This window comes from Lactuca serriola, chromosome 6 (assembly GCF_051521515.1).
Source record: "Lactuca serriola cultivar US96UC23 chromosome 6, Lser_US96UC23_V15, whole genome shotgun sequence".
NCBI classification, from domain to species: Eukaryota; Viridiplantae; Streptophyta; class Magnoliopsida; order Asterales; family Asteraceae; genus Lactuca; species Lactuca serriola.
The window spans coordinates 106,296,293-106,368,381 of NC_136413.1; the positions used below are offsets into that span (position 1 = coordinate 106,296,293).

The 72,089-nt window shown below is 34.6% G+C and overlaps 1 pseudogene across 1 annotated transcript; it reads right to left on the reverse strand.

The window, feature by feature from the left end:
* Nucleotides 1-33,844: 33,844 nt before the first annotated feature.
* Nucleotides 33,845-46,580, reverse strand: LOC145056639 (type I inositol polyphosphate 5-phosphatase 2-like; annotated as a pseudogene). The gene is made up of 12 exons (XR_013685843.1): nucleotides 46,426-46,580; nucleotides 46,256-46,355; nucleotides 45,485-45,580; nucleotides 44,793-44,871; nucleotides 44,579-44,683; nucleotides 42,423-42,724; nucleotides 41,960-42,194; nucleotides 41,211-41,346; nucleotides 40,275-40,459; nucleotides 39,979-40,087; nucleotides 39,555-39,703; nucleotides 33,845-34,202 (listed from the first exon to the last, which is right to left on the reverse strand). The product of XR_013685843.1 is annotated as a type I inositol polyphosphate 5-phosphatase 2-like (transcript).
* Between the last annotated feature and the right edge of the window lie 25,509 nt (nucleotides 46,581-72,089).

Sequence of the window (72,089 nt, forward strand, 5' to 3'; positions counted from 1 at the left end):
TGAACACATGAAGAAACAACCCTCCACGTCTGACAACCATCTCATAGCAACAATCGGATCCTGAACTCCATCGAAAGTAGGGGGCATCGTATTATCGAAGTCCCGATACTGAAAACCTCGAGCGGTTCCTCCCCTGCCACTGATACAACCGTTGTAGCTGTCGCGGCAGCTGCCTCCGCAAGAGCTGCATAACGCTCATCAAAGTACTCAACCATGACAGTCTTGATCGACCCGAACATCTCCGGCAACTCAGCCGAGAACATAGCAACAACCTCATCATGCAAGATCTCACGAATCCTAGCATCCAACTCATCTGTACTCATCTGACCAATGACCTCAGGTGGTACTGATCCCTCCTGACCATCCTCTCCTGATCCCGGTCCCGAACTGGATCCTGCCCCAAGGCATCTCGTAATCGCCATACTAAAAATACGCCACAAAAATATTAGGTATTCCTCATAATATTCTCGAGAACTAGCTCCCAACAAACCCTAGGGGTTGTGACTTCCTTGATACGCATATGGGTCCTGTGCTTTCAGTAGTACGGGCCCATACTACCTTCCACACCTACCCATATTTGTATCGAGTATCACCACAACACCCTAACAATAGAATATACATAACGAACACTAGACCCCCACTCCTAGAGGAGAACCACTATCCCATAACCGACCTACCAGTCTTACGCAACCCTCCCATCCATGAAACTTCCACCAACCCTACAGCACTAGTGTATGCTAGTCATACATAACGTTGGACCCTATAGACTTTTGAATATCCAATCCTACCCTAAGCTCCCAATCATACACGAACAGAACATAAGGCCAAATTAAATATTCTCAGGCTATAAGATCTTAATTATGTATAAGCATGATGCATACACTAAATAACTACAATAATGATGTCAATTTCATACAAAGGAAACCCTAGGCTAGCAGGCATCATATAATCAGGCAATTCTATCATGCAATTCCTGAAGATCCCTAGCCTAGGACTAGCATGTTGTTCTAACATATTGCATAATCAAATAACTTGTATGGTATTTTGGGGTCTACTTACTGGCTCTGGCTGATCGTACCCTCTGCATCCTCCTTTACTTATTTCGAAAAAACCTTTTGAAAACCTTTTTGAAAATCCCTCCTTGATTTGAGACTGGATTCACACGAATGTTCCTCCAATTCACTCAAACCAAGGCTTTGATACCAACTTGTAACACCCATAAAATTTTAGCCAAATTAAAACATTTTAATTCATTAAAAAACCATTAAGTTCATACATTTGCTTTCAAAATATTTTAAACATCAGAGTATCTCCTAGAACCATATCATAAAAATCATAAAACATGAGGAGCGGTACGATCACACCTTCGACTTGCCACGATCTCCTGAAGTACCAGAAACAATACACTGAACTGTAAGCCTGAAAGGTTAGTGAGTTACCCCCGAAATACCAACCACACATAAAAATACTCATATCATATCACAAATAGAATAGCCATGCACATCGGGTCTACCGTGTGACTGGTCTGCCCGCATCGGGCCTTCAGTCCACCTGGTCCACCCTCCGAGTCTAGCCATGTACATCAAGTCTACAGTGTGATTGGTCTGCCCGTACCGGGCCTTCAAACCACCTGGTCCACTCTCTGAGTCTACAGTATGACTGGTCCACCCACACCGAGCCTTCAGTCGGCCTAGTCCACTCTCTGAGCCTCGGCACATCTGGTCCACTCTCTTGGGGCCTTCAGCCTATCCAGACCGCTCGCTCGGCCTTCGGAATATCCGGTCCACCCTGGGTATGTTGGCCTACAGCACAAAGCAGGACCCGCCTTCACCCAACCCCCGTCAAACAACCATGTGCACATAAACCAATTAATCACATAACAAATCCTTAACCAGACAAAAAGTCTAACAGATCACATAGCATATCAACATCCTAACCAGGATTCCGACCTAACCGGTCACTAGCATAACATTACCCTATATACCAGGTACCGACCTTAACCAGGTCACTAATATAACACCATCCTAAATTCCAGGATGCAGATCTAGCATAACAACATAACAAACAATACCCGTATTTCCATCCGATAAAGGGTCGGCCTTGGTGCCGTAGACCCTGTCGATATAGTGAGTATAACTCACCTGCAATTGCCAAATGGAAAGATAAGACCAAACTGCTCCGACCACCGACACGATCTTCACCACAGAACACTACCAAACAACCAATTCCATAAATACCCAAAATTACCAAAATACCCTTGGAAGTCAAACTGGTCAACTCTTGGTCAAACTCAAAGTCCTCAGTTAAAGTCAACCTTCCTGGTTGATTCTACTTGCCGAGTCACCCCGACGATTCTTCGAGTTCCTATACTCAGAAACTCCCATAATACGACTCAACTCGCCGAGTCGCCCCAAGACTCGTCGAGTCCAACGATCTCTGAGTCACATCCTGTCCGACTCACTGAGTCGCCGACCAAATCACTTAATCTAAGGCTTAAACCAAAAGAGGTTGGGGTCTGCGATCAGACTCGCCGAGTCCAAGGCAATCTTCAACATACTCGCCGAGTTGTTCTTCCAACTCGTCGAGTCCATGCACATGTTCATATAACTCGTCGAGTATACCCATGTGACTCGCCGAGTCTCTCTAGTTCTCAATCCATTCAGAAGCTTTTCGAGCCATGCAGGGTCTCCAATCCATAGATCCACCCATCTACAATCTAACCCTCACATAAAGTTGCAAACTTTACGTGAAAACAAGGAGATATAGGCCCAAAACATACTAGGGCTTAGGTTTTAGACAAAGGGGCTTCACCAACAACTCAAAGATTGAAGCTTTATGACATTATAGGCCATCATGAGTCTATATCTGGAGTAGCAACCCCAGATCTAACTCCAAATCCAAGATAGGTCTCAAAACAAGTTAAAGAACTCCCGAAACAACCACCAAGGATGAACCACAAAAGAAATAACTTAAGATAAGGGCTCCTTACCTCAGAGATGTGCCCAAATCTGATGTAGATCCCAGATCTATACAAACCCCTTGATGCTAGCTTCCAATTTCTCAAGCTCCTTCCAACAATTTCCTCTTCCAAGTCCTAATCTCCTCAACAATGAAGCCTCACACAAAATTATGGTTTTCTGGAACTCTCAGGGGATTAGGAGGTTGGGGGAAGGACATAAAGTCCTTTAAAACCCTTGAGATTTTGGTTTTCTCTCTTCAGTACCAACTCATCAAGTCCAAACCGCTGACTCAGTGAGTTGGCCACTTAAACCCGCGATCATTCCCGCTCCGATTCGACGAGTAGCATACCAACTCGTTGAGTAGCTTCCTTAATTTACACTTAGCACCCTCCAACTTCTTGCTTCCGAACTCGGGATGTTACAATCTAAGGTGAAGATCGGGATGTTAGTTGAGAGGATTTGAAGGAAAAACAGCCAAGGAAGGAAAGAAATGGAACAAATGGCCAACACTTGATCATATAAGGTGAGTTTACGACCCACATGGAGTTTACGGCCGTAAACTCCAATGTGGTGGCCGTGAACTCATGGTGATGGTGTTTTAGGCTTGATCATTGTACTATAGCTTCGGCAGATAAACCCCAACACTTATTCCTTAAGTGTACAAGGCTCAGAATGCTCAAATAAACTCAAAATTGTGCTAAAAGATAGCAGGAATGAGTTTGAGTTAAAATGAAGTGTTTGACTATACAGGATAGAAAATTTCAGGTTGTCACAGAATGGATGGAAGTTCCGGACAAGTGCTAGGTGTCAAGTGAAGGCTTGGACACACACAATGATCCTAATAACATATAAAGACATATATATGTATAGAATTAGTGATTATAGCACTAATTAGACAAGTATAAACAACCTAAAACGTGGTAAACACTTTGGTTTTAAGTGCTAGGAGTACATTAGGGTTGCATCTAAGGGTGTAAAGCATTGCATTTGAATTTATGGCCCAAGGACCACACTCAATGGAGTTTACGGCCCAGGGGAGTTTACTCCTGGCCATAAACTCTCTAAAGGGTCATATTTAAAGGCTTAAAGGTATGGAGTCTCAAGTGTTTAAGTGTTCCAAGATTAAACAAGAGGCTATATGAGTTTAAGGTCCAAGAATTGACCTTAACATGAGTTTACGGCCTGGGGACCATTTCTCCATGATTTTACGGCCTGGGGACCATTTCTCCAACCCTCGAATATTGATGTTTCTAAGACCTAAACATGTTTAATCTAGTACATAACAAGCTAGAGCAAGAGTACTCACGATATAGGGGCTTGAAATTGTTGGTTTTGGCCAAGAACACTAGTGTGTGTTCTTGGTGTTTCTTGAAGATCTATGAAAACATGATTTTCGTGGATGATCATGAGAGAATGATAGATTTAATAGGTGTATCAACTAATCAAGGAAGAATACTTACTAGTTTTGAAGATCTAAGGTGAAGATCCGGATAATAGTTGAGAGGATTTGAGGGAAAATCAGCCAAGGAAGTGAAAGAATGAAACAAATGGCCAACACTTGATCATATAAGGTGAGTTTACGGCACATATGGAGTTTACAGCCGTAAACTCTAGTGTGGTGGCTGTGAACTCCTGGTCCTGGTGATTTAGCCTTGATCTTTGTACTATAGCTTCAACAAATAAATCCCAACACTTATCCCTTAAGTGTACAAGGCTCAGAACGCTAAAATAAACTTCAAATTGTGCTAAAAGAAAGTAGGAATGAGTTTGACTTTCAATGAAGTGTTTGACTGTATAGGATAGAAAATTTCGGGTCATCACATCATCCCCCCGTTAGAGGGAATTTCGTCCCGAAATTAGAGTTTAAGCAAGGAAGTAGCTACAAACAATCAAGTAAAAAGGGATGAGGATATTTCATTTTCACTGATCCTCGCGCTCCTATGTGAATTTTGGTCCTTGCTTGGTGTTCCAACGAACCTTCACCAATGGGATGAGGATAAATCGTTTCCTTGCGGTTGGTCAACCAATTCATCTATGCGAGGCAGAGGGTAACGATTCCTAATGGTAATCTTGTCGAGGTCTCCATTAGTCGATGCACGTACGAAACAATCCGTATTTCTTCTTGGAGAACAAGACTGGAGCTTTCCAGGGTGAGGAGCTTGGTCTTATCAAGCCATTGATGAGTAGTTCGTTAAGTTGACCGGACAATTCTTGCATCTCTGTAGGTGCTAGACTATATGGAGTTTTGGTTACAGGGGTATTACTTGATTGGATTCTAAGTTTATTTGCATGACAGCCCGATCACTCGTAGTCTTGAGCAGTCTCCATCTTGAAGAAAATTTTAGGAGTCATATTTGGTTCATCAATCGCAGCTTCGTGCATACGAGTCGTATATAATTAAGATTGAAAAGGCAGTCGGATAAATGATTCTTCTTTAAGCTCACATCCAAAAAAGTAAAAGAAGTTAAAGCGGAATCATCAATTCTAAACCTGTAGAACCTTGATTATATATCACCCTTGTGTATACATTCCTCAGCGATAGATCAACCATATGGGTCTTCGGATTTAACTTGACGTATTCTATGAGTGGTATTCAGGGAAGGTTTGCTGAGGTTTCTTCAGGAAGGACACGAATCATAAGGTACTCTATGCATGAGTACCTCGGAGTTCTGGAATGACGGCTTCGCTGGGAAGGCGATTACGGAGAAAGATGTGTACGCACGAAACTGGTATTGTGAGGATCGAATTGACTCAAGTTGCACGATAATGTCAGACTATTCAGAATAAGAGGCATTAGACTGAGATCATAAACGATGTTACAAACAACACAACAGTGCAACTTCTAACATAGTTTCAGTACTTTAGATTAACTACAAGACTACTGCTGCAAACAAGGTATACTACAAAAGCAAGTATACACAGCACGAGGACTCCTTGACTGGCGGAATCTCGCAAAATATAAGACTCTAGTTACACTAGTGTTTAACAGTTTATGATTCCAATATAACGAAACGCCCAGGTATTTCAACGTAAGTCCGCAGTAGTCTCTCCTACGGCGGTGATCCTTAGTATCTTCCCGTCTGCGTCAGAGTTCTTTGATATTGGACAATCCTTCTTGAGGTGTCCTATCTCACCGCATTGGTGACATATCTGGCTTGCACCAGCATCGGTGGTGGAATTGATGTGTCGGTTCGGAGTTATATGGACACGTTTGCTTTCGTTGTTCTCCATTTTCGAACAATTCCTTTTAAAGTGTCCGATTTCACCGCAACCATAGCCACCTTGGTTGACTCCGATGTCAGGGACTTGAGTGATGGGTCGTGTCGGTGCTCCACAGCTACGAGCATGGAGCCCTGTCTTGTGGCAATTGCAGCATTGCATTTCATGGCAAGCACCATTATGATGAAAGCTACACTTGATACACTTCGGGAGTTTTCCCTCGTATGGTCTGATTGGTGCTGAAAGGGAAGGGGTGGTCACTTGTTGTTGTTGCATGGCAAGTCTTTGGGATCGCTTGCGCACCTTTTGGGCTTGACGCTTTCGTTTCCTCTTCTCAGTTCTACGGCTTTGCAAGTCTATCACTGTTCTCATTTGTAGGCTTCCTGGATCGATACAACGATCAGAATTTCCAACCCCTTTGCCAGCATTGTTTGCGTTGCAAGAGCTGAGACTGCGGCTTGGAATGTAGCAGCGTCGACATGAAGGATAGGGGTTTCGTTGTTCGGCTAACTATTTTTGGATGACGACATGATTCTGTTATACGAAAGAACAGGAGTTTGTGAGTGATTATGGTTGAACCTAGATGTAGTCCTATTAATTATGTAAAGAGTAGAAGTAAGTTCTCAAGGGTTTGACCTACATCCCTATGATGTAGTCCTAGTAAAGAGTAGAAGTAGTTTCATAAAATGGTTACGAGATGTTTGTTGTCCAAACCGGGGTACCATTGGTTGGTGGATAACATGATCCCACCTTTGAAAGAGATTTGGAAATGATCCGGGAGCTAAATTACCATAGACCAATAACTCGACTAGAGTGAGTTTCAGATAGAATTCTAACGATAGTAGGATGAAAGTATTTGAACAAAGAGTGACACATAAATTAGCCGACTGTCAATATCATTGATATTCATGATGTAATAAGTGTTGGAAAATTGACCTTATAGTGGGTCTTACATCATATCTGTAGTAGAAAAGTTCTGACAGCATAAAGGCCTAACTAAAAGTACTTATAGTACAAGGTAGTTACATAGGACATAGACATGAAAACGATTCCTGAAAACAAGGAAGGAAGGTAAAGCATCTCCTACTGGTCACAGTCATCCCTCTGGTGAACCCTTAGTTCAGCCAGTTGACGCTCCATATCAAGCATGTGTCTTTCGTACACCCTCTGGCGTACTCGGAGCTCTATGACTTTGGCTCGTGTTTCAGCTAGTTCTTGTAGTAGGGCCTCATGGTCTCTCTCAGACCTCTTACGAGCATTTTCAAGGCGATTGGTGCGAATGATATGCATTCTTGCATTGGCATCAACCTCTGTGATGCAATGGAGAGTTGTCCTGCCCTGGATTTCGTTTCGGGCAACTCTACAGACCAGGAATGGAAGAACCATGTCTGCTGAGCTTCCCTCACTCAGGTTATAGAAGCTTCGGTCTCCGTTGAATGGCATGGGCTGATCTTGCTCTTCGCTCCATGTCTCTAAGCATTCTACCCAAGGAGGCGTCGGGCCTTGAAAAGCCAGACGAGGGTTAGGATTTGGGTCGGGAGCCACTGAGGGTAGGTTCTCAACCTCGGGATTGGAGTTAGCACCATCCAAAAAGCCTTTAGCATGGTGATCATCCAAAGGGATTGGATGATCATCTTCTGGCTCTTCTTCAAACCATCCATCATTGTCTTCGTTCGGGAAGTATGGGTCGCCGTGGGGATGGGGTCCAACCATGGTATCTATGCGAGAATTGGGGTAACAAAATAATTATTAGACGTACTAACTAGATAATCATTAGATAATCTTCATTAGTTACTTCACTATTTGTAAAGTGCATACTAGGCATATGTAATCAAAGCAGCATAGGCCTTCGTATAAGTGACCTTAACTCCAAATTCACAAGGAACGGGGGTAAAGCAAAAATTCAAAGATTCTAAGTCTATGTCATCCTAGTTACATATAACCTTAGTGTATCCACTTAGCAACTATTGACCTACTAATGAAGATCTTTTTAGTTCTCAACTAACTAATTATAGTAACACAAAATACTTCTAATGTCTTCCTTGTGGTAGTGTTGGTATGTTTTAAGACTTGTTTCCATATCACAACCATTCTTGGGCATATGCTAATCACTCCTCGGACCAACATAGTTGATCAGGCTATGCCACTCCCAGGACTGGCCATACATCCCCAAGCTTACTTGTGATATTCAATAATCGTAATACTTTTGTTTTTGTCATTGTGACACTGATTTTAGTATGAATGTAGGCATGTATACTTAGTTAAATATCTTATTATTTAAAAGTATAAACTCTTGGTCAGAGTATTTTAATCACATTGTATTTATAGTTTGTATATATTTTATGGGTTGATATACTTAATTCACTGTAAACAATGCTCCGATACCAATCCGTCACACCCCAAAACCAAGAACGACGGAAACGTTCTGGGGCGGAGTACATCATGTAAAGTATCACAATAGTGAAAAGTAGTAAACAAGAAACAACATCATCCATTTCATTAATAGTAAAATTTTGATACATGAGTGTTCTTTTATAGAATAAGACATGATAAGTAATCAAAATGAAAGACGAGTCTTGACTGCTCCGTCTTCTCAAAACCTGGTCATCGTACCTGTCTACTGGTGACCTGAGAATACAAGTTATTTTGAAAGCATAGATCAACATTTAAGCTGGTGAATTCATAAGTATTTTAGTGTCATTGCTTTGTAAAACCGTAAATAAAAGACTACTAAAAGTTTAGTGAAAACGTTTGTATAAGTATGAAACCCTAGAAAATCCTATATTTCCTATTAGTATAAGAAGTAGTCTTCTACCAAGACCCGACTGTTTTGAAAGTTTGCCTCTCTATAAGAATGAAGGTTTTTCCCAAGTAGAACTATTATTATCAAAATATAGCCTTATATTACTCTTTTATGTGAGAAGATCACAATTTGAAATTAATGGGAAAATGTATATGTGTACTACAGTATTATTTGTATTAATCACTGAAGTAATAACTACCTTAAAACCAATGGTTTAATTAAGGAAAAATGTGATATGATTGTTACCATACTAATCTGACTAAAACACGATGATGAAAGACGTCGGAAGAAATGACATTTGGCACCCATAGACTTGCAAGTCCCACTATAGCGAATAGCAAAGGTGTAGGATAGTCAATCCAGTATAGATCTATATGCAAACTCTCGCTCTCCCTCTAGGAGATTCTGGTTATAAAACGTGACATAACGAAATGGTTGATGTGTCATGATGTAGTATCTCACATTATGTTATCTCTGAATCTTGTTATAGTAATAGTATTCTATGTATAGTATTCTCTGTATAGTATTCTATGTATAGTATTCTTTGTTATGGTATTCTCTGTGTAGCATACTTTGTATAGTATTCTCTGTTATAGTATTCTCTGTCTAGTATTCTCTGTCTAGTATTCTCTGTTATAGTATTCTCCGTCTAGTATTTAATAGTATCTCTTCATATAGTATGTAATAGTATATTTGTATAGACTCATGAATGAACTGACTCTTGTGTGATTCCTTGTACTAGGAATAGTAAGTAGTATCTCCTAACTATACCTATTATAGTTACTAGTAATGTACGTGTATAACCGAAAGTATGCCTTTGCTACCCAAAGGTACTGAATTGAGTGATAGAAATTTTATGTCTATATATGTATACATAATATATAACTAATATTTAGATGACATTCGGACAAATAACCGATACCCTAAGGCCACATCCAAACAAGGAAAAGGAATAAAAGCGAGCTAGCAATCCTAAGTCCTTTAAACATTACTTATATAACTATACATATATAGGCATGCATTTGACAATATAAAAGTATAAAAGAAGTTTTGTAAAACCTTTGAAGAGTTTAATAAATAAGAATGGATAACTTGATGTCAGTTTATAAAAAAACGATTTAAAGCATTTTGTTTGATAAGAACAGTTTAGAGTATAAGAATCCTTTGTTTGAAACGTAGTTATAACAGATTTTGAATAGAAAGATATAGTATTTAAGATAGTTTGTTAAAGAGTTTAATATGTAAAACGGTTTGAGAAATCATTTTGAAGTAGTATACTAAGTAAAACAACTAAAAGTGTAGTAAATCCATTTGTAGGCTAGTTATTAATCACGTGTGATTGAGATAATAACTATTATGATTCAACCTATATCCCCCCCCCCCCCATAAAAGCATTTAAAAGATAAGTTTAGGGGTATGAACTTACCTGTAGTGAGTGGAATGGATGGAAGTGTTGGACAAGTGCTAGGTGTCAAGTGAAGGCTTGAACACACACAATGATCCTAATAACATATAAAGACATATATATATATATATATATATATATATATATATATATATATATATATATACAATTAGTGATTATAACACTAATTAGACAAGTATAAACACCCTAAAACGTGGTAAACACTTTGGTTTTAAGTGCTAGGAGTACAATAGGGTTGCATCTAAGGGTGTAAAGCATTGCATTTTAGTTTATGGCGCAAGGACCACACTCAATGGAGTTTACGATCCAGGGGAGTTTACTCCTGGCCGTAAACTCTCTAAAGGGTCATATTTAGAGGCTTAATGGTATGGAGTCTCAAGTGTTTAAGTGTTACAAGGTTAAACAAGAGGCTATATGAGTTTAATGTCCAAGAATTGACCTTAACATGAGTTTATGGCATGGGGACCATTTCTCCATGATTTTATAGTTGTAAACTCATCGTATGATGCACCAACTCGAAGCTTAATGTCCCTAGTTCATTGGTGGAGTGTTCTAATCCAAGTTCTAAGCATAAGGAAGGAAATTAGGGCAACTTTGCACCATAAAAGGGAGTTTACGGCCTTGGGAGATCCTTGCCCATAAACTCTCATCCAACCCTCAAATCTTGATGTTTCTAAGACCTAAGCATGTTTAATCTAGTACATAACAAGCTAGAGCAAGAGTACTTATGATATAGGGGCTTGAAAAGGTCGGTTTTGGCCAAGAACACTAGTGTGAGTTCTTAATGTTTCTTAAAGATCTATGAAAACATGATTTTCATGGATGAAATCATGAGAGAATGCTAGATTTAAGAGGCATATCAACTAATCAAGGAAGAATACTTACTAGTTTTGAAGATCTAAGGTGAAGATCGGGATGATAGTTGAGAGGATTTGAAGGAAAATCAGCCAAGGAAGTAAAAGAATGAAACAAATGGCCAAAACTTGATCATATAAGGTGAGTTTACGGCCCACATAACGTTTACAGCCGTAAACTCCAGTGTGGTGGCCGTGAACTCCTGGTCCTGGTGATTTAGGCTTGATCTTTGTACTATAGCTTCAGCAGATAAATCCCAACACTTATCCCTTAAGTGTACAAGGCTCAGAACGCTCAAATAAACTCCAAATTGCGCTAAAAGATAGTAGGAATGAGTTTGACTTTCAATGATGTGTTTGACTGTACATGATAGAAAATTTCGGGTTGTCACAAAAAGCAAGAGTGTTGCAATTCCGCTTGAAGCAACATTAATAACTACTTCACCTTTAGATCTAATAGCTGCAGACAATGTCTTCCAAACAAATGTTTTTCTTCTTCCTCCATAACCATACAGGAAAAAGGCACCACCTTGTTTGTTGGTAACTGCATTCATAATTATATCATAAACATTTTTTTGCTCGACATTAAATTTTGAATGCAGTTGTTGATGTTCAGATTCAAGACTGGAAAGATCATAATTAAGCTCATCTTGAAGTAACATATTGCAAGAATCTTGAATATATTTGTGATAAGGTAATGGCATATTGGGTACTAACTAACATGTCTCACTTTTTCATGTGTCCAAGTAAAAACCATGTGGATTATTAGCTAATAATTTGACATTTTGTAATCTTAGTATGCTACATGGTCAAATTTTTAAAAAATGACCATTCTACCCTACTCATACATAAACAACAATTACAAACACACATACCACAGTTAAGTCATAAACAGAAACCTATTTTTGAATTTTTGAATTTAGGTAGAAAATAACAACCAACTTGGGTCAGATTCATCATTATATCACTATATTGCAATTAGCATATTGATGTTTTAGAGTTAATGTGAAAAAAAAAATCAAGTTCTTTTCATCAAACATGAATGGAAGAAACGACTACTTTAAACAGAATCGAAAGATTAACAGGCATAACTTAAGAAACCACAACAAAATTGATGATAAGAACTTTAACTTGCAAAGATTGTAAATGTCTTCTGAATGAATTAACATGTAATTTGGATGACAATTCAATGAGAGGTCCATTCACAAATTTGTTATGAATGGAATATTGAATATAGTTTAAAAAATTAAAGATCATGCTAATCTTTACCAAGTTAATGATAATATTGAATATATTATATGATATAATCCCATAATTTAAGTCTAACAAAAAGTTGATAAATGGAATACTGAATATATTTTTATAAATTAAAGATAATGCTAATCTTTACCAAGTTAAAGATAATATTGAATATATTATAAGATATAATCCCATAATTTAAGCCTAACAAAAAGTTGATATATTGAATATTGAATATATTTTAAAAAAATTAAAGATCATGCTAATCTTTATCAAGTTAAACGACTTGTATGCTAAATGTATGGAATAAATTAGTATTATTTACTAAGGATATGTTTAAGCATATTATGGTCGATTAGATATATTTTTGGTATAATAAGATGAATTTAAATTTGATTTCCTAAAACTCGGCCGTTAAATTTAGATAAGATACTATATAAGCGACATAATTTAAGGAGTAGATGCGTTTCACTTATGATTGATTATATATAATTATGGTATAAGATATTATATTTAAAATTGAATGTAAAAGTCAGCAATTAAATATAGTAAGTAGGTTGTACTATATATAAAATTGTGCTCATTTAGTCACTTAACTTTTGGTTTGGTCACATTTAGTTACCTAACTTTTAAAATTATGCTTATTTAGTCACTAAAATTTTAAATTTTTTCAAAATTTTAGTAACTAAATGAGCACAATTTTAAAAGTTATGTGACTAAATGAGCACAAATCTAAAAGTTAAGTGACCAAACCAAAAGTTAAGTGACTAAATGAGCACAAAATCAAAAGTTTGATGACCATTTAAAACTTATAAAGAGTTAAGTGACCAAATGAGCACAAAACCAAAAGTTAAGTGACAAAAAATGACCTACACCCTAAATTAAATATATAAAACGAAACCATAAATTGTAGATTGTACGTTATAATCCTATAATTCAAGTCTAACAAAACGCTGATAAATTCAAACAAAACAGATTATTAGATAATTATACATATTTTTAGTATGTTCTTTTATAATTTTATATCATAATATATATATATATATATATATATATATATATATATATATATATATATATATAATAAAAAAACGAATACTGTTTTCGGGGACGAAAGTAGAAACAAATGAAAGTAGGTTGCTATTTCATTTTAAATACATCTGAACAGGTAATTTACAACAGTGGAATTGTATACAGAATTAATCTATCACAGTACATAAAAAAATTGATCCAAGCAATGTGTGATTGATTGTGGTCATATGCAGCCATTTTAGATGAACAAATGACGAAAAGACCAATGTCACAAGTCTGTATATAGGAATGTTGTTCAAAGTGTTGGTCATTTTTTACATAAGTGAATTTTGACTTTGTTTATACAGGCAACAATGGTACTTCAATATTTGTAGTTTAATAGCATCTAATGTACTCATGTCATTCCAGGGGTATTATTGTCAAGTTGTACTTATAAAGGGTAAATTGGTAACTTATTCATTGGTTTTGTTTGTAGATTAATGGATCCGTTGTATTAATGTCATTCCATAATATTATTGTCAAGTTTTACTTCTTAAGGGTAAATTTGTAATTATTTTTGTGGTTATACTTCCCAAGTTGCTCCTGCAACCTCGTCATTATAGGAACTACCAATTATAACCAAAAAATAGAAAAATAAGCTTATATCTTTTATACCCTTCATACAATTAATGAAAAAGAATGTTGATTACAAAAGGAAAAAAATAAGAAGAAAACACTACCCTTGTAATTGACATGCAATATATAAGTAAAGACATAATATCTCAAACGAAATTGACATGCATTACAGTGCAATGATGAATCAGTTAAATAGAATATGCTTCAATTTTTGTAGTTTTTGGATATGAAAACCCCACCACACAGTTTAAATAAACTTCCACAAAATATTTCAGACGAAATTAAAAATTCGTCTTGGCATATCTCTGATGTTAGTTGCTTCCAACATCTTCGGTTCAAATACTATGTTTGTTAAATCGGTTGAAATCAAAACATTTACTGCAAATAAAATAATAATTTATAAATGGTGTTAGTTACTTATATGTATATTACTTTAAGGAGGAAACAATAAAATGTATATATAGTACTATGTAAACTTTCAAAACAAGAAGGATTGATTACCTGCTATAATAGATGTTGACAGATTAATCTGTGATGATGAATTTGATGATGTAAACTCAATCTCGCAAGAAAAACAATACAATTGAAGTAACAACCGAAACATTAATATTACAACTATAGAATTGATAAGTTATGAAAGAGGATGATACCTACATAAATTAGTCAGGTTTTAGCAAACAAGTTATTGGAATACTTAAAGCATCCAGAAAAACTATTAAGTGAAAAGAAGTGATTAATAAACAACATGGTGATCTTATTGTTCACATGCATGATACTTTTTAAAAAACATATACAAGTAGTACAAAACCATACTTTTTATCTAGAAATTGGTCGGTCAATTTGGGTTAAATTTTACAGATAGCATACTAAACAACAATTTTCGGTAGTAGATAAAACATAAATCAGGTCAATGCAATGAGTATACATATAGCTATTATATTATACATCGAAAAAGATTGTATGTTTGGCTATTTTGCTATTGTAATGCTTTTTGTAATCACACATATCTCAACAACAATAATAATAATATAGCAAACCTGCCATAAAAATTTAACACACATGCATTACTTAAGCCAGACCACAATTCCAAATCATTAATCCAAAAATGAGTAATGCTTTTTGTAATCACACATATTTTCGTTTCTTTTTTTTTCAAGGTGTACTATCATCTAGAGTAGTGAGGAGAACAACTTCAGTCGTCTCCATGCCTTTTTTTTCTTGCAGCTTTTTTTCATCTTCTTTGGAGAATTTGCACCTTCCAGATTATCTACCAAGACTTAAATACATATTATATTATGTAATATAATGTAGCCATACAAATGAAACAATGCTTTAACGGAAAAAAACAAGGGCTTATTAAATTTGTCAAAGCTTGCAAGCGCATACCATTTTGTTGGTTGGCATTATCTTCACCTACATTATCCTGTGGAATGCCTTCATGATCACCTCCCTCGCTATTTTCTTTATTTCTTTTCTTTTTCTTCAGTGATTTTGATCAAATGATAAAGGGGTATTTTAGTCAAAATTTTGCAGATGGCAATGGAAGTTTCCAAAGTTTTTTTTTTGTTTAGGCATTTTATCAAACAACTAGTATGCATCCTAAATAAATCTATATTAATGTTCAAATGAAAGCTACAAAAACCCAAATCAATTAATTTCACCAAAAAATTTGTAATAAGAACTGAAACTTTAAAACTCCATAATAATTGCAAAACTAACCATACGTCACAATATCAGAAGGCAATTTCAAAAAAGTTACCTCCAGATTCAGATTCATTCAGGTATGATTTTTAATTTTCTAGCAACAGATCAGGATAGATTACAAAATATCAATCGAAATTTTTATTAGCAAAATCAACAAAAGATGTAGTAGGCAATATCAGTGACACTTGAATTAGCAAAATCAATAGAAGATAAAGTAGGCAAGATCAATAACATTTTTTATTAGCAGAATTGAGACAAAAAAATTAACAAGAATACGTACCTTGAGAAGAAGAAAAGCGCATTGGGAATAATCTTTGCTAGTCAATCTCAATTTCAAGTTGTTGGTGACAAACACGATGCAGTAGATGCATTGATGGAGAAGATAAGTGGCTCGTTATATATAATAATATGGCTTAATGATCATTGATTTTGAGGAGGAAGAACATGGATAGAAATTGGAGAGATCATTTGCTCTTGATATTATCTTCATCAAAGAGAGAAATAGGAAGAGAGCAATCTGTATTTTGGAGGAAAAATGGTTTTAGACGGTAACAAAGGCGTATTTGTAGTTCCTTTTGTCATGATGACATCAGCGAAATTGATCCGGTGGTTTAAAATAATCAATGAAAAACAATGAAGGGGCCAAATTATTTTAGGTGATGTAATTAGGTTTTTGGTTTAATATATATAGATGACTTTAAAATTGTTTGAAATAACAAGAGCTTTATCCGTGATCTAGAAGAAAACACAAGAACTACATGGAGGACAAGATTTAACTAAGATACTGATCAAGTATAGAAAAATCAACAAGGGAAAGGTTTAATTTATAATGCCTCACAAGTGGGATAATTTGAATTCAAATCTCTTGGGAAATCGAACAGTTAATCTAACTCTTCAGTGTATACCGATTAACAGGTTTATAGAAATCTCAAATGCTCAGGATCATCAATTGATGTTTTGCGGGGACAATTTTTGTAGGTAGAAATTTTAACTTACTAATTCTATATCTTGAAACTGTACTAACATCACTGGTATCAGAGCGGGTTCTTGTAGATCTCAGCGATTATTGCAAGAATCGATCTTGTGTTTGGCGAAATTTTATCTTGAATCTCACCTTGTTCTTCAAGTTTTGTAAGTTTTCTGAAAAGAAAAAGTCTAATATCTCGTTTTATTGCAAAATCTTGTTCAGATCTGTTATCTTCTACCCATTCTATCATATGATTTGTTCTTGAATCATGTTCTGGAAGAGAGTTAGAAGAAAATTTTGTGTTTGTTTGAATTTTTGTGTTCAGATCTACTTTATCTCTCTAAAATCCATCTCAGATCTGTTTTCTCTCACTAAAAACCCTTTCAGATCTGTTTTTCTCTCTCTAGAATTCTCATCAGATCTACTTTCTCTCTCTTCAAGTTTTCTTTCTTGTTGAAGATTAAATGGCGGATTATAAGGTGTTAAAGAAATTAAGAGACTAGGATTAAAAGTTACAGATCCAAAGTTTCGTCTTAAAGAAGGATATTTGTTTTGGGATGTTCCTGAACAATCTATGTTGAAGAATGCCATTGAGATGTATAATCTCTATGTTGATGAGAAGATTGGTGATTTTACACAGATCTCTAGTGGTGGATTTAAAAGTAATTGTGTAGAGCAAGATAAGGATTTGTTAAAACAATTTATCATTATCAAAGAATACTTACTTTTGAAGCATATAGAACAGAAGTCAGAGAAAGAAAGAAAAGAAAAAGAAGATGTTCTTGATGTTCTTGAAGAAGTTCATGATGTTCTTCAAGTTTCTGAAGAAAAAGCGACTCCAGATGTTCTTGTTGAGGGGGAGACAAGTGTTTCAAGTTTTTCAGAAGCTTCACAATCCGAATCTAGTTGTTCTGAAGAAGAATCTCAAAGTATATCTCTGGAAATCGTGAAAGTGAAGGAGTTTTGTTCTATTGGAACAACTACAGATGATCAGATTCAGAAAGATGAAAAGGTTGTTCAGATCAGAAATTTGTTTCTGAAGCCTAGAAATAAGAAAAGAAAGAACAAGAGAAAGAACTAGAGTAAAATGACGAAAGTTTGGATGCCCAAGGTACAAGTAACCAATGCTTGTGAAAAAGTTCAGAAAGTTGAAGTCAAGAATGTTCAAAAGAAATTCCGTTCACACTTTTCTTCAGATGAATATGGTAAAAGTTGGAGAAAAGAGAAAAGAGTATTTGGTTGGTTCAATGAAGTTTTTGGAAATTTTTGTTTTCCAACTAAAAAGAGGATATTATTTTCAGAGGATGATATATTTTTTTCAAATAAGTGGGTGTGCAAGAAACCAACTTCAAAGTTGAACCTTAAATGGGTACCAAAAGTCCCATAAAAATTTTGTCCTCTATTTAAAAAAAAAAAGAAACGAAAATGGGGACAAAATCTTCGTGAAATCTGGTGAATATTGGGTCAAAGATATGAAATCTTATTGAAGAAATCAAATTTATTGTTTTTTTGTGTGTTGGAATTGACAAAAAGCTGAAAATGTTGAAAAATGGGTGAAAAGTGACATTTTCTGATAAAAATAGGCTGCCACCTGACAGATTTCAGCAAAAAGGGTACAAACTGTCAGACTATTGCAACAGAAGGGCCATATTCGAAGTTATGGAAATATAGGGGTTAGTTTCGTTGTTAAGGGCTTTGGGTATAAAATGCCACTTCATTAAAACGAAAAGGGTTCTTAGTGGAACTTTGATCAATTGCTTAAATTGGTTCCTGTAAATCGACGGTGACCAACTCAGAATGAAGAAACGAACCGAACATCCAAAAGCAAAAATCACAATCACATTCGCAGGTTAATGATCAAGAACAACCAAAGGCAAAATCATCATCAAGAAACGGACTTCATCTACTCACAAGCGAAACTCAGGCCTAGAAGCGAAAGTCTCAGTCAAAAAGTGAAAATCAGGATTAACAACCGAACCCACAAGAACCGAACCCGAAACTACTGTTCACAGTCGAACGTTCGGTTGATTTCGCTTTCGGTTGTGTTATCAAGGGAACGAACCTGCAATTGAAATTGAAGCGAACTGCAATTCACTTTCAGTCCTTAATCTACGTTCGGTCCTTGATTACTTTCAGTCCATGTCCATTTGAAATCGGAGCGTGAAGGAACGATCCTGCAACTGGATTTGAAGCGAACTTGCTTTCAGTCCTTGATCAAGCTTTCGGTCCTTAATTAGCTTTCGGTCTTTGATTGGCTTTCGGTCCTGACCAATTGAATTAGATTGGCTTTCGGTTGATCTATTTGGAGTCAGAAATGAAATCGCATCGACATCAACCGAAAGCCCTGCCAGACCCGACAGTCCGGCTGCACCCGAAAGTCCTGTAGCAACCGAAAGCCCGGAATCGCCTAGAAGCCCAGTAGCAGAAGAATTTTATGGTTCACCTCCAAATGATTCGTCATCTGTCGAGGGGGAGAATTCCACTTTGCTTTATGATGATGATATTCAATCTGAGTTGGAAGAAGAGGTAAATGCTGAATTGGATCCCACTTATGATCCAAATTATCCTCCTCTCATCAAATGGACAAGAGATCACCCTGCGTCTCAACTCGTGGGTGATGCATCTGAAAAGATTCTGACTCGATCACAACTGAAGGCGAAGCAAACTGCTTTATTCTCAAAAGTAGAATTCTGTATGTTTAATTCTTTTGTTTCAAAAATAGAGCCAAAAACCGTCAATACTGCTCTCGATCACTCTGATTGGGTTCAAGCAATGCAAGATGAACTCAATGAGTTCGAAACAAATAAGGTGTGGAGACTTATTCCAACACCAAAAGATGCCTCGGTTGTCGGTCTCAAACGGGTGTTCAGAAACAAAATGGACAAGGAGGGTAATGTAATCAAGAACAAGGCACGGTTAGTAGTGAAGGGTTATTGCCAGGAAGAAGGAATCGATTACGAAGAGACATTCGCTCCGGTTGCAAGGCTGGAATCTGTTTGAATATTTCTTGCCTTTGCTGCACACAAGAACTTTGAAGTCTACCAAATGGATGTGAAGTGTGCCTTTCTAAATGGGGATCTTGAAGAAACCTTGTACGTGGAGCAACCTCCTGGTTTTGTAAACGAAAAGCATCCTGATCACTGCTATATCTTGGATAAAGCAGTTTATGGTTTGAAACAAGCTCCTAGGGCATGGTATGAAACTTTAACTAAATTTTTAAAGATTTCTAAATTCAAACAAGGTTCGTTTGACCCAACCTTCTTCCGTAAAAAAGGAAGGTAACCACCTTATGATCGTTCAAATCTATGTCGATGATATCATCTTCGGCTCAACGAATCCTAGCCTAACAGCTGAATTCAGGAAGTTGATGGAGACAAAATTTGAAATGAGCTCAATGGGTCTGATTAACTTTTTCCTTGGTTTAAATATCAGACAGGGACCCGAAGGCATCTTTATCAACCAGGAAGCATACACAAAGACTCTTCTTGCTAAATTTGGCATGATGGCAGAATCAAAAGTCAAAGTCCCTATGGCATTCGGCACCAAGCTCACACTTTCTTTAGAAAAACCAGGAATCGACATCACTTTATATCGACAAATGATTGGCTCCTTGATGTATCTCACAGCTAGCCGGCCCGATATAATGTTTTCAGTATGCTATTATGCCAGATTTCAAGCAAATCCTCGTGAACCACACATGCTAGCAGTAAAGAATACATTTAGGTATTTGAAGCGAACCACCTCTCTCGGTCTCTGGTATCCCTCAAACTCAGGTTTCCTTGTTCAAGCCTACTCAGACGCGGACTTAGGAGGATGTGGTCTAGATCGAAAAAGCACCACAGGAGGCTGCCAATTCCTAGACGGGAAGTTGGTTAGCTGGCAATCAAAGAAACAAACATGTGTTTCTCTTTCTACAGCCGAAGCAGAATACATTGCAGCTGCCTCCTGACATCTCAAGTGATTTGGATCCAAAACCAGCTCCGTGATTATGGACTCAATATGAAAAAGATCCCACTATATTGCGATTCAGAAAGTGCAATTAGGATCTGTCATAACCCAGTGCAACACTCCAAGACCAAGCATATAGCATTGAGGTATCACTTTATTAAGGATCATGTGGAAGATGGAAACGTCGAAATTCACTTTGTTCGCACCACTGATCAACTGGCCGATATCTTCACCAAAGCCTTACCTGAAGCTAGTTTCAATAAAATCCTTCAAGGTCTAGGCATGATGGAATCGGAGTCAGTACCAAAAACACCATCTTAAAACTTAAAGTTGGAAGCGAAATGAACCGAACGCTCGGTCTATTTCGGGTTCGGTCCCATTGCACTTGGTTTCGCTCAATCTCAAAAGGTGTTGTCTATAGTTGTATACTTATGTACAGTTGTTTTCCAAAAATATTTTTTAGGAACCGAAATGAACCAAGCGTTCGGTCCATTTCGGGTTCGGTTCAAATTTTTTTTTTCTTTTCAAAAATTTCAAATCTCCAAAAATATTTTCTTTCTTTAGTTCCTATTTTTTTATCATTCCTGGAATATCGATGGGGCAGGTATCATTCTCACACTTTATACTAGTTAAGCGTCCCTAGAAGCATGTTGTTGCATGTTGTCCAAAGCCTCAACTGATTTTGAATAAAGCCTTAATGACTAGGTATATACAAACCTTGTCTTCCCAATTAGGCTGATACATTTATTCTAATCATGAGCTACCTTACTCTTTTCTCATATGAGTCAAGAGTTTTCTGCTTAGTCACTATTTCTAGCAGAGGTACTTTGGTTTCTTTTCACCACCTCAAATATTTTTCTCCATCATATTTCGGTCCCATATTGTAACCCTTGAGACTCTTAGAAATAACCACTGAGGCTTATGGTTACACAATCTCTGTGTTTATGATCTTAGCCTCGTGTCACTACGTGCTAAGTGAAATCCTAAATTCAATACCTAACATGAATTGACAGTAAACAATTACATTTGTAGTTGTATCATGAAATCTCTTTCTTTTGTGTGATTCTTATGAAATTGTTACTCACCATGACATTTCTTCCCATAGAATTCAGTTTTAATATTTTGAGATTTCACAAACAAACATCTCCAACAAGTCACCACAAATACATCCCAACCTACTTGTTCAACAGACTACATCGGTCTCACAGGTACTTCGTTTGGTTTCGGTCTTATGTCAAGGTCCGGGATTCTAAACTGAAGTGAAAGCCACCCTTTTGAGCCTTATCAAAAGATGCCTTTCAACACTTCTTAACAAGTGTTTGATCGTAATTCAACGGGAATCCATACAGACACTTTAAAGTCTCTCTTGACTTTGAAGGAGGAGATTCGTGCCCGGGATCCACTGTTTTGTGTCTACATTGACATCACATATTCCCACATAGATGTTGTTTTCTTTCTTTATCTTTTGACACTCTATTCACGAAAATCTTTTGATTTTCCAAAAGTCTGGTTCGGTTCGACACATGCTATTTCCTCTTGTGTAGCTTTGGGTCTCCAAGAAATACTTAATCAAAGACTGACATGGCTCTTCTAATATCTTTGATTCTATCTCATGATAACAGCTATGTTAAAAGTGTTGGGTTTTGAGCAATCTAACACTTCCTAAGTGTGCATGCAACCCTAATAAACCTTGGATCTATGTTTGTCTAAATACATGCAAAATAATAATTTTCCAAGGTTCATAACCTATCTAACATGGCATGGGGTACTTTTAAACATAAAAGAATTAGATGAGATTACATACCTTTTGATGATGAGTTCAATTCCTAAGGAGTTTGAGGGCCAAGCACCAATAGTGTGAATGCCTCAAATGGAATCACAAAACACCACAAACTCTTGGAAAACTTTGAGAGAGAATACACACTTGTATTTTCGGCCACACACAAGCACACACACACACACTAGTTCACTAGTTTCCCTTTGGGGTCATTTCATGCAACATAAGCATGCTTATATAGTGTACATGATTAGGGTGAAACCCTAATAACCCATGTCTTTTCCTTTCCAAGGATCCATGGGTTAAAAGCTCCATGGATCATCCATGGACTTCCATATAAGCCTAGCCCATTAACAAATGAGTGTTAGCCCACACCATATAAAACCAATAGCCCATAATCTAATTAGTCTTCCTTTTAATCTCTAAATTAATTCATAATTAATTTAAGACTAAAACTAATTAAATAACATAACCTCATATTAATATATTATAACTTATAATATATTAATAACATATGTGTATAACTCTCATAAAATTATCCATAAATAGTTTGGATGAGATGCAACCCAAATGGACCATGCCGGTCGGGTCAAGTATATACCAAATAAGTTATGGACTTAGACACCTTATCCAACAGACTCCCACTTGGATAAGTCTAATAACTATATTTGTGTATGTTACTTCAGGAACCAACCAGCAATCGTAGCTCTCGAAAACTCCGTTGAACTATGAAGAAATCTCTATTGAACTATGAAGCGCCATTTTAGATAAGTGATCATATAATCCTCTGTTCTCATGATATCAGCCGGACAAATACATGGAACAACGTCGTACTTATTGTCCAGCAGTTTGTTTCCCGATTTCTGATTTGTTTGACAAAGAACTTAATCGAACACATCAATTTAGTTCTGACCGGCCGGTACATAGGTCACAACAAAATCATCGAGGGGCCCAGATATCGCTTCTATTTCTAGAAGGAACAGATAAACTTTGACTCATATGCTTGTTCTACTACTTGTTGAATTGTACACAAAGGCACGTTTTATAACATCAAGTTACTGATGCGTTTACGTGCAATCAATGCACAACCAACTCATAGGTAACAACTCATATCTCTAGGTTTGAAGATTTATATGATATTACCGTCTCACGATCACTCGAGATAAATTCCATGAAGTGATACAAGTGAGCGTGGGTTTATTCCAATACTCATAACTTATAAGCACTCATGAATGTTGTAGCAACCATTGCTATGACTAAACCCATTTAGCCATCTACAAACTCGATTCATGACAGTCTTGATTCATACCTACTTCCAACATATGAACGACTGTGGAGTGTTTAAATAACTTAGTCATCCGGAAAGAATAACCTAGCTATTTTGGAAGTCAAAACATGCAAAGTGAAACACAATAATAATCGAATCCAATATGGTCTCAGAACCCTTTTGAATATAAATAGAACCACCTTTTTATTTATCACCATATTGATTACACATTATTCATTGTATAATGTTTCAAACAATCAACTTAAGACTTGAATAAAAAAACAACAGTCGTCCCATGCTCCTAGCATGTACACTTTGTTTTTCTAAACAATAGTTATGCCATACTCCAAGTATGCACACTATGTTTGTCTATGATCCTTACATTGTGATGTAGATCAATTGAACATGATTCCATTGATACTCATGATTCCATGGAGTGTCTTTCCCAGGTATTCTCCACTGCTCATTATGACAAATCAGTGGATAGAATCTACTTCGACATTCTTTCCAACAAGACCTCCATATCCAAGCAACGTTTTTGCTGGCTTCTAGGGTTTGAACCTGATGAATCAAGGGTTAACCCTGACTCAATCTCTGTGGGACAGTTATTCTCAATGTTCTACAACATGGGCTACACAGAAATCCTCACTACAGTAACGAAGTTTAAAAAGTCGTGTCTTCCTCCTCAATGGAACGGCTTCTTCACCATTCTATTCAAGGGATTATCTGAGAGAAGTGCTGGTTCTGATGGGGCCAGTAAATTGTTCATGACAATTCTCTACGGGTTGTACAATGGGATCAACTTAGATTATGGCTCGGCTCTCTTGCAACAGCTAATTCAAATCCTTGCCTCCTCATCCCATCATACTGAAGTATCCTATGCCAGATTTTGGACGCTCATCACCAAATGGGCAATGGACAAGCTTCATGTTCCAACTGTAGCCGATTCCCCCTCTCCTCGATCAGTGTCTTCCACACCACCAAGATAATTGTCACTGATCCCACCAAGTTCTCTTTCATTGGATCCATTTCGGAGTCTATGTACGCCGGTGTGTCAAAGGCGAGCATTATCATGAAGACCTACAAGGAATTTCGTCCTTCGGGTCCGAGGGAGCTGACTGCAGAGATGGTTCAGTGCATCCATGACGTAGATAAACCACCTGCCAAGGGAAAGAAACCAGAAAAAGGGAAACTTAAGAAACAGGCCCAAGGGGCGAAGGGTCCTTCTCCTAAGAAGCGGAAACCCTCAAAGACAGATCAATCACCCCCACCGAAAAGGAAGAAAAACCAGCCAAGGAGGAAACTAATTCTCACTTCTTCCTCAAGCGATTCAGAGGCTGACAAGTCTGACTTAGAGGAATCAGCTCGAGGTGATACTCCTCCTCATTCTCCTTCACATGAGGTACCAGTTTCATCCAACCCTATTTCTCCTCCTCACCAATGAAAAAGAATATGAGCCGATCATAGATCACATAAAAAGGATGTTGGGCTGCTATGTCATGGAGGTTGCCAAGCTGGATCAAGAAATCGTAAGTGTCCTCAGAAAGAAGCCTACCGTCGCCCCAGTCGATTCTGCAAGTGATTTGAACAAAATGCAGACGGGGAGAATTGACTCGAAGCGAAACTCGGTCATGTTCACAAGAGGAGAAGGCCAGAAGTGTTTGTTTGCCTTAGCGGATAAACATCTTTACTCTACAGCTTGTCTGGAGCATGTTTTGGGGATCATCCATTGATGCAGGAAAAACTCTGACAGTGACAAGAAATACTTCAACGATATGATCCAGTGGTATATTCAGTTCAGAGTAACTCTTCTCACCATCATTCCTTGCTTATTCAATGTTACAAAGAAGGCTGATGCTGCTGGGTCTAGTAAGCCGAAGTAGAGTCTCGCCCCATTTGACGCAAAGGGGGAGATTGTTGGGTGTATGGTGTTGCGTCTTAGGCTCGGTTCTTAGCCCTGTTTTGTATCCGGATTGGGCTTGTCCATCCGTGATTTATTTGTTAGGGTTTGAGTATTTATCGATGCTTGCATGCATCTTAGTACGTAAGGTTTTGGAGTCGATTATTCATATCGTTTATTGTTTTTATCGATTATAACCCTAAAAGCCTCTACAGCAAAAGTTCTTTGTCGAGCTCTGCTGAGGCTTGAATCATTTGAATCATTAAGCATACCGTTGATTCCATCTCTTGTTTATTACTTTGTTTGAATCGTTTTGCCAAACCTGTGTAAGATCTAAACGATCTAAGAGATTAATATCTCATCAATCACGCGTAAGCCCAAGGTCTTGGATTTAATGAATATCTTGGCTTGCCATGGTATTTATTGTGATATCTTATGCATGAAATTAAAGCTTGGCTAAAAAACAATAGACCAAGTCCAACCTCACGTGGTTAATGCCTAATGAGTGTTGGAGAATCTTGTAAAAACGAATCAAGCAAAGATCAAGGAGAATCCCAAAATTGTCGGAATTATAGTTATTGTTGTAATGTATATATAAAGACTAGTTGATCGATGCACACACATACGCTTCCACTACTACTTCTTCTATGATTATGTCCATACTTGAACACATTCACTTCATTACCTGGATCAGCTAACACATGTAACTTTATTTTAATTTAATATAAGTTCTAAGGCAGGTGATTTCATCACCTCCTAAGGTTTTATGTTAGAGATCCAAAAGGAGTAAGGGCTTTCCTCATAATTTACTATGTTCTTGCATTTACTTTCATTTACTTATTGTTGTTTCATCAATATCAAGTTACTCTACTATTAGTTTACTTGTTAATCTGTTTTCTTTATTAAAATTACTAAGATATCTTTTAGTATCTTGGTATATTTTTTAGTATCTTTAAGCTTTATTACACATATTCGCTTATTAGTCACTTTAACTTTATTTTTGTCACATTCATTTATATTTGAAAGTACCACACTTTAAATTAACAACATTTCAAGCATTATTGTTTTCCACTGCGGATCTTGAGCACAACCAAGATCTTCAATAACTTTCAATAACATAAGCACACTAGTTTTTGATATCTTATCTCTAACATCACACCACACTTACTAATTTGTTACGAAATTAGTTTGTTAATATTTGTCCAAAACATGCGCTATTTAAAGGATGTGATGGTAAGGGTTTCTCCCACCCTCAGCCTCCATCACTCCAAACTTAAAACCCAAGTCTTATATTGTTGTTTTTGAGTTATTTTCGCCTTTGGTGTCTATTGAATAAAAAAGGATGTCATTTGTAGTGAAAGAAGACATCTAGCAAGCACAAACATTTCCTTTTGAGCATCTTCTGGACCATTGTAAGTCTTCAAGCCTCCATCTTTAAGGTTCATTTCTTATAGAACTAGATATTTAACATGTACTGGTCTACTGATTGAGTTTGAATGAAGGTTGCAATAAAGTTTACAAATTTGTTACTTTCTGGGGTCCTAAGAGTGTTATAACTTTTGGATATGAAGGTTCATGTTGTTTTGGTGCCATGCATGGTATTTGACCCCATTTTCTCACCATTTTGACCTAGCTTAGGAAGGACGTGTATTGGACATTCATGTTTATAAAGTTATGATGTTTATGGATCATTAGGGTTCCATGAAGCTTTCTGGAAAGTTTTAATGGAGGACTAAACGAATTAAGGACTTAATGAAAAGTTGGATCTACCAGCATAACCGTGACATGGTCAACTGCTGACCACGACATGGTGGGCTAATCCATTGCGTTTCTGTTCGAGATAGACCATATCATGGCCATGGTCTTTCCATGACGTGGTGATCTTCATGGTTGACTTTGAACATTGACCGTTGACAATTGACTTTTTGACTAGTTTGGCTCTTGGTCAACATGATAGTTTTAGATTGAAGACTAATGTTTGACCTTTGATTAATGTTAGGTGGATGTAGTACTATCCTTTACGATATTACGAGTTGTGGTGTTAGTCTACTTCAACAGTGAGGTGAGTCTTCTCACTATATCATATAGGAAACTAAGCGTCATGTTATGATCTTTGTGACTTGCATGCTATATTGTAAGTGAAACAAACATGTTGGCTAAAATAGGCCGTAAGGTTGAAACAGACGTGTTGGCTGAAATTGGCCGTAGGGCTGAAACATACATGTTGGTTGAAATAGGTCGTAGAGTTAAAACAGACCCATTGGCTGAAATAGGTCCTAGGGTTGAAACAGGTATGTTGGATGAAATATATCATCAGGTTGAAACAAACGTGTTGGATGAAGTAGGTCGTTACTGTTATGTATGATATTATGTGTGGTATTTTGGATTTTGGGGAACTCACTTAGCTTCGTTATTACGGTTTAAAATTTAAATGTTTCTGGCACTTCTAATAGCAAGGGGAAGGGGCAGGCTTGATTGCATCGCATCCAATGGAGATTCCGCACTATCTATTTGATGTATTTTTTTAACTCTGATGTTTTAAAACTATAACTTATTACTCTGATGAACATTTGAGGAATTGAATGGTTTTAGTATGTTAATAATGAAAATTTTACTCTTTGATTTTGGGGACGTCACAACCAGATGTCGAGCCTACACCCAAGAGACAATAAAGGCATAGATCTACTCCATCAGCGACATAACAAGGATCAGAGCTAGCCATTTATCTTTGTTACCTTCTTCAACACATCAAGGGGATTGAGTTACGACAACAATGGGTCGATTATGTCATACCAATATTCTTAGACTACCAAGGTTTTTAGTATCCATGCCCTTTTCCTTCACCTTACCCACCTTATTTATAGTGGTACGCGTCTTACCCACGACCAAGCGATGAAGTTGGGCGAATAGGGACACAAGATGGCGATGATAACGAGTGGACATGTTATCCTTTTTATTTTATTTAACTAGACTTAGTTTTTAGTATTTTTTTTATTTTGGTGTGTTGATTCTCTTTGATGTTTTAGATCTTTGCAAATTTTTTGCCTTTAAGATGTTGGCAGTAAGTTCAATGATTAGGACCAACTGGGATTTCATAACGAGAGATATTTCACAAAAGGTGTTGCTTCACTTAAGTGTCGGCTCACTTACCCACATGAGAGAGGGATCGAGGCTTCATTAAAATTTGTTACTGATACGAAAGGGAAAAGTGTATATGAGATAAAAGATCAGTGTTTGGCTAACACAAATCGAGTTGATTTTTATTTGTAATGAATTCCATAGTTTACTATTCGATACACATACCATGCATATGCACATCGTGAAAATATCTATATTCGTGATCAGATCCCCGAAATTATGTAGACACGTCGCACCTATCCATATGGCATGTTGTGCTTTTGCAGTTCCCCAAATATTACATTTTTCTATTATATGATGTTTTTGTCAATCATTTTGCGCACTAAGTCTCAACTTGATTAAAAAAGATATAGCATATCTAGTTTTAGTTTTCAGAAAAATCAGAAGCAACTTCATTTTAGTAACATAATACTGAACCAACCTATTACAATCAGATTCAATCTCGCCACTATTATCCTGTGGGAGTCTATTTTTTTTCTCTCTTTAACTTTTTATGTGCTATATTTATTTTATGCATATGATGAAGGCATTGTATAAAATAAGTGTGGTAAGGGATCAAATTATGAAAAATGCATGCTAGATGAAAATTTTGGTCTAAATTTATAGTATTTGCTTTGAAAAAGTTGCATAAAATGGAGTTTATTGATTTGTGTTGGGTAATTTGAAACAATTTCAAGGGTTGTATTTAGCACATATGTTATTGTATATATTTGTCTTTCTAGTTTTACTGAAATCATTAGCCACAAATGTAAACTTTCCGTTTGAGGGATATAATATATTTTGTATTATTTACTGAAATAAATCCCTTGGAAGTATTTTAGTTGGCAAGTATTCTCGAAAAATATTTTTTAGTAGTTAATATTCAACCGAGTCTTTGCTAGAATAAAGTGAGCAAAGTTTCCATGTTTTTTTAGTCTTCTTTGTTGAATCATAATTAAATATTAAATAAGTAACAGTGAGTTAGTTTGTGGCCTTTGAAACTCTGCTGGTACCTGGCAAAATGTTTTACATCTATCCACCTAATGTATAATAATTCGGATAAGATGAGGATGAATTCCAATACATTGGTTTCATCGAATGTCATGGACTCCACTAATGGCCTATGAGACTTTTAAGTACTCGAATGACTTATTTATAAGGTCACAAACTATACTATATTAGAAATAAAATTAAGTTTATTTGTTTGTTATATGTGATTATGTGAAAAGTCAATAAAGTTGTGAAAGATAAAGAAAATTTGAGAAAAAAATAAGAAAAGTAGTGAAAAGGAAAAATTTAAGTGCTAGAATATATATATATATATATATATATATATATATATATATATATATATATATATATATAAAAGGATATTCAGTATATGGTATTTTTATTTTTAATCGTGTCACTTGGGATCGTGATAATAACTTTTGAAGCAAATGAACAACTTATATATGAATGGATACATAAATTAGTATTGTTAAGCGGTAAGAATTTATGATAATTGTGAGTATTTAGAACTTAGAAAGTTATTAAGATTAGACACATATATGCGGATTAGACATAATTGGTGGATTTGAATTGTGTTATCTTGTGTAATGTTGGTAAATGAAGTTTTAATGTGATGATATTAAAAATAAATTGCAATCATGACCTTATTTGATTCTATATTTATTTGCGGACAAGTAAATTATTGGTGTGAGATATTTTAATGTCTATTTTGTTCATAGATTTCTTGTGTTATCTTTTGATTTTATGCTATGTTTTGAGTTTATTAGCACACAATACGCCTAAATATGCTTTGCATTATCTTTTTTTAGATATAATGTTGCTGGTCGAAAGGAAACAAAAAGAATAAAAATGGAGTTGGTTCGGAAGTTGCTGAAAAAAGGTGGTGAATTACACTAGGCGCACCATACCTCTTCACTTATGGATGACACAAATCAAACACATAATCTCAACGAGATATTTACATTACCACAACGCGGTGTATGTTGATGCCTATAAATAGATGTGAAAATTCGAGAGTTTGATATATCTAATAATCCAATACATATTGGTCGATAAGAAACCTCCATAATAACATTTTAAGGATCTAGAAGGTGGCTGGAGGGTCGTTAACCTGATACAGAGCGAAGATCTAAAAAATTATAGAATTGATTCATAAAGGAAGTCATTTGGTTTGCTATTTTTACCATGATTAGTATTCTGATTGTTTTTCCAATTATTCTTACTTTCTAATTTAGGGCTTTAAACCTTTTAGTTTTGTGTTTAAATTAGATGAATCATTTAGATTATGGATTAATTTTCTGTTTGGATAATTTATTCTTATTTAATTTAATTTGTCACACTTGATTGAACATCCATATGTGTTAAAGAACGTTAATTTATTAATTATTGTTGAATCTATATGATTAGGAAACCAATTTATTTATACTTTCATGAAACATATTTGTTTCATTACAATAAAAGAGTTATGAATAATGTTGGATACAAACCTAGGGTTAGTATAATAAAGTTATGAACTTTAATGTGTGTTCATCCATTAGATGACCACTCTATGCATGATTTAATTCTAACGACTATTAGGATTAATAAGATCAAATCTTGCATGATACGGACTGAACAATGAATTTAGGGATATTTAATAACAAGACGATGAAACTAAAAGTCCCTAGAATCATTAGTATTAGTGTACAAACCAAGTGCTTGAATCAATTTAGGAATTGGTGAATAATGAATAAATAATCATCACACTTAGTAATTAACAATGATTTTTAAATGTAAACTAATATGAACGAAAGTACCTGAAGTGGTCCATTTCCAAGCAGTCTATCTCGATAGTTTTAGTTACTTGATTTATAGCTACCCCCATCTATTATTGATTTCTTATGTTTAGTGTAAGCTATTATCAGAAATTCTGATGTTGATTCACTACCGTTTCCTAAGTGTTTGATGCCTTTTCTTGTCACATTATATATTATTTCATGATTATGTACATTTCCTATTGCGTGATAGCTAGTTGAAATAGAATCATATTTATAAATTTAAAACTAGTGCATAAAATACAAATTAACAATCGTCTATGACATTACCTAATCCAAGTTAAAACATTATATTACTTCTAATAAAGTTATTAAGTTCCTTATTTCATCCTCGATACATGATTCTAATTCCGAATGGAGAGTTGTGAGTCTTAAATTCTTATAAAATGGTTGTGAATTTAAATTAGATCTTGTAAGTCACCTTTAAATTTTAAAATATATATAGTTTGAAATCAACAAATGTGTTCAAATGTTTGAGAAAATGATTTTTGACGTTAACATTGATTTCAAAACCTTTTTATTCTCTTCCATTGGTGAATCCCCTGTTACTCACATCGCATCCATTATACTAAGGAAGCGTTATAATATTAACAACAAATGGAAAATTAACTGTAGAACCCACTTAGAACTAAAGATTTGAATATAAAACTTCATCCAACAACTTGAGTACAACTCCATCAAGCTTAATCAGATGGAATCATCCATTCCATGGATAGAATAGTGATACCTTGATGTCCTAGAGTATGTTATCATCATCAATACTCCTTCAAATCATATGTGAATCATCAAAATCATTTGTTTGAAGGTTAGGTTTATAAAAACCAAAAAATCTCCATCAAACTTCAATCAAACAACTTTGAAGGAAGTTGATGATGAAGTAAAGTTCTAAAGATGACATATCACCTAGAAACTTCAAAGAATCAACAAATGGAACAATGAGTTTGGATTCAAAGACATAACATCGAACTCTAGATATGGAATGAAGATTTTGAAGAGGAATTATACCTTTTAAACACTAGAATTGAAGAGGAAAAGGTTAATTCTTCACTTCGACACACAAAAAGGAGCTCAAACTCCACCATGGAAGCATGTGTCATCATCAAACTCAAAATCTCTCTACTTTAAATTCTCTTTGAATCAAGAGAGAGATAGAGAGGGGATGGAAGAACACTAGCTTTCATACTTATGAAAATTACACTATAAACCCTCAAGTTATTTATTTAACATATTGGCAACAATATTATTTTACATAATTACCCACTTACTCATTCACCATCCTTTTTCTAAAAATTTAATCCTCATACGGCTTAATCAATTTAACTCAAGATTAACTCTAATTTTACAATTTGATCATTAAGATCATTCTAACATTATTTCTTCATTTTGATTCTAGTGACTTTTCATTTTATATTTATCATAATATCTATATCTATTAACTAATTGAGTTCATTTTTTATTTCATCTTATTAATTTATTTTATTGTATTTTATATATTTATTAAAAGAATAAATTTTACCAAAAAATAACACAAAAATTTTAGTCCGATATCGAGGATATTACTAATTAATTCTACATTTGCTAAGAAAGTTTTAGAAAATAAATTTATTACTTAAAGTTGGCTAATTAGACTAGTTTGTAGTTGGGCATTCTACTTTCACAAGTATTTCCATAGACTCCATTCAATATATGAAACAAACGTAGTTAGTTCAAGCAAAAATTAGTGTAGCTTGGTAGATTCAAAACAAATTTGTGAAAGCTTTCAACTTATTTTGTATAGTTTAGCCCAAAATAAGACAATGTCAAAATTAGTTGAATGTTAAGTTTAACGGAAGTGCCAAAATTGGTACAAGATTTGCAGAAGTCTTCAACATTTTTTTCATGTGAACGGCTTATTTCATGCTCCTTTGAGTAAAATGTGAAGAATTCGTAGTTAGCTTAAATTATACCCTCTTTATTTGTGAAAAAATGTTAGTTATTCTTCTAGTAATTATAACTCTTAAGTTTCTTGACACTACGCCCACACAACAAGCACAATATATAGTAGCCCGTTAGGGGAATACATCAAAGCATATTTCTCATAATGAGCGAACTTACACGAGATTGGAAACTCACATACTACAACTTCTAAGATTCAAAACTTTTACCGTTTCAACAAAAAATACCAATATAGTTTTTTTATTTAATGTTAAGATTCTTATATAAAAGGGGTAAACTTATGAGTTACTATAATATTACAAATACATGTCGTAATTACGTGTAGAACCACTTTCACATGAAGAATTTACAAAACCAACATCAATAATAATCTCATCAAGAACAAGAATTTGGAACTTAAACCTCTTTGTGGTATTTTTAACTCCTCCATGCATGATTATATCTGGATGAACGGAATGGTCAAATCAAGAGCTCGACGAATCTTTGTAGGGTCAAAGACCTCAACCACAATCGAAAAAACTGATCTAACGGGCCGATGATCGGACATTTGTGAATCCACACTTTCATAACGAAGTTGTTCAATGCCTTTTCCCTTCCATAAAATACGATCACACCTGCATTTTATGACTTAGGTTCATTATGTTTTCAATCGATAATAATATAAATACATTTGAGTTTATCCAGACCTTTAGCTTGTAATTTTTTTTCACAAAATGTGAATATGAATATTAAGTTATCACAACCAGCAAGGTTTTATTGTGAACAAAGAGGGTAAATTATATAATAAAAAAATAGATTATTTTAAAATTATATATATATATATATATATATATATATATATATATATATATATATATATATATATATATATAATATGAGGGAATGAATCATGACCACTCATTTCAAATCTGTCAGTTAAGCGCTCTAGTGTATCGGGACGACTGAGCATATCATACTCATATATGAATATGTATATTCATATTCATATATGAATAAGTATGTGTCCATTCACAAGTGATTAATCATATATATAGGGTGGTTGGTGGCAGTTAGTGGCAGAGGTGGTGATAGTGACACTGATGGTAGCGATGGTGACGGTTACAGTAGCGAGGATGGTGGCAACACTAGCGGACATGGTGCTGGTAGATGTGGCAGAGGTGGTTGTGGTGGTGGTAGTAGCGGTGGTGGTGGCGGTGATAGTGACGGTGGGTAGCAGAGATGTTGGTGACCATGAAAGTGTTGATCACAGTGGCGAAGGTGATGATGGAGGTGGTGGTGACGGCTGTGGTAGTTAGTGGTGGTGGTATGGTAGCGGTAGCGGTGGTAGTGGTACAGACATTGGAGGAGGTGGTGGTGACAACAGTGATGAAGGTGGTGATGGAGGTAACGATGGCAATGGCGGAGGTAGTAGACGTGGTGGAAGTGGCAGTGGAAAGGTGGTGGAGGGGAGGGTAGGTGGTGTGTGTGTGCGTGTATATATATATATATATATATATATATATATATATATATATATATATATATATATATATATATATATATATATATATATATATATATATATATATATATATTAGGCGAATATCCTCGCGTTGCGCATAATACAACAATATATTTGAAAGTTTTACAAATATATGTTTTTTAAATATATCAATGATGTTGTTGTTAGCTCTTATATAATAAATCTTATAATAAATTGGTATAAACATTGTTTTTTTAGTTATATGATAACGTAGACGTCTTTTAATATTTATAATTTCAATTGTCTCAATGGTTTCTACTTGCATGTTACTTATGAATAAAATTAAATATAATATATGGTTTATTGATATTTATAGTTGTTATGATTATTATTTTTTTGGTTTGAAATTAATTCATAAACATTTTAGTATGATTAATTAATTTTAAAAAGTTTATTTGCTTAAAATTTTAATTTCAATCGTTGAAATTATTTAAAATATCAAACATTATTTTTGTTTTTAAAGATAACAATATAATTTTTGTATATAACGATACTTTTTAACTATTGTTGTTTTAAGTTAATGTAAAATATCGTATTTGGAAACTCGTAATTATTTTAATTTGGTTTCAGAAATTTAATTTTTTTAAAAATTTATTTGATGAACATGATAGTTTCTTTGATTGTAATTATTTAAAATAACAAGCATTGTTTTTTTTTGTTTTAAAGATAAGATTGTAAGTTTTATATAATATCAATTTTAACTATTCTTATTGTAAGTTATTTTTAAACTACTTATTTGAAAATTCTTAATGATTATAAAAAATAGTTTTTATGGTTTTTTTTTGTTAATTTAGGATTATAATTTAGGTTTAACAATATAATTTATAACTTTTAGCAATGTATTATATAATCTCTAGATTTTCTTCAAGTTTAACTGAAATTTTGATTTAAGTTAATTGTTTAACATATTTTGAAGTTAATATATTAACTATTTTACATAAAATCGTAGATTATACAAAAGTTGTGACTTTAAAATAATAATTGCTAGCATACGACAACGTATTTAAACTTATAATTAACTATAATGTGATAAAAAGTTAAAGTAATAATTTTGTAAATACAAGTAAAATATGATATTTTAATATTGTAGTTTAGTTAAATTATGATTAGAATTTAGTTTTTACATTAATTTAACATTATTAACCAATTTATAATAATTATTAGAAAGAAATTGAAAAGTCATGGAGGTTACAAATGCATGTGGTGCAAGCAAAAATGTCTCTTTTATAAGTATACTAGGCGAATGTTCACGCGTTGCGCAGAAACACCTATATAGTTGAAATCTTTACAAATATATTTATTCTTAAATATAACAATAGCGTTGTTGTTAAATTTGATATAATAATTTGAATATTAAGGTGATATAATATATTGATTATTTTGAATAACGTTGTTTTAATGATCTCTACTCGCGGGTTACTCATGAATGAAAATAAAAATAATATATGATTTAATGTTATTTATAGTTGTTGTTATTGTTAATTATTTTTTAAAATTTTATTAGCGTAACGTTTAATTTGTATCATTATAATTATTTAAAACATCAAATATTGGTTTTTGTTTTTAAAATTAACAATATAATCATTTATACAGTGTTATTTTTAACTATTGTTATTGTAAGCTAATGACTATAAAAATACTCTTGGAAATACTTTAGTTAAATTGAAATTGCAATTTAGTTTCTGCATTTAGCACTACAATTTATCACTTTTAACTATTTATAAAATTTTTTTTTAGGTTTTTTTAAGTGGAATTGAAATTTATATTTAAATCGATCATGTAATGTTATATTTAAATTAACAATTTAAGTATTTTATCCAAACTGTTCAAAAATTGTAGCTTTAAACTGATAATTGTTTACATACAACAACATATTAAATATATTAAATTAAGTATAATATGTTAAAAATTAAAGACATAACTTTATAAGTAGAATTAAATATATTATTTTAATATTGCAATTTAGTTTATTTATGATTACACTTTATGTTTGATATTTATTTAACCTTATTAACCAACTTATAATCATTAATAGAAAGAAACTACAATTTATCACCTTTGACTATTTACAAAATATTCTTTGGGTTGTTTAAGTTAAACTAAAATTTATATTTAAGTTGACCTTATAATATTATATTTAAATTAATAATTTAAGTATTTTATCCAAAATGTTCAATAATTGAAGCTTTAAAATGATAATGGTTTACATACAACAACGTTTTAAAACTAATAAATTAAGTATACTATGTTAAAATTTAAAGACAAAACTTTATAAGTAAAAGTAAAGATATTATTTTAATATTGAAATTTAGTTTATATATGAGTACACTTTAGGTTAGATATTTATTTAACCTTATTAACCAACTTATAATCATTATTAGAGAGAAACTGAAAAGTCATGGGAGTTTCAAATGAATGTGGTGAAAGGAAAAATACTTCCTTTATAAGTATACTAGGTGAATACACGCACGTTGCGTAGAATACAATAATATATTTGAAATATTTACAAATATATGTTTTTTAAATATATATCAATGACATTTTTGTTAGCTCTTATATAATAAATCTTATAATAAGTTGGTATAAACATTGTTTGTTTTAAATTATATGATAACGTAGACATTTTTTAAAGTTCTATAATCTCAATTGTCTCAATGGCCTCTACCTGCGGGTTAGTGATGAATTAAATTATATATAAAATATGGTTTAATGATACTTATAGTTGTTGTTATGATTAATTCTTATATTCTAGTGTTCGTATTACGTATTTTATAGTATTTCAATGTCAAATATGATAAAAATATTGTTCTAGAATATTAGAATATTACATATATTATACTTTTATGAACACTAAGAGAATGGGAGGGAGAGAGAGAGAGAGAAAGAGAGAGAGAGAGAGAGAAAGAGAGAGAGAGAGAGAGAGAGAGAGTGTGTGTGTGTGTGATTGATGTTGAGAACCAAAAGATTTGTGAGAACTTGCGAACTCATAATCAACTCATCATTTTTCAACATCAATCTTTTCCAAATGTTGCGTCTAAGCCATATCAAGAATTAAAAAAGATTTGACGATTTTTTTTTTTGGTTTTTTGTATAACTGTTGATGAGCATAATCAGTGGTCATATAGACTGCTAAGGAGCACACTCAGCAGTCATATGGATTGCTGATTTCTCATCAACAGTCCATATGGCTGCTGATTGTGCACATTCGATGTCCATATGACTGCTAATTGTGCTTATGAGCAGTCCATATGATTACTGATATTGCATACATGCAAATTTCCAAAAAAAAATGTCAAATATTTTTTTAGCCTACATATGACTTAGACACACCATTTGAAGAAGATTGATGTTTTTGGTTTTGAAAGTTGATGAGTTGATTATGAGTTTCGAAGTTCACACGCTTTTTTTCGTTCTCACAAGAATCAGTCCTATATATATATATATATATATATATATATATATATATATATATATATATATATATATATATATATATTCAAAAGAGATATACCAAAGGTACGTGTAAAGTAAAAGGATATGCCAAAATGATGGATTTAGTTTTTCGGTTTTCCATACTCGGTTCGGGTTTAAACCTAAACCCATTCAAAAGTTTAACTTGCTGGGAATTGAGAAGCTTGTGTTGCTTATATAACAAATGTATAGGAGCTATGTTTCATGTTATGGAAGATGTGGGAAAATTTTAGAATTATAAGAAACAAGTTGAACGGATATAGGAGAGAAACTAATAAACAAAATAAAATACACCCGTGTCAAGACCGAGATTCAAAATAGGGACATCCAAGCTAAAAGTTCAGCACTTTACCACTTGGATAACTCGATACTTGTGTTTAATATTCACAAAATCATAATAGGTATAAAATATGGATAATTTAATATACAATCCTTTTATATAGTTGTGAAAATAAAAGAAAAAAAAATGTAAGAAAGAAGATTCAAACTTGCAACCTTTGGAAAAATGCCTTATCGCCATAACCACCTGAACCAACTACAACTTTTGCTATTTTTTTCGCTAAACATATTTATATTATGTATATATACACTACATAAAATGAAATTTTCTTAAAAGAATTAAACTAATGGAAAAAGTTTATGGGGCATCTCGGGCTATCCCAGGCTTTACATTGGATCCGCCCCTGGGTATGTGGGTCTTTTATTAGAAGGAAGAATAAAATTTAATTCTTTCATCCATATCCTAGACATTCAGAAATCCACGGAAGTGTTCGCCATAATTAAAATTCAACTTTTTCTTAGGAGATTTGAAAGAGGATTGAACACACGTAATTTCAGTATGTAGCTTTAGAAAAAGCGTATAAATATTGTCTAATTTTTTTTTTATTTTTTAGAACTTTCTCATAACATGAGACATATTTAGCCTTAAAAAGGTTGTTTGGTTGACCTCAAAACTATCAAAACATTCACATACCATGCTGGTGTTCTTCTTTTCTCCTCTTCTTTTGGAGTTTCACCTATATAGTGATCTGAATTGATCTTATACTTGTAAGTGGGTGGGAAGTTGATAACGCCTTCCTTCCATCCCTCGAAGACACACCCGCTTCTAAGCTCTTTGCATAACTGTCATTAATATTAAACTGTAACTATTTGGATGACGAAGAGAATAATGGCTTTTATGTCTTTTTCACGGGTTTTATGTGTTTTGCATAGATTAGAACCGAGAGAGTCTTTGTTCCATCTTTTTGGATGTGATAGAAAATTAAAAATTTTGTCCCGTGAAATTGCATTGCACATCAAAGGCAGTAGAAGGTCGCCATGTTTTTTTATCGCCTAACAAATAGAGTCCTAAACATGACATATGCTAAACATTATAAACATGACTATAATTACTTTACCTGATCGTTATATAGCAGTTTATCCCACTGCTTCAGGGCAACAATTTTTCTGACGTCTATGTCTGCCATATTGATACGATAATTCAAATCGCCAAACCAGAATATCTGGCTGTTTAATTGAGAAAGAATGACTTAGTATCAAAAGTATGAAAATGGAGGCTTTCCTAGCTAGGTCCTAACTTTTTTACAAATCTAAACTATTTCTTATATCCACATCATTTCTAAGATATTAATTAAACCATCGTTTATCTAGACAACACTTGAAAGAAAAAAGAAAGAAAAAAACATGGCCTTACTCATGAGATGGAATTGTTTTTGGTTGATCATGGTCTAATACAGATAAGAAATGAGTTCGTCTCAAGATTTCATTAACATCAGAGTTGCGCCTCCCATCATCCCTGTCCTTGTGTCCGGAGGTCAAATGAGAACAAACGAAACATATGCGTGTTTGATAAAGAGACATGCTAACGGAAATAGATCCCTGAATCAAAAACTTTCAATTATGTTCTTCTCAATAAGAAGGCCTAGAAGCAAGAAAGAACAATGTAAGTTCATTTATTTGTGTGTTATAGTATATTGCATTCTTACTTTTGCTTCGTGGCATTACAACCTTACAACGATACAACATGATACTTTCATTTTCTTCTTATTAAGGCATTGGGTGAGTTATCCATTAGAAAAAGGTATTATACTTTGGAAAATGTACCCTTGCAACAACGTACTTTTCCTTATTTTCTTATAAAGACATTATAGTATGAAAGGTCCACCAATTGTAGTAGTCTAGTTCTAGTTATTTTATTTTCATGACATTATACTTTGAAAACTCACCACTTATAGCAACATAAATTGGTTTCAATTTAAATGACATTGTTATAATTGTGTAGATTTTTCAGATTACAATATACTAGGAGGACATGAGTGTATTTTGATGTTTTTTCAAATCATGGAGTTATACTTTGAAAATTCTAAAATGATATGAATGTACTTTCAAAATTATTTTTTAATTAGGACATTATACATTAAAAATTTACCCAATTATAGGAGTGATAATTGTTTTTGAATTTGTCTACAGTTTTATAACTTGATATATTTTTTCATAGTAGAATGTTCTAATAGGAGGAAAGAAAAGTATGATGCTATAATAAATAAGTTAATCAAAGTATCTTGTTAATTATTGTGCACATACAAAGACTTCTCATCATGGTTTGATTCAATAAGATGCAAAAAGTTACCTTGTTTCCCATGTAGCCCATTAGCCCGATGCCAATGGGCGTTACTTTTACGTTGCTGATATGCCTTCTCAACCTTTTACGAACCCAAATCGAAAGGTATATACCCACCATCTGCTTACTTACGATTCGCACATACCTAATACATAACAAGTACTTTTGGTTTAGTTTGGTCTAGTACTATTAAGTTTAATTTGTCATATTACAACCCGATCCGTATCAAAGGGAGTTTAAATTAATTAAGCTAATCATGTTTTATATATTCTTAAAAAGGAAATTGTTTATTGTTTTGATATAACAGACAACATATGAGAAAATACGGAAAAGTACTTACAACTTCACCATTTTATCAAATTAGTCACATCATTATTTTCTATATTAAAACATTATATTCTTTGAACTGGTTCTAAAATGACCATTTTTGTTGCTCATCCGATTTTGAGAAATGGTAAACACATCCACGCATGTACTTCCATCATTATTAATTTCGCCACAAAACTATTAATTTCTTTAAATTTTACTATTATCATAATAGATTAGTTAAAGTGATACAATATAACCGTTTATTAGCTAAGTCGATACGATTGTCATTATCTATATTTTTACAATTATATCAAAATAGGGTAATGAGAAAGATGTTTTTCATAAAATATGTGTAACGATTTAAATGCTACCAAAAATAGTTACACAACTAAATTCGATAATATAGCGGAAATACAAGGTATTTTTTCCTACAAGGTTGAGAAACATACCTATCAATTTTTTGGCCACTAGTTATGGGTGAATTTCCTTGTTCAACTTTTATTCCGTCCATGAGAGAATCATCATCTTCTTCCATCACTCGTCCGAATAAATCATAGAGAGAATCAACAAGATCGGCCCTTTCTTGTTTCTCCGTCCAAAGCAAACCCATGTCACACGAGCTATGACGCACTATTCTCAAACCCCCAGGATCAACCACATGGTCTCGCGGACCGAAATTGTTAGCTGTTAAGTAGGAACAAGAATATTGTGGTTAGTTGTGCTAGCAAAAGTCAGTGTATGATATATTCTATTCTCTCTTTAACTAGTATAAAGATACAAATACTTTGTAGTTCAATTGAGGAATACAATTCAAATGATTTCGTTGAATACTCAAAGTGTCACATACATTCATGGGTTAACCAATCTTTACCAACTTGATATGGGCTAATAGCACTCTACGTAAGTTGTTACCTGAAAAACGAATATCTTGTTTTCTATCCAATGTGTATTCAGGCCAATCGAGGCCGTATAATCCCGTTAACCAAGTAATCTCTTTCCTTTCGGGATCGGTGATTTCTGTTGTTGACCGGAAATCCACATTGCTTTTGATCTCGGCAACAGGAGAGGTCGGGGCACTATAGCTTTTAGGTATGTATTCGGGTTCTTGTGATTTGTTAAGAGATTTTCGAATGAATGCCTCCCATTTTATAATCGGTGCTCGAGTCTCGGCTCCAAGCACATTCCCCGCATTCAAAGGAACAACTTCTTGAAAACTGTTAACCAAAATTTCTGTTAGATATTCTGGTTTTATTAAAATGTTATTTAAAAAAGAAATTCAAACTCATAAACAACAATTTTAATTCGGATGCAACAAGTGAATTAGATAATTTTCTAAACCAAACTTCGATGTATTCTAAACATTGTCATTATCAATAACGACACAACAAATTTCACATAACACATGTGAAATTTGTCTACAGTGGCATTGACCTTTTGCTTCAACCGTTTTATAATATTGGAAAAGGAAAACTGCAATAAAATACTTATATATTGACATAATAATCGATTTAGTCATTATATTTATTTTACTTAATTAAGTTCAAAAACAGGTAACCGTATTCAATTAAACCCTTTTAACCAATCAACATGTCATCCAATTTTTAAAAATTATATTTTTGGTCCAGATTTCAAAATTTATTACCATTTTGGTCGAAATTTTACACTTTTGGCCCAAATTTTAAATTTTATTACAAATTTGGTCCAAAATTTACCATTTTTGTCCATATTTTAGAACTTTGTTATGAATTCATCACAACTTTATTTTTTTTAATAACTTTTATCTCAAAATTTTGTTTCGAATATGTTTTTCTTTATAAAATCATATTTATACAAATAAGAACATATTTTTAATTAAAAAATCTTTTATTTTCTATATAAAAACTTTTTTGTATACGAAATACCAATTAATAAAAATAGGTATTTATTAAGTACATAAATATATATACAAATCCGTTTTTATAAAAAAAAATGTATATAGACACATATTTTATAAAAACAAATGTATAAAAACACCTATTTTATTATAAATACATTTGCATGTAAACACATATTTATAATATATATATATATATATATATATATATATATATATATATATATATATATACCTATTTTATAATAAAGGCATTTGTATTCAATCACGTTTATATATAAAAATTATTCAAACACGTTTTTATAAAAAAATGTATACAAACACGATTTTATAAAAAAATATCGATACACACCGATTTGTGTGTATGTGTGTGTGTGTCTATATATATATATATATATATATATATATATATATATATATATATATATATATATATATATATATATAGTAAGAAAACAAGTGTTTGTTTATATATTTTTATATAAATATGTGTTTGTATACATTTTTTTTTGATAAAAACGGATTTGTATATATTTATGTATTTCATAAATACTTATTTTTATAAATAGATATTTCGTACGCAAAAAAGTTTTCAGTAATAAATATAAGATTTTTTTTTGTAAAAATATGTTTTTTTTGTATAAATATGATTTTTTAAAGAAAGAACATATTCGAAACAAAATTTTGAGAAAAAAAGTTGTAAAAAAACTCGGGTTAGGATGAATTCATAACAAAGTTCTAAAATTTAGGCCAAAAGGATAAATTTGGGACCAAGTTAGTAATAAAATTAAAAGTCTAGGCAAAAAATGTAGCTTTAGGACCAAATTTGTAACAAATTTTGAAATCTGGGCCAAAAATATAAATTTTTAAGTTGGATGACCTGTTGACGAGGTAAAAGGGTTAAATTGACTACGATTACGGGTTTGTATGACTTAATTTAATAAAAAAAAAAATACAAGGACTAAATCGATTATAAAACCAATATGTAAAGATTTTAATGCAATTTTCTATCGAAAAAACCAAAACTTTGTTATATTTTAATTCGTTGTTTAAATCAAAAGCTCCATACGAACAAAAGATATTAAATTTCGGAAGGATGAAAAAAAATTTACAAAACTTGACAGCAATGTTACACAACTACCACTAAAAACATAAGTTCCGTCAAAGCAAAATTACAACAATAACATTACTTTACCCGAGAATATATACGTCAGCCGGTTGGTGCATACTAAGCCAATCGTCGACATCAAGGCCATCAGGGGGAAGCCTTCCCGCAACATTCCATGTCCCGATCATTAACCTACAAGACATGAATGTGTGGGTGTTACAATATAATATATATACGAATATAAATTTTCAAGAATTGTGATTTTGATGGAGAAGCAAGTCTATTATATTTATAGCCAAACCTCAAATCTTTCGTTTTTATATCGTGAAGATCCTCTGATTTCCCCCTTTTGTGTTTTACCAACGGTTTTGCAGGCGTCACTAAAAATGTACAACCATTAAACCTGCTTAGAAAAGCTCTTTAGCAACGATTAAGTAGAAATATTATTTGAAAATTAAATTAGGGATGAACTACAGTTTGGTCACATTAGGACCAGATTAATTAGCGACGGATTTGCAATGGATTCCAGGCGTGTCAGATTAGCGAGAGATTGGTTGCGGATTATGGACTGATATATTAGAAACGGAATTAATGACAGATGAGATGAGCAGATGGACGAATACCAACATTTTAATATACTAAAATTGCATTGTTTTGTCATTATTTGAATATTTTATGATCTATAACATCTACTGTTTTACATTTGCATTTATTTTATTTTCATTTAGTGATTAAAACAAATTATTTTTCAAAAAAAAATGAGATAATTACCATTTGAGGCTTCGCTCAAGCATGTTATTTTCATTTAGTGATTAAAACAAATTATTTTTCAAAAAAAAATGAGATAATTACCATTTGAGGCTTCGCTCAAGCATGTTATTTTCAAAAAAAATGAATATTTTATGATCTATAACATCTACTGTTTTACATTTGCATTTTATTTTCATTTAGTGATTAAAACAAATTATTTTTCAAAAAAAATGAGATAATTACCATTTGAGGCTTCGCTCAAGCATGTAGACATGTTCGTTTGTATTATAGGAGAATTCTCCTCATTAAAACCCATATGTTCCCGTTTACGAGAAGAACCTGCAAAACGTTCAAACAATGATAACTAAAAAGTAAGGGGTGTTTGAGATCGCTTTTAAAACAATTTTTGTTTTTTAACATTTCCAAAAAGTTAAAAAATGATTAAAAGATGTTTGGGTAATACAAAAGATCTTTTAAAATAACTTTTTTTTTGTAGGAGGAAAAGTTAGTGATTCAAAAGTCACAAAATCCTATATTTTTGTGACCTTTAGGGCTTTTTAACATAAAAAGATGGTTTTTACCCTAAAAACAAATACAAACACATTTTAAAAACTATCTTTTAAAAAAAATCACTAGCTAAAAGTCTTTTTATTAAAAAGACTTTTAATATCAAAAAGTAATCTCAAACACTTAAGTTGTACTATGTTTTTGCATATATTAGAAACAATGCCACAAAGAATGATTTCAATGACATCTAAAATGCAACTTTTTTCCCATCTACTAAGATAGGACAAGGGCTCGCCTCACTCACTTTTTTATGAAAATGACATAAATGACCTTCTCACAATCATGATTGAAAATTGCCCTTGAGAAGAGCTCACTTTTTTATGAAAATGACATAAATGACCTTCTCACAATCATGATTGAAAATTGCCCTAGAAATCTTCTCAAGTCTTAATATTAAACGCACCCTAAAGCTAGAAAAATTAAAGTTTTTTCATGATCAAAACATACCATCATCTTCACTTTCAGTATCCATTTCGTCTTCACTAAAATCATTATTCTTTGGATGAATATTTAACCATTTTTTCATCACAATTGACGGCCAAAATGCCTACAAAAACGCGCATCCTTCAAACAAAAAAAATCATCAAGAAAAGAAATAAAGTTTACTCAAAATATACCACAGATCGTTTCCCTCTTCGAACTTGCATGCTTCCAAAGAATTATCAAAACTCAAAAGCCCGGAAGAAAAAGATGTGAACTTTAAGAAACAGTTGAATGTGAAGTTTATTAAAATGAATTCACCGTTCCAAAAGCCATGTTCATATAAATAATTTTTCAACACGGAAACTCACAAACTCAACTTGCAAGAAAAATCAATATTTTGGACCTCACTACAAAAAACTTACATGAAACATCACAATCCTTTCAAATAACGACATAAAAAAAAGCCAAATAGCAACAAGACATCACTTTCAAACACAACTTCAGATCTAAGAGATAATGTAGTTTATGTAAGATCACCAACCAAAACATTACTTAAATTATGATTTATTTGGTTAGACAGAAAAATTTATAACATGTTAAGAATGTATTCAATCAAACTCACTTGACAAAATCAACATAATATAATGATTACACAGAAAGGGTTATCGGCAACAACGTCGATAGTTGTATTTACCAAAAGTCATATATCTTGATAGAAAAATGTCATCAAACTCAATGAATAAAAAATGTGTGGGTCCTATTCTTTTTAATATATATATATATATATATATATATATATATATATATATATATATATATATATATATATATATATATATATATATATATAGGTAAGTTCAATTGAGAAAATAAAAGGTTGAGAATGAGAATTCATTCTCAGCCAATTATTTATTTTTGCCGCAAAACGTTTCGACGTACCGGGCCGGCGAAGATGAGTAATATTCATATATGAATATAAATATAAATATATTAATATATGAATACATCACCTACCCTCCACCACCAACCACCATCGCAATCTCCGTTACCACCGCCACCTCCATAACCAACCACCTCCAACAACCGGCAGCTCCGCCACCACCCACCGCCGCCATATTCATATATGAATAATCACTTATGTTATACTTATTCGTGTGTATATATATATATATATATATATATATATATATATATATATATATATACACACACTTATTCATAAATGAATATGATTTGTTCCGTCGGCCCGGTATACTGGAGCACTTTAGCGACAGATTCGAAATGAGTGGCCCAGATTCATTCATTCGTTCTCAATCTATTTTTTCTCAAATGAACCCCTTTATATATATATATATATATATATATATATATATATATATATATATATATATATATATATATATATATATATATATATAGGAAGGTAAGAAGTTTTTTTTTCTATATATTTTTTTGACGAACAAAAAAAATGAATCACTAGATGATTCATTTGTAAGATGATTCACAAGAAAAAATTCCCAAAAAAACATCTCTATGATTCATTTTTAAGTAAATTAAGAAAAAATTAACTTTTGTAACAATTTTAGTGAATAACAACAAAGTCATTGTATAAATGAATCATCGAGATGTTTTTTTGAGAATTTTTTTTTGTGAATCATCTTACAAATGAATCATCTAATGATTCATTTTGTTTGTTCGCAAAAAAAATATGCAGAAAAAAAACTTCTTACCTTCCTACTAAAAATCTCTTTCTTATTTGATCTTGACTACATATATATATATATATATATATATATATATATATATATATATATATATATATATATATATATATATAATTTTTTTTGAAACGGCAAATTTAACCTACTCCCAAACTACACCTAAAATCTATCTATGTCCACGATGAGACTTGAACCCTCAACCTCAAGGAGGGAGAGCAACACCAGATACCGTTGGGCTACAAGCCTTTGGTACGTATGAACTTAATGATGAAATTATTTTAATATAATATATATTTAGTAGGCATGACAATTGAGTCATGTTTGGGTTGATGGGTCACGGGTTGGCATGTCAGAATACATTGACTCAACCCAAATCATAAAATAGACGGGATGATGGGTTGATGGGTCACGGGTTGGTAGGTTGGAAACATCAACCCAACCTATCCCACATAACCCATTTAAGTATATGAGTTTGCGGGTTAGTGTTGGATTAATTTCGTATCAAAGAGTTGACGGGTCATTTTCGAATAACTTTCAACATGCTAAATTTATAAGATTTACACACATCTCTAAATTAATTAATAATTAGCATTATACCTTGAATAGAATAATATAAACAACCAAATACACGCCTCTCACGTCTGGAACATTGGATCGAGAATTGGATTTGGAATTTGGAGTGTTAGGACATAGTTACGTTGTATATCGACTATATTCCATTAATTTGAGGTTAGGAGTGATAGGATTTGGGGTTAGGAGTGTTAGGTATGTCGTATATCGACTATATTCCAATAATTTATAAATAAAGTTTTTTTGTTTCTTAAAAAGAAAATGTAATATATATATATATATATATATATATATATATATATATATATATATATATATATATATATATATATATATAGTTGAGTTGACAGGTTGAAAATCTCAACCCAAATCCGTTTATTTACGTGTCGAGTAATGGTTGGTTCGAGAATTGCTACCCCTATTATTTAGTGGGCCCCCACAGTCTTTAATAATTTTATATTAACATATTAGACCCTTTAATCTTATATCTGTAAATTTATATATTTATAAAAATATTTATGCTGAAATATAAATTACATCATCAGATAGGTATTGACGATGCGGTTAACATGAGACCAAAATGTAATATTTTTTGATATTTTTTTATAATCTTACTTTTATCAAACTTACATACCCCTTTAGACAATTATTTAAAGATATATGATATAAATCTGAATATTTTAAAACTACGTCCAAAATGGATTATGATATTATAAAAGGGAAATGACACAAATTTCCTACAATGTTTATAGAATTGGTCAATTCAATCCCTAAAATTATTTTGTTGTTTTATGGGGGCATAACGTCAGAAGCAACTTGTCTTTTTTGTCATTGGGACTAGGGATGTCAACGGGACCAAACGAGAGAGGGAATAGCTGCCCCCGCCCCCGCTCCTGAAATCAGTTGTTGCCCCAGCCCCCGGATCCCCCATTTACATAGCCCCCGATCCCGCCCCCGGTTACCTCCATTGCCCCCGCTCCCGCCTCCGTTCCCCCGGTTTATAAGCTTAAAATTCGTTTTTTTTTTTTTTTTTTTTTTTTTTTTTTTTTTTTTTTTGCTAAAAAGCTGCTTTGTTTTAGGCTAAAAAAACTATTTTTAATAACTTTAAAAGCTTAAAACCTAATCTTTTAGAAACTAAAAAATTAAAAATCCAACATTATGAATCTAACATTACAAAACAACAATTCCAACAATCTTACAAATATAAAATACGACAAATCCAACATTACAAATATAAAATACTTACATGTCAAACAATATATGATCAATTCGTTACATCTTCAACATCCAATAATTGGAAACACGAAAGTGAAATCTGCACTAAAACTAAAATTAGAAAATCTATTTTGTATATGTATTTTATATTAAATATGTATATATATATATATATATATATATATATATATATATATATATATATATATATATATATATTCTACATAAATGTACAACCGGGGCCCCTATGGTAGTACGAGACGAAAATACCGACTCCCGACTCTGGTCCCAAAAATAAACGGGGTTTAAATATGCCCCGCCCCAGCTCCTGCTCCCGTTTTTTTTTTTTTTTTTTTTTTTTTTTTTTTTTTTTTAATTTAGTCCCGTAACAGTATTGGTGTCCTGCGCGAGCGGGGTCCAGGGGGGTTTTCGACATCCCTAATTGGGACCTATTTTAAGATGTTTTAGTGTCACATGTTCAAGATAAAGCTTGTGTAACAAACGGTTAAATTAGGTCTAAGTTTGTTGGTCAAACCATTGTGAACACAATTGTAATAGGGCCTATTGTAGGTTACTCTATCTTATGAATGCAAAATATATATTTGTTTGAGACACAATCTAACGTTTAACTGATTTTTCTTAAAAATAGAAAACAAAATGACTCGTGGAGATAATTGCACATTTGATTAGAAAATTTTGAGAACGCCTTTGAATTTGACTTATTTATAACGTTTGATTCTATTTTAATAATAATTTTATCCTGAAGCTAAACCGGTTTCATGAAAGTTATCGAATAGTAACCATTTAAACATGGAACTTTAATTGTTGTTTTTAACATGGTTTCGGGTATCAGAATTTCATTATGGGTACACTTTTGGAATCACCACTCGTGTAACTAGGGATGAGCATCAGAACGGGGTACCCGTTTTTGGAACCGGAACCGCCTCGGAACTGCCGGTTTTAGAACCGGTTCCGGTTCCGGTTCCTAAAGTTATGGAACCGCCTAAGGCGGTTCCGGTTCCGGTTCTCGTTTTTTCGGAACCGCTACTCGCTGGGTACCCGCCGGAACCGGTTTATATATATATATATATATATATATATATATATATATATATATATATATATATATATATATATAATTTCATATAAAGGTGTGTTACTTAGACTGGTTTAGAATATATTGGTCCGATTTTGTCCGTCTTTGGTCCGAATTGATTTAATTTGGATCGAACTAAATTGCAGTTTTGTCGAAAAAAGTTAACAAAATTAATGCGACCGGGTTACCCGCTCCCGGAACCGGAACCGCCGGTTCCGGGACTGTTCCGGTTCCGGTTCTCGCCAAATGAGGCGGGTACCCGCCTACGCTCATCCCTACGCGTAACAATCAGATGACACGGACGAACTAGTTTTAAGAAATCGGTTTGCTAACTAGTGAAATAATATGACGAAAATAATAACATTATTATAAAACGCTTGCATGTGCATGGTTACATATTAAGCTTTCAAACCTTCATATATCTCAAAAAAAAAATATGATATGTATGTATATAAGTTATGTATTTTTATAAATACCCAAATACAATGTATGTTATGTATTTTTTTTTTAATAAAAACCAAGTACATGTATGTTAACGTATTCCACTAATAATAAGTTCAAGATAATAGAAAAACTATCTTTAGGACGGTCAAGCTAACGGTCGCGATCCATCCTAGCACTAGACCTGGGACCTCGCCCCTCGCGCTAGGACCCTGATGCTTGGCGTCCTTGCGCCCAGGTCCAATTCTTGACAACAATCTCTGGTCCATAACATGCCAAAACATAGTTGGTCGTTTCCCAAAGAAACAAGTGTAGTGCCCATGGCGCTACCCTCTATTTATTATGCACCAATAACAGACGACCATTAGTGGTGCACGATCCACTAATGGGATTCCTCCACGTCCTGTCAGCCGAGACGTGAGAAATGACATTGTTAGGATCATGTGCAGAGAACAACATGTATAAAAGGAACCCTTCTCCTCCAAAAGAAGGGATCACCTCCTTACTCTCCAAAACCCTAATTACCTTATTCTTATACATATACTAACTAAACCGTCAGAGCTTCATCTCGGGACCCCCTCCTAGACGTCGACTGACGTTATCTATTCATTAATGTGATTACATGAGGCTACCTAGATATAATCATCAAGTGACGAAGTTAAGTCCCAAGCACATACCACAACATTTGGTGACATATGGGCGTGTACTTAGAGTTACACAACCCGAGTATGACTCTAGACGTCGGCTATGACGGGAAAAGGACCTATGTCGTCCGGTGGAAGAGAAACAAGCCCACTCAGATCTATGTCGTCGCTCGATGGCACGCAAGCAACTGCATCAGAGGGACATGCCTCCACCCAAACGCTAGCAACACAAGCACCAGGTCCCACAATGGAAACCGCAGCGACAACAATAACTGTCATATGGTGACCGCCACCCGTCACACCAAAGCATCTGGTTACAACTGATGGGTTTTAGGTAAAACAAATAAACTAGAAAACAATTCCCAAGTTCACATGCAACATACTTTGGATCTATGTTTTAACTATTGAACATAAAACTTTGAATTGCAAAACAAGAACCCTAGAGTAGAGAGGCTATTTTTGAAATCTATAAACTAGGGTTTAGTAATTACATACCTTTCAATTGTTATAGTAAACAATTGATAATTCCCTTGATCTTGATCTTGATCTTCTTGGAAGCTTAGCACCACAAGTGTAATGCCTCTAATGGAGTCACACCCAAACTAGCAAGAAGGAAAGTAGAAGAGAGAAGGGAGAGGGAGTATGCAAAATTTCGGCCCTTAGGGTTTCTTCAAAAGAAAGAGTCACCAAAATATGAACCAGGAGGCTCCTTATATAGCTGAGGGATCTAGGGTTTAAGGGAAACCCTAGTTATCCTTTGCTTAGGGCCTAAGCAAACCCAAGGGACTTATCCAAGCCCCTATGGACGAAATTATTAGGGTTTCCCCTAAAGATTTCATCCACCCTTATCCAAGGGGGTTCTAGAGCCTTCCACTCAACTATTAGATAATTGGAAACTAGTCCCTGCACCTTATAATTAATTCTTTTAACCCTAAAATTAATTCTAATTAATTTATGGCTAACAATTAATTAAACAAAATGATTTCTTATTAATATATTAATCTTTTAACATATTAATAAATTCATTTATATTAATTTATCAATCTTATAATAAATTAATATCTCTCCTTTCATAATTTCCTTGTCTGGTTGCTAGGTTTGAGGGCAACCCAAAAGGACTGTGTTGCTATCAATTCAAGTACATACCAATTATAGTTATGGGATTAGACACCTAATCCAACAGTCTCCCACTTGGATGAGTCTGTAACTATAATTGCTAGTATGCCTTCTAAATTTGACCAGAAAATTGTAGCTTCTAAAAAAAAAACTGCTGCTGAACTCTGACCCAGTCAGTTACGTGTCCTAAGATAAGTGATCATATAATCCTTCGTTCTGCTAGATATCCCTAGACAAAAGACATGGAATGCAATCAACCTCTTTGTCCAGAATCTATGTTTCCCGATTCCTGATTTGTGATGATGTAGGACTTCTAATTGAACACATCAATTTAGTCCTGCCTGGGCCCAGCACATAAGTCAACACCAAATCATCGAGGGCCCCACAGATATCGCTTTTCCCGTTAGGGAAAAAGGAACGAATAAACATTGACTCATATGCTTGTATCTCTTACTCACCAAACCATACAGGATAATACGTTTTATAACACCAAGTTACTGATGCGTTTTCGTATCACCAATGCATAGCCGACTTGCAAATCACAACTCATATATCTCTGTTTCAAGATTATAAGATATTATCGTCTCAGTATTACTCGTGATGAATTCCATGAAGTAATACTCTGAGTGAGGGTTTATCTAATACTCAAATCTCAAATTCTGAGTACTCATGAACGTTGCAGCAAATACATTGCCATGTCTATCCTTAGACAATCTACAATCCAGTTCATGACAGTCTTGATTCACTACTTACTTCCAAAAGTACGAGCGACTGTGGAGTTTGAATAATCTTATTATTCGGGAAGTAAAACATGCAAAAAATGAAACACAATAATAAACAATTGACAAAAGGTAGAACCCAAACTTATAAATAATACTTTATTATTTAATCACCAAAAGTCAATTACATTTACTTTGTTACAAGTTTTAGAAAACTAATCTAACTACTAAAACTAATATCATCTTTCAGTCCTATGCTCCGAGCATGCTGAATATGCTTAGCCCTACTCAGACCCTATGTGAGGGGATCTGATGGGTTATCTTCAGATGACACCCTCTTCACTATAAGATGGCCTTCTTCTACTCTATGTATGATGAAATGGTACTTTCTATCGATATGTCTGGTTTTACCATGATCTCTCAGTTCCTTTGTCAAGGCAACCGCTCCTTCATTATCGCAGAACAGTTCCATAGGCTCCTGGATGGTTGGAACAACTTCGAGATCTCTGATGAAGTTCCTCAACCAAGCTGCTTCTTTCGACGCTTCACTTGCTGCTATGTACTCTGATTCACAAGTAGAATCAGCCACCGTATCTTGCTTGGAACTCTTCCAAGTAACTGCTCCTCCATTCAGTAAAAATACCCAGCCCGACTGAGAACGGAAGTTATCTCTATCCGTCTGAAAGCTGGCATCACTGTAACCATCTACTCTCAAAGTATCATTGCCACCAAGCACAAGGACCCAGTCCTTCGTCCTTCACAAATACTTGAGTATATTCTTTACGGATATCCAATGTGCTCTACCTGGGTTTCCCTGATAGCGACTGACCATGCTCAAAGCAAAGGCCACATCAGGGCGAGTACATGTCATAGCGTACATGATCGATCTGACAGCGGAAGCATAAGGTACACGACTCATGTCATCTATTTCCTCATCTGTACTCGGGCATTGAGTCTTACTCAATTTAGTATTGCTCTGGATAGGTAGCTCTCCCTTCTTGGAATTTTCCATACTAAACCTCTTTAGTACCTTATCCAAGTATGTGCTTTGACTAAGTCCAATCAGTCTCTTCTTTCTATCTCTCAATATTCTAATCCCAAGAATATAGGCAGTTTCTCCTAGGTCTTTCATGGCAAAATACTTTCCAAGCCAAGATTTAACTTCATTCAAGGTTGGAACGTCGTTACCAATGAGTAATATGTCATCGACATATAACACCAGAAAAGTTACTATACTCCCACTAGCCTTGATATACACACAAAACTCATCTTCACTTCTAGAGAAACCAAACTCTTTGACTTTCTCATGGAAGCAAAGATTCTAGCTGCGAGATGCTTGTTTCAATCCATAGATGGATTTCTCAAGCTTGCACACTCTATTGGGAAACTTTGCATCACCATAACCCTCTGGCTGACTCATGTAAATGTCTTCAGCCAACGTCCCGTTAAGGAAGGCAGTCTTGACATCCATCTGCCAGATTTCATAGTCATGAAAGGCAGCTATGGCGAGCAATATCCCAATAGATTTAATCTTAGCTACTGTCGAAAAGGTCTCATCATAGTCAACCCCTGGGGTTTGAGTGAAACCTTTTGCAACCAGTCGATCCTTGAATGTATGCACATTCCCGTCCATGTCTGTCTTCTTCTTAAAGATCCATTTGCATCCAACTGTCTTACGACCTGATGCACTATCAACCAAATTCCAAACTTGGTTGTCATACATGGACTTAATCTCGCTGTCCATTGCCTCTTTCCACTTGGAAGCCTTTGGGCCTGCTATTGCTTCCTTATAAGTGACTGGTTCATCTAAGTTTACCAATGTTCTGTCACTTATGAATGTGTCACCATCTGAAGTAATATGAAAACCATACAACTCAGGTGGCACACTCACCCTAGTGGATCTTCGAAGAGGTAATGATTTATCAACTGGTTCAACAGGAATTTTTTCCTCTGGTTGAGTGATAGTGTCATCTAAGGTTCCTTCATTGGTTGACTCTTGAATCTCTTCAAGGTCAATGGTACTCCCATTGTCCTCTTTGAATATGAGCTCTCTTTCTAGAAAGACTCCTCTTCGAGCTACAAAGACCACGTTTTCACTAGGCCTGTAGAATAAATATCCAAAAGACCGCTTTGGGTAACCAATGAAAACACATTTCTCACTTCTAGCTGTTAGCTTGTCGTGAGTCTCTCGTCTTACGAAAGCTTCACAACCCTAGACTTTAATATGTGCTAACGAGGGAACTTTCCCTGTCCACATTTCGTGAGGTGTTTTGGCAACCTTCTTTGTAGGGACAAGATTGAGGATGTGGGCGGCTGTCTCTAAGGCATACCCCTAGAAGTGAATAGGAAGCGAGGCACGACTCATCATAGAACGAACCATGTCTAACAAGGTTCGATTACGCCTCTCAGCTACACCATTTAACTGTGGTGTCCTAGGAGGAGTCAATTGTGAGACTATCCCACATTCTTTCAGATAGTCGTTGAACTCGATGCTAAGTTACTCCCCGCCTCTATCGGATCTAAGTATCTTGATCTTTCTGCCCAATTGATTTTCGACTTCATGCTTAAACTCTTTGAACTTTTCAAAGGTTTCTGACTTATGTTTGATCAAGTAGATGTAACCATATCTGCTATAATCGTCAGTGAAAGTCACATAGAATCGATTAGCATCCCTTGTGGTTGATCTGAAGGGCCCACACACATCTATGTGTATGAGATCCAACAGACCTTCACCTCTTTCACAAGACCCTGTGAATGGTGATTTTGTCATCTTTCCCAAAAGACAAGATTCACACATATCATCTGATTTTAGGTCAAATGATTCCAATACTCCATCCTTTTGGAGTTGGGCTATGCGTTTCTTGTTAATGTGTCCAAGACGACAATGCCACAAGCATGCCTTGTCTACACTATTAGACAAGTCAATATTAAGTAAACTATTTCCTAAGCTATCAACACAAGTCATTGTTTCATACACACCATCACAAGGTAAAGCTTCAAACACAAAAACACCATTCTTATAAATAGGAATTGAACCATTCAAATCATTAAAAGAATATTTAAAACCTTGTCTGAATAATGCATTAAATGAAACAATGTTTCTCGTCATCTCAGATGAATATCAACAATTTATTAAGTCTAATCTAACATCATTACTAAGCAATAGTTGATAAACTCTGATCTTGGTCACTGGTGAAGACTTTCTGTTCCCCATGATCAATTTTATCCTCCCATGCTCTATCTCCTCAGTTTCCTTTAGCCCCTGCAAATCATAACAAATATGAAAACCACATCCTGTATCAAGGACCCATGAACGAGAAGATAATGAGTTATTAGCAGAAATAGTGTAAATACCTGCCGAGGATGGCTTCACTTTGCCATCCTTGATATCTTGCAGATATTGTGGGCAAGATCTCTTCTAATGCCCCTTTTGATTGCAGTAAAAGCAAATGGCCTCTTTTGGATCAGAAAAATGGGGAGTGGAACCACTGAGCTTAGCCTTCGGGCCATTACTAGATGACATAGCTTGAGCCTTGCTCTTCCAGTTTTGCTTGGGAGGACCTTTCCTCTTCTTCCCCTTTCCCTGTCCAATGGCCAAGACAGGGGCACTTGTAGGTGTAGAAGGTATACTTTTACCCTTCATCCATGCCTCAGCTGTCTGCAACAAGTTGTGCAATTGGGCCAGTGTTTGCTCAGTGTTGTTCAAATGGTAAGTTAAAATAAACTGACCATAACAATCAGGCAATGAGTTCAAGACCATGTCTATGGCCAATTCCTCATCGAAGTGAATGTTGAGCTTGACCAAACGCTCTATGTAGCGTTGCATTCTTTGCACATGAGATACAACCGATTCCCCTTCTTTCATCTTGCAAGCCATGAGTGACTTGACTACCTCAAACTTTTCTTGACGAGCTCGCTTATGGTACTTTTCCATAAGGTACTTGTTCATCTCAAAAGGCCAGTAGTCCTCATAGTACCTCTGCAATTCTGGGGACATGGTTGCAACCATGATGCATGCCACTTTGGTAGCATCATCATAGTGTTTCTTGTAGGCAGCATACTCTTCGGGAGTGGCTTTGGACTCATCAAGTTCTTTGAGCTCCTTTTCAAGGACATACTCTTTGTCCTCGAATCTAAGCGCCATCTTGATGTTACGCATCCAATCGTTATAGTTGGAGCCATCCATAACGACTTTGGAGCATATGTTTAGTAGAGAGAAGTTGTGGCTGGAGGATGATGAAGCAGAAGTGTTTCCAGGATTAGACATCTGAAAAGAAAGATAGTTTTAGTTAGATTTCAAGACACCTCAATATAATAACCCAAAGATATCATATCAAGGTTGGGACCCAACTATGACGATTTACAACTTAGAAATGGGATGCCGAGATCCAAGTTCAAATATCATAAAGGTAGGTGAATGACGATTCACCAATTCCACCATTAGACAAAATAAACGAAGTGAAATTCCTAATTCTTTTGAGATACATTAAAACTATTTAATGGCATGTTTTAATCTCGGATTATGCTCTACTATTTGTGACTGGGATACCGAGGATCACAAACTAGATGTGAATAACCATGCAAATGTGCTTGGTAACCTTATTGTCTTTATCATTGACTATTGATGTGCTGGTAAACCACACACGCTCCATCAAAATGATAATTATAAGATACCCATTACTACTCTTTATTAGTGCCTTTTAGTGTGCCGGTAAACCACACATGCTCCACTAACGACCAATAAAGCATAATGTGCAATTTCATGGATTAGCATACTTTTCACATTTTTCCTAAAGTAACTAGAGTTGGGATTTTTAAAAAAAATAATGTTCTAGTACTTTCTTTAATATCATTATACTTTTAATGAGAGGTAGTTGTCCTATCAAATCCGTTCTGCTAATGACCCTCCACTAATCAAGAAAGCGGTGGGTGAGAGTGGACACCCATTCAACTACCATTTTACAGGCAGTTTCCTTATACCCCCCTTATAGACTAGCTTCGTGAATGAGGCATACTAGCGATTTGATTGACCATATTCTTATACATATATAATATTTAACTTTTAATTATAATATATATATATATATATATATATATATATATATATATATATATATATATATATATATATATATATATATATATATATATATAAGGTGTGTTTTAAAACATTTTAAAACTCCAAGTGTTTATATAAATTTCGAAATTTAAACTATTAAATTTAAAATTTAAATAAACCAATTAATTAGATTTAATATTTATCCATTAATTAACTTTTAATTAATTTATTAAATCTTGTAAGGATTATCCAATCAAATTAATCAATTAATTTAATCCTAATCCTTATCCCTCTAGATTTCGAAAATTTAGGGTAAAGGATAATTATCCAATTAATCTAATCAAGTAACAATTATCCAAAGAAAGAAACCATAAAATATCTAGTAATTTCGAAATTTACAAGGGAGGAGGCTAGGTTTTTTCAAAACCCTAACCCTAATTTCGAGTAGGGTTCTTTGGAGGCTAGGGTTTTTGAAAAACCCTTTGATCCACAACCCAAAAAATCGAAAAATGGTCTTTAGGGTTTAATAGCTATAAACCCTAATTTGCAATTCAACAATTATAGCAATTCAATTTAAAACAAACAAAGGCTCTGATACCACTGATGGGTTTTAGGTAAAACAAATAAACTAGAAAACAATTCCCAAGTTCACATGCAACCTACTTTGGATCTATGTTTTAACTATTGAACATACAACTTTGAATTGCAAAACAAGAACCCCTAGAGTAGAGAGGCTATTTTTGAAATCTATAAACTAGGGTTTAGTAATTACATACCTTTCAATTGTTATAGTAAACAATTGATAATTCCCTTGATCTTGATCTTGATCTTCTTGGAAGCTTAGCACCACAAGTGTAATGCCTCTAATGGAGTCACACCCAAACTAGCAAGAAGGAAAGTAGAAGAGATAGGGGAGAGGGAGTATGCAAAATTTCGGCCCTTAGGGTTTCTTGAAAAGAAAGAGTCACCAAAATATGAACCAGGAGGCTCCTTATATAGCTGAGGGATCTAGGGTTTAGGGGAAACCCTAGTTATCCTTTACTTAGGGCCTTATCCAAGCCCCTATGGACGAAATTATTAGGGTTTCCCCTAAATATTTCGTCCACCCTTATCCAAGGGGGTTCTAGTGCCTTCCACTCAACTATTAGATAATTGCAAACTAGTCCCTGCACCTTATAATTAATTCTTTTAACCCGAAAATTAATTCTAATTAATTTATGGCTAACAATTAATTAAACAAAATGATTTCTTATTAATATATTAATCTTTTAACATATTAATAAATTCATTTATATTAATTTATAAATCTTATAATAAATTAATATCTTTCCTTTCATAATTTCCTTGTTCGGTTGCTAGGTTTGAGGGCAACCCAAAAGGACTGTGCTGCTATCAATTCAAGTACATACCAATTATAGTTATGGGCTTAGACACCTAATCCAACAAACTATGACTGTAACACTACAAATAATGGTGACCCATAAGTCATAGCCACCAACCCAACAATCACAACCATCGACTCAGCAGTCGCAACCACTGGTTTCTCAGTCGCAATCTATGCTACAACATATGGGGACGAACAGTTGGTCCCCAGGAACCATACTGTCTTCTGTGCAACATCCAATGTCGAACTACCAGTTCTCCCCCATAGCAAGCATGTCGGACATTCCGCTCTTCGCTCAACAACCTTCAATGTTCAATCCCCACTTCCAATAATTGTAGGTATCTATTCCCCAAGCACCACCGCCGCAGGAGTCCAACCATCATTCGTTGTCGACACAACACTTCAATCCACATGGCTATTAGTCACACAGGTCGAACCTGTATATGCTCCAACAACTACGACCGATTTCACAGCTGCAATAAAGCATAGAAACCAGCTGACAACAATAATCGTACATCTGCAATCAAGCGTATGTCAAGCCGTATTACGCTAAACAATACATGATGTACGTTGATTTTGTTGGATTAGGTGTCTAAGCCCATAACTATAATTGGTATGTACTTGACCCGAGAGTAGCATGGTGCATTTTAGGTTGCCTTCACCAGAACAATTTGATAGGATGGATATTTGAGAAAGAGGTTATTTGTGATTTATTAATATATTATAAGTATAATATATTAATTGAAAAATCATATTATTTAATTAGCATTGAACAAGAATTAATTTGGAATTAATTTAGTGATCAAAAGAGACTAATTAAATACACAAGGGCTGATTGTTTAAATCAATGATACAAATAAGCTTATGTAAGTTCCATTAGGGTTACACATGACTCTTGGATTCCTACACTATAAATATGTAACCCCTTGGCTAAAATGTGACACTAGTGATCTTAGAGATACTATAGCTGATTTTGAGTGCCTCATAACCTCTCTCTCAATTCCTCCATTTGTTCATGGTGTTTGTGACTTGTTTGAGGCATCACACTTGAGGTGCTAAGTTCTTAAAGGCCATATACAAGAAACTACAACAAGAGGCAATATTCTAACTAGTTTTATGATTCAAGTATCAATTGTATGGTAGTTATAGGCTTCATGCTTTGGATAATTTTTATTGCATGTATAACTAGAGAAAACTTAGATCCAAAACAAATAGGGTTGCATGTGCACCATAGGAGTGTTAGATTACATAAAACCCAACAATGGTATCAGAGCCATGGGTAGTTTTCTGTTATATAGACGCGTTGTCTAATTGTTCAAAGTTGAAAAACCTGAAAAACCGCCTTCTGACTGCTGGACTCGACGAGCCCATACATGAAATCGATGAGTCCATGTTCATCAATGATGAACTCGACGAGTCCATTATCCGACTCGACGGGTTGGATCATATGTTGGCAGTTTTTCGGGATATTTTGGCCAGAATTGGATTTGGATCATTACCTTAAAATGTTTTGTATCATAAAATCTGTTTTTTCTGATATGGTAATGGTTATCCGATCCAATTAAAAGATAGTTGTCAAATTTTTTAAGATAATTGTTAGTTTGAAACTATCTTGCTACAAGAGTTGCTAAATGATCAAATTGATAAAAGATAAAATGGTTATTTTATAGGTTTAAATTTTGATCTAAATGTTTTTGAAGAGTTACAAAACTTGTCTTTAAGTTTTGGAATTCTAAAAGTTATTTTTGAAGAGTTACAAACTTGCCATGAAATTTTGGAACTCAAAAATATTTTTTAAGGAGTTACAAAACATGTCTTCAAGTTTGGAATTCAAAGGTTTTGAAAGAGTTACAAAACTTATCCTCAAGTTTTGGTATTTGAAAAGTCTCAAATTAAGAAACATTGAATTCTAAAACTCTTGTAATTAAAAGGTGCAACTCTTGGGTTCGTAACTTAAAATTTAATTAAATAGATTTTAATTTTTGAATTTGTATTTTGAACCTTGATGTTTTTAATAGTTCAATTACCTCTTATAGATTTTATTAAGTTAATTAAATGTTTAATTAAATGAGAAGATTAATAAATCCATAATAACATGGTTTAAGTTTAATTAAATTAAGAGTATAATTATTTAATAGATTAAACCATCAAGTATTTTAAACGTTTAAAATACACCCTTACACTATATAAGATTAAATGTTTAATATATTATATATGTATAAGTTAAAAAGTCAGTCTTACCGTTAGTAGGCCTCATTCATGAAGCCAATGTATAAGCGGGGCATAAGGATAGTACCTATAAAATGGTGGTTTATTGGGTGTCCACTCCCACCCACCGCTTCCTTGACTGGTGGAGGTTCGTTAGCCAAACGGGTAGAATAGGACATTAATTCTCATTAAAATTATAATGATAATTATAAAGTAACTAAATGTTTTATTAAATTCCCAATCTTAGTTACTTTAGGAAAAATGTGAATTTGATGCTAATCCATAAAATTGAACTTTGCCTCTTGCCAAGTCGTTAGTGGAGTGTGTGTGGTTGACCGGCACACTAACTTGGACTAACAAGGGTGGCAAAGGGTAGTTCGATGTTTTTCATAGATCAATGGAGCGTGTGCGGTTAACTGACACATTGATTAGGTGATAAATGACATCAGGAGTACCAAGCTAATTTGCATGGTTATTCACACCATGTTTGTGATCCTCGGTATCCCAGTCACAAACTTGAAGGGCATAATCGAGATTAAACATGCCATTGAAAAAGTTCAATGAATCTCAAAGAATCTAGGAATTTCAATTCATTTAAAACCTAAAGTTCATTTTCTTTTTTTATGGTGGAAATTGGTAAATCGTCATTTACCTACCTTCAAATATTTTTCAATTGGATTACGACATCCCTCTTTCGAATTGTAGAATATTGTGTTGGGTCCTAGCCTTAATATTTCATTTGGGTGACTCAACTTGAATTTCTCCCTTGTAGATGTCTAATTCAGACAACTATGGTCTTCCTGAATCTTTTGGAAAAATCTTTCCACATAAAGATGATATTCCTCAATATGATACTTCACTTCCTCCACCTCCTCCAATAATTCTCCTTGATCCACATGTTCGTCGACTTGAAAAGTTCAAGGTCACTCAATCCCTATTGGCAAGCAAACATGAAGATGGAAAGTCTGTATGTGCTCACATCTTAGAGATGAAGTTGCATATTGACAGGCTGAGAATGTTGGGTTTCTTTTTCCTAAGGAAGTTGGCTGTTGACTGGGTTCTTCAGTCACTTCGCGAGTCATATAGTCAGTTTGTTAATGACTAGTATATGACAAATCATGACGTGACCCTTATCGATCTTATCTATTTGCTAATTGGTGTAGAATCAAAAATGAGTTGGCGTGCTGGTCAAGCAAATTTGATTGGAAGATCTACTTCCCAAGCTACCATGGACATAGGCAATGACATAGATAGTCCAGAAAAGATCCCTTCTCCCATGGGAAGGGAATTGGCTATGGTCAAAAGATTTGACCATAAGAGAAAAGCCAGTTGTGAGATAGTCCCATGTGCAAATGCCAAACAGTCCACTTGTTTCTATTGCCATTTGAAGGGACATTGGAAGCAAAGTTGCCCTGACTACCTAAAAGATCTAAGAGAGGGTAAAGTCAAAGTATTTGACTCTGATTCAGGTAAGTCCACTATCTAACTCTATTAAGTTCCTATTTGTAGATTCTTAATACATGATGTGATAAGATTACATTTTGATGTTTTGTAGAATCGAAGGAAGCTTAAAGGAAGAAACATGTTGAGTCTGGTCGCGAATCAGATTTTTGAGCTACTGCGTAGGAGTTATGATAGATTGCTTAGAAATATGTAATAACATAGTTTTCATTTGTACTTGCAGTGTAAGGAAAAGTTTTTCCGCACTTTATAAATAAAATTTTGTTTTTATCTTATTTTTAAATTTCCTTACAATGGCATTTGCAAAAATTGATGTTTGTATGTTTCTTAGCAAATGGAATTGATTCTTTCATTTGTGGTAGTGTCAAAGTTTGCCAAATAAGGAAAGGTTCTCATCACCCAAGTTTCAATTGGATAGAAATTGGAATCATGCAACTTGTATTGTTTGATGAATGAGAACTTTTGTCTTTGGGAAATTAACACTAATTCCTTGTTCACATGTATATGTGAGTCAAGTGAAGGACTAGGGGATCTAGTACACCTGGTTGTGCACTGGTCAAGTCCACCACAAAGAACGATAAGACTATTTGTCATGATTTACTAAAAGTTTAGTAAATATGGTTATGCTTACAAGATTAAGTGTAATTCTTTTCAATGTATGGAAGAACGAATAAGAAGAATCAAATTAGGCAGAAAGATAAAAGTTTCTCCAATATGAAAGGAAAGGAGAGTACTTTAGTATCGTGTTTTATGATCATGTTAATGATTATGAAAACCATATCACAATTGATCCTCCAAGGACAACTTAGTCAATTAGTATGGCTAAGAAGAGGAATCATGAATTATTGAAATGGTTAAATCAATTAAGGTGAATCATATTTCGTTCCAAATTCAAGTCTTAGAGTTATATTCCAAGATTGTTCCTAGAGTGACATATTTTAAGTAGGTTTATAACACATTGTGAAATGTGGAGTAGAAATGTTACTTGCTCTTGCACATTTGAAATTGATAGTTGTGATGTTTTGCACTAAACAGAGACCAACTAAGACCAATTGCATTGTCACACCCCAAAACCGGAACGACGGAAACGTTCGGGGGTGGAGGACGTCATGTCAAGTATCACGAGATATGTATATGGTAAGCAAGTAATGAACAACCATTTCATTTAGAAAGAAAGTGTTTACAATGTATGTGTTCACAAAACATAGAAGTCATAAACAAATAACAAAACAAGACTTGAAGCTATAATGCTCCATCTTCTGAAGTCCCAGCACGAGCACCTGTCTAATAGTCTCCTGAGAATACAAGTTATTTGAAAGAGTTGATCAGCAATTAAGCTGGTGAGTTCATAAGATTTTAGTGATGTGAGTAAGCTGTAAAAATGTGGTTAAAAATGTATATGTGAAGTGTTGTGAGTTGTAAGGGGTTGTTTTGTAAATTTTGCCTGTTCCTCTAGAAAATCATATATTTCCTACTTAAAATGGGAGTTGAGTAAAATGACACTACAAGCCTTTATATGCGTAATAAGTGGGTACAAGTTATATATACTTGGAGTAAACAAACAATCGATTGTGCGCATCTGCCCTCAACCCACAACCCAACGGGGTACAGTAAGTAAGGCGGATAACACACATTCCATTGGTTGTTAGATCGTTGTCATATATAACCTTGGTGTATTCACTTGTTACTCATGGAGTTATTTGTAATGGTTCCTTTATATCTAATGGAGAGTTCCTTTTAAGAAAACCTATATTTCTTATAGTAAAATATTGACTATGGTGATTACTTTTATAATAGCTTTGTTTATACTGCTATATGTAATTTGGTATCGGGTAGATAGTAGATTGGATGACCTCGGTGTAAACCCACATCCAACGGGTCATTATTATTCTCATCAGATAATGTTGATACTGCAAAGTATTATCAATAGTATAGTGAAAACTGCTTATTTCCAAAAACAATTTAGATGTTTACTTATGTTCAAGCTTGATATCATACAAGTAAGAGGTTGTGCACATTTACCAAGTGACAACAAGGATAGTTCATCCACGTCTCTTTTAGCGAAATTGATGCAAGGATGAAGCCATAGGGTTTAAAGACTCATAATCCTTCCCTAAACGTTTTTTGTATAATGTAAAGGACTATTACCTTTACTTATGACATGAATAAAGGATTCAAAGGCTCATAACCTTTCCCTTGATATAAAAATACCTAAGTCCTAAACACCTCAAGATGACGATCTCGGCTAGACTTAGAGGACTAGGGCCAAAGTGTAAATCTCTTAGGCCTAAGACTTAGAACAAAGTTTTGAAAAGGTAATTGCAAAACCTTACTAAGAAAGGAATACGCTAATAAAAAATGAACCAGTCAAGGTTCACATGAGAAGGCTAGCCAAAGCCTTGGCATAAAAATACAGGCTCATGACTCTAAAGAAGGACGAGGCCCGAGCTAACTAGAGCGAGCTCCCGGGCTTAGGCCAAAATATCACGTATAAGAACAAACACCCCTCTTCAACCAAAACAGAGTATTCTTTGAGACCTAAAAACTTGCGAAACAAGCGGGAATCCTAATGAACAAATTCCTAAGGCAAACACTCAAAATTTTCAACGGAAAGAAACAATAAAATATGATACCTTAAAGGCCAACACTATGATGGGTTTTGAGCATTCTAACACTTCCTAAGTGTACATGCAACCCTAATAACGTTGGATCTATGTTTGTCTAATTATCATGCAAAGTTGAATTCCAAGGTTATATTCCTATCTAGCATACATGGGGAACAATTTTTAACTTGAATGAAAGATAGAATAACTTACCTTGTTGTTGCTTATGATCCTTGAAACCTTGTGAGCCTAGCACCCAAGTGTGATGCCTTAAATGCTTCACAAAACACCAAATGCTTTTGGAATGACTTTATAGAGAATACACACTTCTACAATCAGCCTATCCGTCTTGTTTCTTATGAGTAGCCGATTTTGGTGGAGAATAGGTTTCTTATATAGTGTTGACACATCTAGGGTTACACCATGTAAACCCTAATGTGTCATGACTCTTCATTTCCATGACCCATGGTTTTGTAACTCCCATGGAGCGTCCATGGAGCATCCTATGGGTGAAACCCAACTTGATAATCCATGGAGCCTCTTAGCCCACTATACAAGTTATGGATGATTTACATAATCAACCCATATGTTTAATTTGTTATCTTTTGATCACTTAATTAATTCTAAATTAATTCTTGATCAAACTAATTAAATAATATTATTAATATATTAGAACTTATAATATATTAATAATCCACCAGTGTTATTTCTCTCATTTAATCTATCCAATTGCATGGTGCCATGCAACCCAAATGGACCATGTCGGGTCAGGTCAAGTATATACCAGAAATAGTTATGGACTTAGACACCCTATCTAACAATCTCCCACTTGGATAAGTCTAATAACTATAACTGTAATACTTCAGGAACCGAACGACAATCGTAGCTCTTTCAAGGTCTCTTGGAACTGAGAAGATGATGATACACCATTTAAGATAAGTGATCATATAATCCTCTGTTCTAGATATCAGCCGGACAAATACATGGAAGAATGTCTTACTTATTGTCCAACAGTTTGTTTCCCGATTTCCAATTTGTTTGACAAACAACTTAATTGAACACATCAACTTAGTTCTGACCGGGCCCGGTACATAGGTCAAAACAAAATCATCGAGGGGCCCATATATCAGCTTCTAATCCAAGAAGGAACAGATAAACTTCGACTCATATGTTTGTTCTACCACTCATTGAATTATACACAAAAGCACATTTTATAACATTTAGTTACCAATGCGTTTACGTACAATCAATGCATAACCAACTCATAAGTAACAAATCATATCTCAAGGTTTGATGACTTATATGATATTACCGTCTCACGATCACTCGAGATAAATTCCATGAAGTGATTCCAGTGAGCGTGGGTTGAGTCCAATGCTCAGAACTTATGAGCACTCATGATTGTTGTAGCCATGTCCAACACCTTAGATCTCTGCAACCAATCATGACAGTCTTGATTCATACCTACTTCCGACATATGACCGACTATGGAGGTTCGAATAATATGATATACCAAACATAATTATTCTGGAAGTCAAAACATGCAAAATAAATATAGTAAACGATTGACAAGAGATAGCAACACTTTACTCATAAATAAAACACCTTTGATTCATCATCTAATGTCAGTTACACTTTACAAATTTCGAGGTTATTTAACTACTAAATCTAATATCATCCTTCACCCCTATGATCTGAGCATGCTGGAGATGCTTAACCCGAGTCAATCCCTTCATGAGGGGATCTACTGGATTCTCATCTGATGATACCCTCTTTTCCACGAGGAGTCCTTCTTCTATTCGATGTCTGATGAAATGGTATTTTCTGTCGATGTGTCTGGATCTCCCATGATCCCTTGGTTCCTTGGCTAAGGCAACAACACTTTCACTATCACAAAAAATTTCCATTGGCTCTTTAATAGCTGGTACAACTCCAAGTTCTCCAATGAAGTTCTTCAGCCATATCGCCTCCTTGGCTGCCTCGCTAGCTGCAATATACTCTGATTCGCAAGTTGAATCAGCCACTGTCTCTTGCTTGGAAATCTTCCAAGAAATTGCTCCTCCGTTTAGGGTAAAGACCCAGCCTAACTGAGAGCGAAAATTATCCCTATCAGTCTGAAAGCTAGCATCACTATACCCTACAACTCTCAAGTCATCACTCCCACCGAGGGTAAGGACCCAGTCCTTAGTCCTCCGTAGGTACTTGAGGATATTCTTTACCGCAGCCCAGTGTGCCTTTCCAGGGTTCCCCTGTTACCTTCTAACTATGCTCAAGGCAAAGGCTATATCAGGACGAGTACACGTCATAGCATACATGATCGATCTTACAGCCGAAGCATAAGGTATTCGACTCATTTTTGCTATCTCAGCCTCAGTACTAGGACTTTGTGTCTTACTCAATCTGGCGTTACTCTGGATGGGTAACTCTCCTTTCTTGGAGTCCTACATGCTGAATCTCTTCAACACCTTATCCAAGTAGGTACTCTGACTAAGTCCAATTAGTCTTTTACTCTGGTCTCTCAAGATCCTTATCCCTAGAATATAGGCAGCTTCTCTTAGGTCCTTCATAGAGAAACACTTCCCAAGCCAGAACTTAACTTCCTGCAGAGTTGGGATGTCATTTCCTATGAGTAGTATGTCATCCACATACAATAACAAAAAGCTAACTATACTCCCACTAGCCTTGACATATACACAAGATTCATCTTCACTCCTAGAAAAGCCAAATTCCTTGACTTTCTCATCAAAGCAAAGATTCCATCTGCGAGGTGCTTGCTTTAACCCATAAATGGATTTCTCAATCTTACACACTCTATTAGGGTACTCTGTATTGACAAAACCCTATGGCTGACTCATGTAAACATCCTCAGCCAACTTTCCATTAAGGAAAGCGGTTTTGACATCCATTTTCCATATTTCATAGTCATGAAATGCGGCTATGGCTAACAGAACCCTAATAGACTTAATCTTGGCCACTGGAGAAAAGGTCTCATCATAATCAACTCCCGGAGTTTGTGAGAAACCCTTTGCAACCAGTCGTGCCTTATAAGTGTGTACCTTACCATCCATGTCGGTCTACTTCTTGAAGATCCATTTGCACCCTACAGTCTTATGACCTAGTACATTCTCAACCAAGTTCCAAACTTGATTGTCATACATGGACTGTATCTCGTTGTCCATTACCTCTTTACACTTGGCTGACTCAGGGCCTGCCATGGCTTCCACGTAACTTTTAGGTTCATCCAGATCTATCAGCGTCTCATCACTGATAAGTATATCACCTTCCGTGGTAATATAGAATCCATAGTAATGCTCAGGTGCATTCCTAACCCTTGTGGAACGCCTCAGAGGTACAGACTTGTCAATTGGATCAACATGAGTTTCCTCCTCAAGTTGAGTGCAAGGGTTTGAAGTTCCTTCACCACTTGACTCTTGAATTTCTTCAAGTTCAACTTGCCTCCCACTGTTTCCTTGGCTTATAAACTCTCTCTCTCTCTCTCTCTCTCTCTCTCTCTCTAAAGAAAACCCTCCTTTCTACAAAGACCACATTTTCACTAGGTCTATAGAAGAGGTAACCAAAGGATTGTTGTGGGTAGCCGATGAAAATACACCTCTCGCTTTGAGGTTCGATATTATCATGAGTCTCGCGTCTCACGAAAGCCTCGCAACCCCAAATCTTGATGTGGTCTAGTTTGGGTACTTTACTAGTCCACATCTCATGAGGATTTTTGGCACCTTTCTTTGTAGGACTAGATTAAGGACGTGGGCAGTAGTCTCTAAGGAATACCCCCAAAATGAGATTGGTTGCGAAGCTCGACTCATTATGGAACGAACCATCTCCAACAAGGTTCGATTACGCCTCTCAGCCACACCATTCAACTGCGGTGCCCTGGGAGGTGTCAATTGTGAGACAATCCCACATTCCCTAAGATAGTCGAGGAAATCTGAACTAAGATACTCACCACCTCGATCAGATCGAAGCATCTTAATGTTCTTGCCCAATTGATTCTCGACTTCCTGTTTAAATTCCTTAAACCTTTCGAAAGTCTCTGACTTGTGCTTGATTAAGTAGACATATCCATATCTACTGTAATCATTAGTAATAGTCAAATAATTACGATTAGCATCCCTTGTGGCATGTTTGAAGGGCCCACACACATCCGTGTGTACAAGATCCAACAAATCTTCACCCATCTCACAAGAACCTGTGAAAGGGTGACTTTGTCATTTTTCCAAGTAAGCATGATTCGCAAATATCATCTAAATTTAGGTCAAATGACTCCAAGACTCCATCCTTTTGGAATTGGCCTATACGTTTCTTGCTTATATGTACAAGACGACAATGCCATAATGATGCTTTATCCAAGTTATTTTCATTAACAGAATCAATACACAATACATTATTTCCTAAGTTATCAACCACATATACTGTTTCATACACGCCATCACAGGGCAATGCTTTAAAATAAAGAACATTATTAAAGAAAGCATTAATTGAACCAACTTCATTATCAAATGAAAAGGTGAAACCTTGTATATACAATGCATGAAAGGAAATAATGTTTCTTGCCATTTCTGGCGAATAACAACACTCATTCAAATCTAAACTAAGCCCACTACTTAGCGATAAAGTATAAACTCCAATCTTGGTAACATGTAAAGTTTTCCTATTTCCCATGATTAAGTTTATTCTTCCTTGCTCCACATTTTCACTTCTTCTTAGTCCCTGCAAATCAGAACATATATGAATACCACAACCGGTATCAAGGACCCAAGAATTCGAATGGGGTGAGTTATTAGATAAGATAGTGTAAATACCTGGATGGTTGGGTTTAACTTTCCCATCCTTCACATCTTGCTGATATTTTGGGCTGTTCTTCTTCCAATGTGACTTTTCATGGCAATAGAATTAGTCAGCCTCTTTTGGGTCAGAAAAAGGAGTGATGAAACCTTTCTTGGTTCCACTTGAAGAAGAGCCATCAAGGGTCCTAGCCTTGGTACCCTTTGAAGAGCTATTTCTCTTCTTCCCTCGACTTTTGCCGATTGCCAAAACCGGGGCGGAGTTTGGTGTAGGAGTGTTAACAACCGACTTCCCCTTAAGACCTATTTCTGCGGTCTTGAGAAGTCCCTGAAGTTTGCTGAGTGTGACCTCTTCCTTATTCATGTGATATGTCATGCGTAATTGATCATAGCATGATGGTAAGGAGTGCAAAATGATATCTATTGCAAGCTCCTCAGGGAAGTTCACATTAAGCTTTAGCAACCGATCCACATACCTTGCATTTTCTACATGTGACTCGTGACGGATTCCCCGTCCTTCATCATGGTTGTTATCATGGAGCAAATGATTTCAAACCTCTCTTGTCATGCACTTTGATGGTATGTTTCCATCAGATCTTGGTGCATTTCAAAAGGGTAGAAGTCCTCATAGGACTTTTGGAGTTCCGCTGTCATGGTCGCCATCATGATGCATGCCACTTTGGTAGCATCCCTTTCATGTTCCTGAAAGTCAGCGATCTCCTGGGGAGTTGCAGTGGTCTCATAAATCTCCTTAAGCTCCTTGTCGAGGACATATTTTTTGTCCTCGTAGCGGGTAATCGTCCTGATGTTTCTGATCCATTC